Here is a 72,089-nt window from a genome sequence, read left to right as displayed (position 1 = left end):
CATGCGCCCTCCAGTCCTGAGAGCCCCCGACAAGGGCCTGGCCTCCCTTGTCCCCAGTTCGTCGCCTGCTTCTCCGGGCGACCCCTTCATCGCCGGCTTTGCCGGGCGACCCCGTCAGCCGAACCGTGCAATCCCTGTGAGACCAACCCCTCGTCTGCTGCCGGACCGACCCCTCGTCCCAAGCGGGACCGACCCCTCGTCCAAAGCTGGACCGACCCCTCATCCGCAGCCAGACCCCACCTCTACCGACCGAGCAAGCCGCCGCAGACTCTGGCAGTTAATTGTATGGCAGTAGGCAAATTACTTAACATCTTTCTGCTTAGTTTCCTAATATATAAAATGAGTATAAGGGTCTACCTCAGAGAGTTGTTGTTTCTCCCATATGCAATAAATAATTAGGTACCTGGCTAAGTCTTCATCTTCCCCAAAAAAATCCTTCCATTATCCTGTAAGAATTTAGATCCCATGTTCACGTGAACTTCAAACTTGAGCCTTAGGGTAATTTGACTTTCTAAGTACCTGTGACCTTTACATGGAAAGTATTTCAGCAACTCATTTTAAGGGCCATTCCTTAAACCTCTGATACCGAACAAAAGCCGGTTATTTTTTCTGAATGTGTCTTTAAAGCCAACTCCTAAGACACCAGGGATTCAAAGAGAGAGAGTTTAATTGGTTGCACAAGCAATGGAGCACAGTGACTTTCTGGCCCAAACTGCCTCCTGGATCTCCAGAAATTCTAGTATTTTCTAATATCAGTATACTAATTAGTGATTAGGATGGAGTTCATATCAGTTCTTTCATTAATCAGCATTAAGAGGCTGAACCAGGATGGGGGTGGGTACTCAGGGGTGAGTTACAACTTTACCACCATTGTCAGAGACAAGTCATCTGGCAGAGGGGAATACTGAAAATAAATGTCACCTACAAGGTTTTTCATATGGATAGCAAAAAGAGGAATGTGGAGTGATCACACTTACAATAGAAATGTTCATATACAAAGATAAGATCTATCTAGCACAATCATTACAATGGCAGTTTTTTCATTGGAAATGGCCACATACAAAGGGTGAAATCATTCTAGCTGGTTTCAGTAATTTTGGATATTAACCCTTTTGGCTAATTTAAAAAGCATCTATATAATGTTTCAGTAATCATAGTTATTTATTTATTCTTAACCTTCGGTTATACCTTCTTATCACTTGAATTGCTCCACATCATAAAGACTGAGATCTCACATTTTCTGATCACATTTCTGATCGCAGCCTCCTAATATATTCCTTCTATATTTCTTATGCTCTCACTCTCATTACACCTCCCAGAGATCTTGAATTCAGTCATTAATTTATTAAACAAAAACATATTGCAATCAAAATGACAGAGTGAGACACCTCAGGGCTCCATCCCCCATAAGAAGCTTTGAACAACCAGCAAGAACTGGAAGAAACATCTTTCTCAAAACTCAGAAAACAGGTAAAGGACTGCAGTAGTAGGGCAAGTTCCAAATGATGAAAAAGGCCACTTAAAAGCAGTAGGATTCTGTGGTGCCCTGTCATGTCCCTCACCAGCCCAGCACAGAGCCGGCCCATGCTCCCAATGTGAATCCCGGGCCCAGCTCTGGAAGGATCTGAGTACCCTTTGTCCACACACTGGGAGAACCTATGTCTGGCCTAATCTCTCTGACAGTGGCCCGGGGGTCTCACCTTCCCAGAACTTGTCCTTCAAGTAAGGGCAGTTCAGGGCACTCTACTACAGATTGCTGTGGAAGAGCAATAAAGTTGTGCTGCCTGAGGAAAGGGCTTGCTGGCTGTAGGACATAGAGCGCTGTGCTTAAGACTGTGAGGGAATGGTTTCCTAGGTAAGGGGGGACATTCAGAACCATGGAAATGAAGGAACTCCTAGCACCAACGAGCATGCCTAAGACAAGACACATGCAGAAAGGATCAGGGAGGCCCCACACTTTGGCCTGGAGCTATTCTCTTAACTCAATGTTGGGATAAGTCCTGAAGGAGAGCACTTGCACAGGCCAATCTGTAAAGAAGGGTGTTTCTTTTTTCTCCTTTTATTTTATTTTTTGGTTAGCTCCTGGCAATCAAAGAAAGGTCTGTCATAACACTAGCTGGATATAAACTTAAAGAATTCAGATGCCTTAGGGTTTAAATTCTGGCAATAACTTATTAAAATTTCAAAATGTCCAGGTTTCAACAGAAGGTTACAAAACATACAAACTAACAGGAAGTCATGGCTAGGCAAAGGAGAAGATGAAAGCATTAGAAACCATAAATGAGAAGGACCAGACCTGGAACATACCAGACAAAGGCTTTTAAAAACTTGTCCTAAATATTCACAAAAAGCTAAAGGTAAATATGAGCAAAAAACTAACAGAAATTGGGAAAATGGTAGATGGACACAAAGAGAATATCAATAGAGAGATGGAAATTACGAAACGGAACCAACAGATCTGAAGATCACAGTAACAGAAATTTTAAATTCCCTAGAAGGGTTGAACAAAACATTGGAGCTTACAGAAAAAGAATTAGAGAACTAGACAATAAGACAATTGAAATCTTTCAATATGAGGAGCAGAAAGATTAAAAGAATGAAGGAAAGTGATCAGAATCTGAGGAACCTGTGGGGTACCACCAAGAATATCAATATACATAATATATAAATCCCAGAAGATGAAGAAAGAGAGACAGGAGCAAAGAGGATATTCAAAGAAGTAATGATTGAAAAACCTCCCAATTTTAACAAAAGACATGGATATTATACATACAAGACATTCAAAGAACTCCACATAGAGTAAACCCAAATAGACCCACTCTGCAGAATATTATAATCAAACTGTCAAATGCCAAAGATTAAAGAGAGAATTTTGAGAGCCACAAGAGGAAAGCAACAAGTCATGTACAAGGGAGCTCCAGTAAGATTTAGTGTACATTTTCCACCAGAAAGCATGGAGGCAAGAAGGCAGTGGGATGAAATATTTAAAGTGCTAAAAACAAAAAATTGCCAACTAAGAGTTCTATATCCAACAAAGCTGTATTTCAAAATATGAGAGAGAGAAAAAAAGACATTTCCAAATAAACAAAAATTGAGGAAGTTCATTACCATCAGACCAGCCGTTCAAGAGATGTTAACAGGAGCTCTGCTTTTTGAAAAGAAAGGACAACAGACAATAGAGTGAAGCCACATGAAGAAATAAAGATCTCTGGTAAGGGTAATGACCTGGATTAAAATAAATACCAGCACTAAGTGCATTTTTGGATTGTCACTCCATTTTTTACTTACTACAGAATCTAAAAGGCAAAGGCATAAAATGTAATGATAAATCAGTGGTTTGGGCTCACGATGTATAAATATGTAATCTGTGAGAAGACAACTACATAAAGGTGCATGGGTGGTGGGGTATAGTATCATGGTCTGTGTGTACTATTGAAGTTAGTATAAAGCAAGAGAGATTGTTATAGATTTAGAATGTTAAATTGAAGCCTCATGGTAACTACAAGGAACTGGAGAGTATGCAGATATTAGAGTATAGGTTACCAGGGTTGGGGGTGAGCAGAGGGAATGCAGAGTTAAAGCATAATAGCGGTAATGTTTCTATTTGGGGGAAGAGGAAAGTTTTAGTCATGGAAAGTGGTGAGGGTATCACAGTAGTGTGGATGTGATTAATCCCATTGAATGATGTGCTTGAAAATGATTGATATGGGAAAGTTTATGTTTGTCTACATGCTCCCACAATTAAAAAAAGAAAAAAAGAAAGAGCAGCTAAACAATGATAATTAAATGCAATATAGCTAAGTGTTAAGGATGTGATACAGCAAAGGAGGAGAAAAGGCCCAAAGGGACATTGTTGCAACATATGAAAAACTGGAATATAGACTGTAAGTGTTATATCAGTGTTAAATTTCTTGAACTTGATAACTGCACTTAAGGTGGTTACATAAGGGAATACCCTTGCCTTAGGAAATGTGCTTGGCAGCATTAAGTGTTCAAGGAGCATGATGTATACAACTCACACTCGATTGTTCAGAAAACGGATAGAGAGAATTGATAGACAGATGGATGGAATTATACAGCAAATATGGCAAAATGTAAAATTGGTGGATCTGAGTAGCTGGGTGGTTACGAGTATATTGGAGCTCTCTGTATGGAGCTTGTATTATTTTTGTAACTCTCCAGTAAGTTTGAAAGTGTTTCAAAATAAAAAGTTAGAAAAATAAAAAGAGGTCACCAAAGGGGATAAAAAGGCAAAAAATAAAAAAAATTTTTTTAAGTATTGCAAGGTTTTTATGTCCCATTTTCCTTGATTCTTCCATTTTCTTTCAATTTATCAGATTCCTTCTAACCCCAATTTTCTTTTCCTCCCAACTTAGACCTTGTGGTTAATTATCTGAACTATTCTCTTCCCTATATCCTCAAACTCAGTGAACACATGTTTTTCTGCTTGAAGTCTCAGTTTCCTCAAAGGAAAGCACATATTAGTTCTTAATTTGTCTCTTGGACAGTTTCATCTTTCTGAAGGTTAAAGAAGTAATAAGCAAAACTGTGTCACTAGACATTGAACATTACTGAAGGTTACAAGTTAATTTGTATTCTCACCTCATACCACACATCAAATAAATGCCAGGTTATTTATAGATTCAACTGTTAAAAAAAAAATCCAACTATTAGAACAGACTCAGGGGATGTAGTTCCCATAAGCACGTCTTAAAAATTGTAGAGAACCATCTTCAGGTAACAAAAAATAAAAACTTACAAGTAGAACGATAATAGGAATTGAATCTACTTAACTATAGTACAAGCAAATTAAAAAGATTGGTGATTAGGATTGGTAAAGAGAATATAAATAGTATATACAGGGACAATGGAGAAATGTTATACAGTAAATCACAACAGTTGTAGGAAGGGGAGATGACAGGTGGAGAGATGTCCTCATATTTTTTGACCTGGTGTTAAAAGATATTATTTAAAGTGAATAAACAAGTTACATATAAGTATATTTAAAGAAATGGGGTAAATACAAAGACAAACCATTTAATCAACAAAAATATAGTAGTAGAAGGGAGGAAATGGAGGCAAGAAAGTGTAAATAAGTTACTTTGGTCCCTGTGATGGTTAGAAGTCAATAGGTACTGCTGAAGAAAAAGAAGATGAAATGTTTTATATAAATTTCTTCTGTTTTTTAATTTATACATTATATAATGAAATTGCTAGAACAAAAACGCAAATCTTTCCATTTTTCAGCATGCACACACAGACAAATGCTTTTAAAACTTGACCCAAAAGCTCTACTGCCAAGACACACATGCAATATTATTCATTTCAACGCTGTTTTAGCTAAAGATTGGGAAAATCTATACATTCATCAATAGGAGACTGACTAGAGAATAACATAGCCATACAAAGAAACACTGTCCTTCCAACTTAATGGATGCCTAAGGCAGGTCAATATGTACTGAAACAAAGATATTCAAAGCACACATTACAGGGAGCAGATGTGGCTCAAGTGATTGAGTACTGGCATCAGACATGGGAGGAACGATAAAACCAACTCAGGAGAAGCCAGTGTAGCTTAAATTCTTTTATGTGACATAAGCCAAGAACATAGACGCCCGGAAACCAGAGCCATGCAGTAACATTTCTACCTGGGTTACCAAGCGTGCATACATTATCTGTTTCCCGCTAGGACCCTGAGTGATACACAGGAAACTTCCTGTGCAAATGTATCCAAAGGGTTTTCGCAAAACAGAAACAAGGCAATGTGGCTGAGAGGTAGTAAAGGAGAAAAGGGATGAAAGATGAGACAGGAAGGTGGCCAGGTGTCACATCATGAAGTAATCTAGTAAAAGAACTTAGATTTTATTCCAAGTCAAATGGGGAGCCATTGAAGTGCATCCCATAGGGAAACACTTTCATTTTTTATTTGTTATTAATTTGTGTTCTGTTAAATCAATCTCAAGCATATTGGCTAAACATCAAATTGAGCTAACTATACCATTAGTTAGATCAAACAACAGCAGTTTCAGTACTCTCCCCTCCCCACTTTTAATTATTTTGTTTTACCTCCTTGTTTTTTTTAATATTGTGCTTTTTCAGCTTGTCCAGCTACGCAAGCTCCAATTTACTGAACAAATAATGGATTTCTTTTCCTCAAGTTAAAAAAGTCTGGAGGCTTCTGGGCTTCTACAGAAGCTCCATGATGGGCCATCAAGGACCATCAGAGGACTCCCTGCCAGCTCAGCCTCCTTGGCATGTGACTTTCTTTCTAGTGTGCTCATCACTTTAGTTTCCCAAGATGGGTGCTGCACCTCCAGGACCTTGACATTGCTCCAGGCAAGAAGACTAAGAGCAAAGGGCAAGAGGCAAAAGGTGCAATTCAGCAGGAGCCGGCCCACTTTTAAAAAGACTTCCCAGAAGTCACACCCAATAACTTCTGAGCATGTATCTCTGGCCAGAAGGATGTAAAATGGCCAACCTCTGTGACAGGAAAGGCCTGGAAATGGAATTTGGGGGTTAAGAGTTTTGCTACCCTATGTTCTGTTCTTAAGGAGAAAAGGAGAAAGGGTAGCGGTCTGGTCACTAGCAGTGCTAACAACTCGCTATTTCTTTGTTTATCCATTTTGGCATTCTCTATCTAGTTTCTGTGTTGGTGGTAAAAGATTCAGTTCTCTAACATCACGCTTACATTCCATATGTCTTCCTTATACTTTTCCAATATAAATATATCATAGGGGCTTTTTTAAAATTAAATTAGTAGCGTGTTTATATTATTAATTAAATATTGCTATCTGTAGAGCCAAGAACTGCACCATCCTTTCTCCCCCACAAAAAAATAACAAATGTTTGGTTTACTGGATTTACTAATTGTTAGAGGTTTGCAATAATTAACAAGCTGTAGCTCAGTTTCCCCTGATATGCACTGGGGGAAGGCTAACCCCATCCGCCATAAGCCTACATGTCCAAGGGCACGGCACTTCCCCACAGGTTAAACAAAGAAACCACACAGAGACAGGAGTAAAGGGAAAATGGAAACCTTCCCTACCTGCATATCAGAGGGAGTTAAAATTCCTACACAACAAAGAAACATCTGCTCCTGCAGCATTCCAAGAAACCATAACTCCTTAACCCACTATCTTCTAGTCACTGTCAGGGAAAGTGTTCACCTCTAGGGCTTCCTATTGGTCCCTGCACTTCACTCGGACCCTCAACCCCCTCCCACCAACTATCATTTTCCTGTCTAGAAAAGTTCTGTATAAATTCAAGTCCCCCCCTTCCAGGAGTGGACTGAAGTTTCTCTTCAGACCCCACCATGCTGGGGGGGGGGGGCTGAAGTCTGTTCTTCAGACCCACTCTATTGGGAGAGCTTCTCAATAAATCTTTCTTTGTCTATAGTCATTTCAGTCTCCGTGTCCCAGTAAGCGCCATATTTTCTTCAACACTAATAACTTCTTTACTTTTTCATTTGCTTAATTTTCTTGGCATTTATCTTCAATGTGTCCACATCCTCCATCATATCTGTCAAAATTATTCTTTTTCCAAATTATCAACGATATCAGAAAATATATCAAGTCTACTTTTGAAGCAGGCTAGCAAGATAGGGAATCAATAGATGGATCTGGAACCTGGCAAGAAGTCCACGTGGACACCAATAACCCCCAACATGGCTGCTGGAAGACCCTCCCCCAAGATTCTGCCATTCAGAACAAAGACTTCCTCCAGGAGCCAGGAGAGGCCCCAGATATTCCCCAAGGACTTTATCACAGGGCCCTCCTGCAGGATTGATGGGTAGGGTAATCAATCAAAACAGCAAACAGCTGGCACTCCTCCCCTGCCATTAGCAAAGGGGTGGAATAATTGACATTGTAAAAAGCAGGAGCAAGGCCTGAATTTTCTCTCTCACCTTTGGACTGCTGTTCCTGCCCTCTGTGCCCTACTCTCACCGTTTTTCCTCTGCCATGTGGCCACGCAAGTAAAACCTGGGCCATTAGAACCTATAATGGGGAATTGTAGTCTGTAAATCAGCCCTCTTTATCACTTTTCAGCCCCTTCCTCTCTACCTGAGACCCCTGATCTGTTATTTTCTTTCATTTCTCACCCCTCCCTGCCTGAATAAATTACTGGCCTAACTCACCCGACGTGCTCTTGAAATTCATTTCTGCAGCACAGTCAAGAACCTAGACAAAATCTGGTAACACCTTTACCACTACAGAATTCTTTCCCAGAGCCCTTTATCTATCTATTCCAATTGGGAATGTAGGATATTTAGCAGCATCCCTGGTCTTCACTTACTATGCCAGCTGTGCTTTGCAGTTGTGACAACCAAAAATGTCTCTAGACATTGACAAATAGCCCCTGGAGGACAAAATTGCCCCCAGTTGAGACTCACTTCACAGTAGAAGGACCAAGATTAAGCACAGAAGAGTTAAAAACCTACATTGTTTTACACATCTGAGTTTTAGTATATCCCTTCTGACCCTGTTACATGGTTTTCCTAATAAGAGCTATCATGTGTGCCAGGCTCGGAGCTAAATGCTTTATGTTTATACCACACGCATACATCACATCATACCAGAATCTCAGGAGGCAGTTTCTATCATTATCCTTGGACTACAGAAGAGCAAAATGCAATTCGCCCAAGATTAGATAGCAAATAAGTGGTAGAGCTAAGCTTTGAACCCAATGCTAGAACTCTCTCACTCTAATCAGTATATAATAATATATACAATTATTAGGTTGACTTTTCAGAGCTTTAATGAGGTTGAATGATTAACCCAACCAGCAGGCGGCAGAGTTGGGTTGTGAACCAAGGCAGTCCAGTCCCATAGTACTCACACCTAACGATTCCAAGATATACTAGTTGCTATTTCTCAAATAACGTTTTTTGTATTTTCAAGCATTTTCATGAATCTATTTATTGAAATTTCATAATTTATTGTTGCTTTCATAACTGTGGAAAATATAGGGTGTACATAGACTAGATTAGGGTGATGGGAAATAAAATAATATAAAGCAAACAGAATGTAAAATAAGTTTGGCAAGGTTTTACGAGTAGAAAACTGGAAGACAAGCTCTAGAAGGTGGAGGAGGGGCAGAATTATGAGTAACTGAACATTAAAAGCATTGAGAGGAACCCAATTGTGGTAACCCAGTGATGTGGAATTACAACCCACACCTAGCCAAATTCATTGATATGGGGTCCAAAGCAGTGTCCCGACAAAGTCCTGGGGACTGTATATGCTCAGACCTCTCAAGACAATCGCCGCTCCTCCTGGAAAAAGGATTCTTGTGGGATGACACACATGCAGAGCAGAGAAGTGTTGGACAACCAAAGTTTTAGTGTACTCAGATGCAATATACAAACATTCCTTTGGAAGGCAAATGAAGGACAGGAACAAAGGAATGGGAGGGTGCATTAGGGTGGGAGGCTGTTTGTGCAAGACCCAAGTCGTTACAGATGTCCTAGCTGAGGCTGCCATGACAGTGATGGACAACCAAAATAAATACATATCATTTGCTATGAGGCAGGAAGGGAGGGGAAAGATTTGTAAATGTTCAGAATAAGGCTAAATACGGTTATGAAAAATATGCACTTACAGCCAAATAAACAAGCATGCTGGGGATCCCTTGGTTTGTAAGAGATTTCCTAGGAGCTATTTTCCGAAATCCTTTCTTGAGTACTTAGGAAGCATCTCGACTTCACTGACAGCGCTAGCGTGTTAAGTCACAATTTTGATAAGGCCATCTTGGGTGTGCTGCTCAGGGCAGTTAGTCTAGTCTCAGAGCCGAAGGCTGCATTCCTATCATCAGACTCAAGGCTGAAGTGCCTCTACACCACCTTGTGCTTCACCAGGTGGTGGGCAACCGGAAGTGGGAGGCCTAGTTCCTTCATCTCCACATCTATCCCCTGGACCCTGCACAGCTACTGACACAGCTCAGGCACTTGATGGAGGCATGAGGAAGGCAGCAGGCATGCCAGCTACCCCTGGGAAGGAGCACAGGTGGAGAGACCATCCCATCCACTTTTCTGCTGAACCTTGTCACAGATACTCTGTGGGGTGGACCTGTGCTATGCTCCTCCACGTGCTGAAGTGTGAGAAAAACACGGCTAACTCCTCTGATTCTTGCATAGGAAGAGCTGTATACAAATACAGTGATGCTGAACATTGCTTTCGAGAGGTGTTTAACAGAATGAAAAAATAAAAAGACAAAGGCTCCCAGTGGGTCCAATTTGAAAGGGAGATAGACTTCAGAGATCTGCAAACAGACTGAATGAAATGTCATCGGGGACCATGTGAAAGGAAAACTTTTTTTTACTTCAGGGGAGCTTCAACATTGTACCAGTGGATTTGCTACTTCCCCAAAGTTTTTTAAAGTACCTTCTTCTTTCTTTATATTAAAATTCAAGTTTGGTTTCATGAACTTTCTCGTGTGTGATCTTTCTTTGCTCTTGCTCTTATTTAGTGTTATTCACCTTTTCAATTTGTGGTTCTTTATTTTTTAAAAAATTCACTTCTGTGTCACAAGAAATATTTTTAAAATATTCATCCTCTTCACATATTCTAAAGACAAGTCCTGCCATTGTAGTTCTAGTTCATCTGAGCAAGCCCTCTGTCCTTTTTAGGCAATAGTTCTCTAAATTTAATTAGCTTATCACGTTTTTAACATCCCACCAAAATTGGGGATAAGTTTCTTCTCTGTGCTAGGGTTACGCTGAGACTAGTTAAGCGATTAGATGGAAATTTCAGGACATTGAGAAACAGAGACTAATCTTAGGTCTCTGCTCACTCTTCCTAGGCAACGCTGAGCAACATTCAAACATTCCCGCACCTGTGGGGCTCCCGTGGTCCTGTGTGGTAGACACCCAAGTTCTTCAGACACAACAGGACAGGGATTCTGATGCCTTTTGTCCTTTCCCTGAAAGAGAAATAGGGCCATGGTGAATCCACTCATACTCTGGAATTCAAGCGAGGCAACCTCAGTGCAGGGGTCCTTCTCTGTTCTTTGATGGGAACATTAAAACAACAGCAAGCACAACTTCTAGAGAGCAATTTCTCAGAGAAATCTAGTGAACAATGCATATTCTCTTTCCTTGTTATAACAAACATAATTTATTTTCCCGACTGTATGTTAAAGTCACAGAATTCTAATCCTTTCGTTTTTAAATTATTTTTTTGTCACGGTGAGTGTTAAGGATGGAGTAGTGGACTTCAGGCCCATAAATGACATTCAATAAAGGTCTCCCAGAACATCAGAGTGAATCCTTTAACCACTGGGCCACTTTAATTAGGATTCCTTCCGTTTCTGATGACAAAAAATCTCCCTCCAACTACAGGGATTCAAAATGGCTTCAGGATGAATGGACCGAGCCCTCCAACAAGGTCATCAGAGCTCATCTCCATCTCTCAACTGGGCTTCTGGTTGTGGGCCGGCTTCCCTCCTCAGAAGGCCCTCACCATGAAGCAGGGAAGGTAGCCACCCACCCTCCAAGATTCACAGCTTCCAGCTTAGTAACCCCACCAGAAGGAAAGGCTGTGCTCTCCTGGCATCCATGTATCCACCCCAGGGAGGAATCTGCATGGGCCATGGGCCCATTCCTGAACCAATCCCTTGGCAGGGGAGATGGCCAGGCGTCCACAGCTCCTGTGGTGGAAGGCAAGACACCAGGCCTAACAGGTCCACAGGTTTACCAGGTATAACGTGGGATGACTGGTTCACCCAGGGTGAGAGATTTGGCAGATATTTGGGTACTATAGTCATGCATTTCCAAGTGACAAGTGTTTTACTTTTCAAAAAACAAAAATTTATGTTCCATCAACACTAAATTGTTTTTTATTGTCATAGAACTGGATTACTTAAGAAACCTTCTAGATACAGGAAAAATATTCACATTCAGTAGAAAAGATATGGGCTCCCATTTATCACCTTAAAGTGTTTCTCAGTGGAAAATGACTATATTGCCAGAGACACTGGCCCAGCAGCGGGAAGCAATGCAGTCACTGTCATCACCTTTGCAGAACACTCAGACCCTTTCCTATCAACGTTTTCATCTGCAGGGTTGAAAGACCATTGAGCATCTGCTCCTAAGAAATTCAGACACCAAAGTGATCCTTATGATGGAAAACTTGGAGATAGGCATATGGAAGGAGAGAGACCCCCTGACTTTCACTGTTATACTACCTTGCTTATTCTAAAGGATATTTTTTAAGATCTCAATGTGATGTGACTGATACCTGGGAAAGAGCCAGTGCATGTGGCACTAAGAATACCCACCCTCCAGAGCATGTGATTGAAAATAAGATTGAAATGTTTTTACTCTTCTTTTGCTAAATTATAAATACAGAAAATCATCAGGAGTCACACTCCATAAAGAGCCACATGGAAACCACACTGTTCCAGTTTTCCTCCCATCTCTCCAGCCATTCATTTTCAAAACCTACTGCTGGCTCCTCTTCTTCTGAAGACGGAGAAGCTTTGGATTCCTCTAGGTTCTTGGTTGTGATGCATAAAAGAATTTATGAACATGCCAGTTTCCTTAGGCTAGTAAAAAGAATTTATTTGGGAAATATGGGAAAGAATGCTGAGAAATGGGAGAGAAAGACACACCAAGATCTGGTGTAGGCCACTCTAGGCAGAGAGCATGCTCTGCCTTGTGTGATTACCTTTTAAACTGTTAATTATTCCAGTCCCTTGCTAATGATAAAAGGATGTGCCCCAGTGATTATTGGTTACCCCACCTAAGGTAGGGGCCAATGCGAGGCCTTTTTGGAATATTCAGGGCCAAGGGGAGGTCCAGGAAAGAGAAACTAGGACCTCAAGTTTAAACTCAAGGTTCCAGTGAGATCTTGCAGCCATGTTGTCTGCTGACCATGCGGTCTGTCAGCCATGTTGTCTGTCAGCCGTGTTGTGGGTCATCTTCTCATTCCCCTGTTCTAATCTGCCTCACTTCTACGTACCAAATTATATTCTGACATTATTCGAGTTTTATTCTACACCTTCTTCCTTTCTTGGTTCAAGGAGTTGGTAACCATTTTCCTTTACATTTCCAAATAGTAAAATTGTTAGTATATACCACTTGTTCACTCAAGAATAGAGATTCTGAAAAAGGATATTGCATATTACTAACTCGTTGACGCTTGTTCTTAAGTCCATACCATATAAATCTGCCTTTATATTCTTTGGGGGTCTCCATAGGAGCACTTTCCCACACTATTCCATAGGAATCATCAAAAATGACAGATTCTCTTCCTATGTGGCATTTCTGTCATCCCTCTTTCTCTTCAGGTTCTCAGGGTGGACAATTGTAATTTTGCTTTTTAGTTATGAAAGAATTATATGAGGGAAACAAAGTTATTAATAATTTTATTCCATTTTTTTCATGATAAACATAGTCTGATTTTTTGTTTGCATGCAAGGGGGAATTTTTCCAATACAGAACGGTCTATGATCAAAAGGAAGGGTAAGATTATATATTTCTTTCCCTTCTTCATCAGGTTTTAAGGGTAGTCTGTCATCTATAGGTCCAGGAAACACATGTGTTTTATTTAAAAATACAGGAAATGATGGGTCTCTCCATGTTAGAGCACGTACTAGAGGTGGGTTAGGAATATATGCCCAATAAATATGATTTTCATCTGCATGACCCAACGTTACCATTAATATGCTCAGGAGAGGAGAAATCATTGTTAACATTCTCTTTCTTCTCTTCTATACATGGTTTAATCTGTTGACTAGCAGTCAAATTTGTTCTCCATCTTCTGTAATGACAAGAGCAAATCCTCGCCCCCATACTTTAATCTTTCCCTTTTGCCAAGTGTTAGTACATCTTTCCAATATATTGGCTGATATTTAGCTGACTCACACAGTACCTTTTCTTTATTGTTTTTCAATGCATAATGCCGTTCATCAATGTTATTGAATCATATACATTCAGGAAATTTAAAGTGAATAAGGCTTTTGCCAATTGGTCCTTTGGTACTATAATGCCATCATTTCTGTCTTGCTTTTAGTAGTTGCAATCCACCCCTGCATAGGGATGGCAGTCTCTAGAGTGACCAGACACTATTGGGTTAAGTCTTTCACTTTTAGCAGGGCCTCCCATGCTGTACACAATTGCTTTTTTATATTTTGCTTTTGGCCTCTTTTCAGAATTGTCATTCAAACCCAAGGGTTACTTGTTTAGAATTTTGCTTTTGCCACAAACTCCACCCAAAGCCAATATTGGTGCTGGCCACATCCAATTCATAGGCTAAGTTCATGTCCACAATTTACCTTCCTTTTATTATTTAAAGCAGCTTGCTGGAGGTTTTCCTATTTCCATGAAGGACTTTTCCCAATTAATACATACAATTGTTTTAATATTTGAGTTAAGTGAGGGGTGAAAGATTTTCAATATTCCAACAATGTTACAAACTACATTAACATGAGAAAACATTGTACTTTATTAATTACAGCAGAGAGTGTAGTTTTGTTTTACCCAACTAAACAACATTGAAGAATTTGATAGAGCAGCAGGGACTTTGCAGCCTGTCTGAATTGCTTGCCTAGTTCAGGCTCTTAATATAAGATACTATTGTCTCTGATGTTTCTTTACATTCTGAAAAAAGGATTACTGGTTAACATAATGTCATCAGCAGAGTTTCAGCCACCAATTTTTTTCTATGCAGCTAGATTATTATCACCATGCCAGGACAAATGGTTGGGCTATGCACACAACCTTGTGGAAGCACTGCAAAAGTCCATTCATTGTTGGATTTTCCATAGACAGGGGAATGCAGGCTGGCTTGACCTGTCTAAGGTGACACTAAAGAAAGACTTAGCACATTTTAAAACAAAGTGATAGCGACACAGCTGGACATTAACTTCTTCCAACAAACTAGCAATATTTGGGACTGTTGCATACTACAGTGTTATTTTAATTTATGATAAGTGGTTGTTTCTGTGATACATACCTTTTTATAATAATTAAAACCATAATTAGCCACATTGTACTTCTGTTAATATTATGCTGAAATATTGGTAAATTTATACACTCTTAAGTATTCATTTGAACCTTTTACTCATACAACTTTAATTAACAGAGGGTTAAAAAAACTTAAATTTTATAACACTTTTAAACACCTTCCATTTAACTTATAACATATTAAATGAACTCAACTATTTTATTACCTTAATATTTCTTTCAAGGTAAAAGAACAAATCTCTTGTAACTAGTATGAAATAAAAAGCTGTATTTCAAGATTTAATTTTGAGAAAGCAGGTTTGAACATTTTTTTTCCTTTAAAAGAGATAAGACTTAGGTCCTGAACACTGTTGCAAGTATCTCTGGACGTGGCTCCTCAGGAAACGGAGGTTGGTTGTCACTGTGGGCACCAAGGGGATGGGAAAATGGATGTTAAATGTGTGGAACCAAGGTAAATGTGGGGTAAGAGAGGAGTTTCGCGAGAGTACACAAGGATGGATATAAAACATGAATATTACACCATAAACATATAGGGGACGACAGACTCATAATGTAAACCATAATGTAAAACACAGGATAACTAAAAATTTAGAAAACTGTGTGTCCTAAAGTATGCACCACAATGTAAGCACAGATGTCACCTTGTTTGAAAGCTATTGTCTCAGACTCTGTACATCACTTTAAGTAAATATGATGTGAATAGGTTGTAAGAGTATCGCTGTGGAAGGGAAAAGGTTTTGTGGTGGATGTGTGGGAGTGCTGTATACTGTACATATGAATTGCTGTGGTCTAGGGCTCTTGTGAAGAGAAGTTCAATAATTAGGGAAAAAAAGAAAAAAGAAAAAGATAGGATGTAGAACTTTTCCAAGTCAACATGTATTCTATATCTAACCTTTAAACCCATCGCTATATGCCATTTTGCTAGTAAGGGATCCTGACATTATATTGGGCTTCAATTTTCAGGAAGTTCTGGATCACAGAGTGGTTCAACAATGGCAGCGGAGGAATACTGGTATAGGATACTATTGACAGGTGATATATGGCTGACAGGGAGCTATACAGGGCATATGTCCAGGGTGCATGGTAATGTTTGGATATACTCATAGTGGCAACAATTAAAAACTACAGCTGGGGGGGTACTGGGTTCCTGGCCAGGGATGCTCTGTCGTGATCCCTAGGGGAGCAGCGGCAGTCCGCCAGGTGCAGCGGCAAGGACCAGGAAGGAATGAGGGTCCAACAGTGAGCCCCTGATACTAATGACTATGCTTGTGAGCCTATATGCCTGAAATAAGAACAAGGCCTAGAGCAGCACTGTGCCTGGGAATTTCCTCCTGACAGCCTTCATGTTACTCAAATGTGGCCAGTCTCGAAGCCAAACTCAGCATGTAAATGCAATGCCTTCCCCCCAGCGTGGGACATGACACCCGGGGATGAGCCTTCCTGGCACCAAGGGATCACTATCAACTACCAACTGATGATGCAACTGGAAAATGACCTTGAATTGAAGGTTTGATGCAGATCAGCAGAATATCCCTGTCTACATATAATAACATGACTTTAAACTGCTGTTTGACCTAATGTAAGGGGGAAAAGGAAAGGAGAAATGAGTTTATATGGCTATGAGTCTCTAAAAAAGAGTCTGGAGGCTGTCAGAAGGATTGCCCTTATGCACAACTGAGCAGAGTCTAAGAGACAGATAAAGTAGATACAATCCCCAGGTATTGGTTCCTTGGAGGGCTAAAGAGACCCACAGGTTCTATGGTCATGGCAGATGGGGTTCACTGCCATGTCAGATGGCCCTTCTTTGGAGCTGGTGTTTCTGCGTGATGGAACTGGACTCAGATGGGATCTCTTTTCATAAGACTTTCATGCTACTTTACTGGAATTGTAGTTGGTTTTGGGGTTTAAGATATATTCAGGGGATTTGAATCTCTGGACTGACAATATGATAGCCAGGCCCTGAGCCTCAACAGACTCCAGCTCCTACAATCTGATTTATTGGACTCACCTCACTCAGCTAAGATGGAGTTGAAGAAGGACAACCACCACACCATGGAGCCTAGAGTGCCTACAACTGAAAGCAGGAGGATTGCATCCAGTAACCATGTGGAATCTGAGCCTCCTCTTGACATAGAGGTGCAATGGACACAACCAATCCAAGGTCCACAGAGAAAAGGTGGCATTGGAGTGGGAAAAGTGGACATCGTGGCTGATGGGTATGGGGAATGGCAGGAAGAGATGAGATGTGGAGGCGCCTTTGGGACTTGGAGTTGCCCTGGATGATGCTTCAGGGGCAATCACCAGACATTGTAAATCCTCCCAGGGCCCACTGGATGAAATGGGGGAGAGTATGGGCCATGATGTGGACCATTGACCTTGTGGTGCAGATATGCCCAGAGATGTACTTACCAAATGCAATGAATGTGTCATGATGATGGGAGTGAATGTTGCTGGAGGGGGGGAGTGGTGGGGTGGGGGTGGTGGGGTTGAATGGGATCTCTTTTTTTTTTTTAATGTAATATTTCTACAAAATCAATAAAAAATAAATAAATAAAAAATAAAAGAGATAAGACTTTTTCTTCTTGGAACACTGAGGAAATGATGAAGTTAAAGTACAAAAAGCTGTTTTGATAAAACAGACTTTCTTTGTATACTGATTATTTAGGAAACTTTCACCAAAACAGACTAATGACTTGAGAGACTTTAAGAAAAAAACTTTTAACTTTGATACATACTACTTGATACTGAAGCTTTTAAAACTTTATAGACAGACCCATCAAATTTTATTTAACTTTAATCATAAAAATTTCTTTTCCACGAGCCTTCTTACACCTTCAGTATTCTCCTAGGTTTTGTCCCACACTCTACTCTTTCCCAATAATCAATCATTTTATCTTAGAACAAAATTCTCCTGTTTCCTTAACAATAAAAACACATTCCATACACCCCACATACTAAGTTACCAGACAAACCTCTTACAATATATAATTGCCATCGACACTAACAAGCTTGTTAAAATAATGAACTTTTCTTCACTTTAAATACTTAATAGCATGCAATACCAGAAACAGTTGTTTAGAAGCAAGTTGGCAGGGGAGGCTGGCTGCTGACAAATTTTCCTGTTATAAAATTACCTTTTATTATTAGTATTATCAATTCAGGTTTTGTTTAATAATGACTTTTTGGAATTAGCCATTTAAATACCTTAATTTAAACAATGCTTTGTTAAACTTCTTATAATTATTTATAATTTTAAGACAAATTTTACCTTCACAGAACACATTCCCTTACTTAAAGTTACCACAATATCTTCTACAACTTGCCATATGCATTTAGGTCTCTTGAGTTTATGAAAATTAGCCATCCTATTTTAGGACAAAACACACTTTTTAGAAAAAACTTATCAAATTTCAGTCAGCATTCCCACAAACTTTTAACCTTCTTTAATATTCATTTAAGTTTTACATCCTTCATTTTATCCTGTGAAGAAAAATAAACTATTCATTTCAATCTAGGCAAGAAAAACTTTTTATGAAAAGACTTACAGTAATTTTGTTAATCAAGACTTACAACTTTTATCATTGTAGCCATCTTATTAACATTTAAACTAAGTATTAATATAAGCACTTATTTAATTTTTGGCCATTTGAATAGAGCTCTTTTAAAAATTTTTATTTATTAATTTATATCACCATCCGGAGGTATCAAAATATACACTGACACTGAACAAACAGACAAACACAAAACAATTAAAACACACCAATACAAACGTACAGTTTACAATTGACACATCAACAATGCTTTTGTATTAAAGAAAACAATTCTAGTAATTCATAACTTTTTACAGGCACCCCATTAACTTTCAGTAAAGTTTTTAACACTTGCGAATATGCTTCCACACATCCCGTTTGATTACCTATTACCCTGATGACTTCGCGGAAAATGTTACTTGCCTAAAAGAAGAGTCGAGTCACACTGCTTTGGACGTCACACACGACCCTCGACAAAGTCTTTTCCACTATTCCCGATACTGATTTGGAAGACTCACTGACTTCTTTGGGCCCCATGTTGGGCCCCAGATGTTGGAGATTTGAACACAAAGGATATCGGGAATGAGAGAAAGAGAAAAAGGAGAGTGAAAGAAAGAGAAAGAAAGAGAGAACAAGAAAGAAAGAACGAGAGAGCTGGGATCAGGGGGTCTGCAAGTAGAGACTCCTCAGACAATTTTATTGTTTACAAGGGGCTCTCTATATACCCCAGTCTATGTGACAACAAGCAGGGAATACGTAGCCTATGTGACAACAAGCAACATGCAGTTAACTATCAGCATTAGCCATAGTCTAAGGAATTTTAAAAAATCTTATCTCAAGGTACAAAGTCTAGGGCGGCGGACTTGGCCCAGTGGTTAGGGCGTCCGTCTACCACATGGGAGGTCTGCAGTTTCAAACCCTGGGCCTCCTTGACCCGTGTGGAGCTGGCCCATGCGCAGTGCTGATGCGCACAAGGAGTGCAGTGTCACGCAGGGGTGTCCCCGCGTAGGGGAGCCCCACGCGCAAGGAGTGCACCCTGTAAGGAGAGTCGCCCAGCGCAAAAGAAAGTACAGCCTGCCTAAGAATGGCGCCACCCACACGGAGAGCTGAAACAACAAGATGATGCAACAAAAAGAGACACAGATTCCCATGCCACTGACAACAACAGAGGCAGACAAAGAAACAAGATGCAGCAAATAGACAGAAAAACAGACAGCCGGGGTGGGGGGGAGGGGAGAAAAACAAATAAATAAATAAATAAATCTTTTTTTTAAAAAGGTACAAAGTCTAAGTGTTCTATTCACTACAAAAGGTATGTGCTCATCTTTTCTTTTAGCCTTTAACAGCTTCATCCCATTTGCTGGGAACTCTTAATTACAGCATTCCTTAGGGTGCAAGCGTAGCCATGGAGACAGCACGTCTCTCCTTGTGAGGCCACTGTACCTCAGTTTCCAACATTATACATCTCTAACTGCCTGTTGGACATCTCCACGTGGCTATGTGTCCAAAAAATTAAACTCTTCATTCCACTCCCTCACCTTGATTAAGCTCATCCTCCAGTGTTCATTATCTCAGGAAATGATACCACCATCCAGCCGTTTACTCAATCTGAAGCCTGGGAGTCATCCTTGATACATTCTCTCCCCCTCAGCAAACCCCTTCACATTTAAACAAGGAGAGAAATCCCAGCTCACCTCTAAATTGCTCTCAAAACTGTCCACTTCTCTATATCCCCACCAGTCTTGCCTACCACTGTAGAAGACCCTCTAACTACGCTTTGATGATTCTTGCCCCCTTCCTCCACCAAAGCATTCAAATTCAATGACAGCAATCCCGGCTTCAAAACCTGTAAAGACTTTATAGCCCACCACGTCTCAGACGGAAGTATTGGGACTAATTGCGTCCGAATCCTTTAGAGAACCTTGTTAAAATGCTGACTCGAGCTGCATCCAAACCCAAAATCTCTAGGAGTAAGTAGATGTCTACCACGAGACTGAATTTTTAAAAAGATCCCCAGGTGATTTTTATACACACCGAAATTTGAAAACAACTGCTCAAGATTTAATCCCAAATCCTTAATATGGTTTCTACAGTGGAAACTTTCACAGCCCCAGACTAAAGTAGAAAGCTTTATTCATGACATTGGTTACTTTGTGTTAAATGTCTGATTCTCTGCCAGAGTATAAGCACCAGGAGCAAAGGCATATGACTATCTGGTTTACTTTTTGTCCCTAGCACCCAGGACAGTAAGTCACATCTGTTGTTTAATAGTCATTGCTATTCAGACTCAAAGAGAATTTAATTTAAAAGACTTTCTCCAAAGCAGCATTTATTAAACATACCTGAAAACAAATTTTATTGCTATAAAGCAGGGAATATTAACAAGGGATCCATGAGCCTGAATTGAAATTCAAAAAAACATTTTTCTTGTGGGTTCTCATTGGTGCAGGTGTAATATATTTATTAAGTAATACATAGTATAGTGTGGACTCTGTAAGGGGTCCGTGGTTTTCATATGACTGGCAAAGGGGTCTGTGGAACAAAAAAGGTTAGGAACCCCTGCGATAGGAAAGTGGGTGTGGCTCAACTAGTTGGGCACCTGACTACCACATGGAAGGTCCTGGGTTCGGGTCTCAGTGCCTCCTAAAGAAGACAAGCAGACAGTACACCCACCGCAATGAGCAAACACCTAAACATTTAGATGCCTAAATGAGCAGATGCCACAAGCCAGCAGATGCTGCAGCTCTTGGGGGACAGATGTGGCTCAGGCCTTTGGGCACGTGTTTCCCACGTGGGAGGTCCAAGGTGCAGTTCCACATGCCTCCTGGAGAAGGTGAGAAAACAATGAGCAGAAAGATGAGAGAATGGATTGGGAAAGACAGATAATGTTTTTTTAAAATAATGGAGTAAATAAATCTTAAAAAAAAAACCTGCTACAGAGTACAGACCAAGAAAAGAAAGGGCTCAGATAACAATGATCTGAGTAACTAGTGTGACCTGAAGGAAAAAGTATAATCTTTAAAATCAAAGTAATTTTCTGGAGGCTAACAAGCTCTCCTTCAGTTCCAAATGAGATCAAATGAACAGAAATATGCTTTGGACTATGTTAGGTCCCAGGTTAAATAGACTTGGAGACAGATCAAGACTCAGGCAGGAGTTTATTAGGTCGCCAGCATGGCGGGGGCTGAAGAGAGACTTAAGCCCACCCAGGTTGGCAGTGCTCCTTTTGAGCTGGGGGAATGAGTGGGTTTACAGAAAGGGCGTGTGGGTGTGGTACGAAGATATGGGGTGGGAAAGTACCCAGTGAGCTATCTCAGGGTGGGGTGTGATGTTCCCAGACTGTCTGACCACTGGGAAAGGAATGCTCTGTGGCCTTGAGGGGATGGTGATAAGCAAGGGCTGGAGCAGGACATTTAGTGTTTGAGAACATGGGAACTCAGGAGGCAAGAGGTTACACTCTAACAGACTGCATTCAAGAAGTTTCTGAGGGAAGCGGATATGGCTCAACTGATAGAGCATCCGCCTACCACATGGGAGGTCCAGGGTTCAAACCCAGGGCCTCCTAACCCATGTGGTGAGCTGGCCTGTGCACAGTGCTGATGCACGCAAGGAATGTCATGCCACCCAGGGGTGTTCCCCGTGTAGGGGAGCCCCACGTGCAAGGAGTGCACCCCGCAAGGAGAGCCGCCTCATGCAAAAACAGCATGGCCTGCCCAAGAGTGGCACTGCACACACTGAGAGCAGACACAGCAAGATGATGCAACAAAAAGAGACACAGATTTCCAGTGCCGCTGACAAGAATACAAACAGACACAGAAGAACACATGGGTAGGGGAAGGAAGGGGAGAAAAATAAATAAAAAGTAAATCTTTAAAAAAAAAGAAGTTTCTGAGCATAAGGACCAATCACCAGCCAGGTCAGGCAAACAAAAGATGGTGAGCTAGTATCACCAAATGCAAGGTGGCGAATTAGTTTATATCAGTGGTGAAACCAAGCTGAAGAGACTGGGCACTTCATCAGGGCCCATGGACTGGGAGGCCCTGCACAGTTTAATGTATGCTGAGACTACCCCATCCTCAAAACATGTCATTGTCCACTAGTAGGTTACTTCATTCCCTGCACTCCTGTCTTCACTGACCACTCCCTCCCTATCTTAGCAAGTTTTTGCTTTTTGTTTCTACTCTAGCATTTTAACAATGGGAAGCTCAGGAAATGTACTCAGACTCAGCACCACAGAAGAGCAGAAGGCTGATCCTTACCATCTAATGCTACATGACCTGGAGTGTGGATTGCCTCTTTCCAGCCTCGATCTGCAAGCCCCTACCTTCCACCGGGGGGAGAGGATATGCACTAGAGAGGTGGAGAAGTAGGCGCAACCTTAGTCCTTTTCACTAGGGTGCTATGAAGCCCCTCTGTGTGGCAGGCTTTCCAGTTGTCACATGGAGAAAGATCCAGTCATCTTACTTTTGCTGGCTTTGCAGTGAGGCAAGTGGGGAGGGTGGTCATGAAACAGGCAGCAGATGCTGCAGAACTCAATTCCACAGATAGGCAATTTGAAGTTTCCATGGCAGCACTGAGGGTTTTACTATGTACCATTCTTCATTAGGATGACTCCAAATACCAAAAGCAAAACAAAATATACGCACTCAGAACCCTGTCCTTCTAACTTCCCATGCACTAAGAAAAAAGGGTTATTTTCCTTTTATGCATAACCAGATAACAAAGGTAACAAATTTTTTTTTAGTTAGGACTCTAGAATTTTATATAGTGGAATCCTACAATATGTACTTTTGGTCTGGTTTCTTTGCTCTCACTCAGCATACTTACCTTGAGATTTAGCCGTGTTGTTGCATGCATCAATAGTCCATTCCTTTTCGTTACTGAATGGTGTTCCACTGTATACATACACTACAACTTATGTATCTAGTCACCTTTGATGGACATTGGGTTGTATGATGAGTTGAAGCTGTATGCACCCCAGAAAAACATGTTCTCAAATGTAATCCATTCCTGTGGGGGTGACCCCATTTTAAGTAGGATCTTCTCACGAGGTCACTTCAGGGAGGGTGTGACCCAACTCCCATTAGGGTGGGTCTTAATCCTCTTGCTGGAGTCCATTATAAGAGAATGGAATTCAGACAAAGGGAGAGAAAGCCACTGAAGCAAGAAACTGACATCAGCAAAACCTTGAAGAGAAGGGAAAGACCAGCAGATGGCACCATGTACCTTGTCATGTGACAGAGAAACCCAGGATCACAGCAGCCAGTCTTCTGGAAGAAAGCGTAGCCGTGATGATGCCTTGATTTGGACATTTTCCCAGCCTCAAAACCATGAGCGAATAAATTCATATTGTTTAACCCCATCCATTTCGTGGTGTTTGCTTTGAGCAGCCTAGGACACTAAAACAGGTTGCTTCCAGTTTGGGCCTATAACAAGTAGAGCTACTATGAACATGTATTACCAGTCTTTATAAAAACCAAGTAGAGTGTTAAGGTTTTATGGCAGATGCATGTTTAACTTAATACCATAATTTAATAGCTTTAGCTGTTACTGCTTATATAAAATTATATATCCCTGGGAACGGATGTGACTCAAACGGTTGAGTGCCTGCTTCCCACATGGAAGGTCCCAGGGCCTCCTAAAAACAAAGATAAACAATGAGCAAACAAATGAAAAAACCAACGCAGGGGAGCTGATGTGGCTCAGCGGTTGAGTACCAGCTTCCCACTTACGAAGCTCCTGGGTCAATCTCTGGCCCTGGTACCTCAAAAAAAAAAAAAAAAAAAAAAAAACATTATCCCTTCTACAACCAGGTCCCTCTCTCCATCGTAGCCCCTACCTCCATTCACCCACTAATATATGCTTTCCTCTATTTAAATGCATAGAAGCCTTTATTTTACAGCTGGAAAAGGGAAGAGGAAAGAGGGTGTATTGCTGGAGAGAGGAATAAAAGTAGAAGAAGAGAAGAAAATGTTGCAATTGGCCTTCAGTAGTTCCCTCCAGGACTTTTCTGGGTGTGTGTTCATGTATATGTAAAATTATTTTATTCGTGGTATTACAGAGATATAAGTACAGGTTCCGGTGAGATTTTTTAATATATATATATATTTAGCAAATCTATTATATTGATACATATTAATAAAGCATAAATCCATCCAAAGTGTACAATGGTATTTGGTAAAATCACATAGTTGTGCATTCATCACTTCAGTCATTTTTAGAGCATTTTCACTATTCCAATAATAATAATAAACAAACACAAACAAACAAAACTCATCACCTTTCAATCTCTCTGGTTCCCTGGCCATACATAGCTGCTATTCTATTTCTATCTCTCTAGTTTATTTGTATTTACTTTTTGTAAAAACAGTCTTAAATATCCAATATCACCAATATTCATATTTTACAGAGGTTTCACTGTTATACAGTCCCATGCTATAGATTTTAGCTAGTAATATACATGACCTTAGACTGTCCCTTTGCAACCACTATCAGACCCATGTAGTAGCAGTGCTAGTTACAAACTCTATGAATTGCTTTCACCATTTCTACTCATTTCCAAAGATTTACAACCTTTTTTGCCAATTCTGCACAGAATTACCCTCAGCTTTCCATTCTCTCCCTCCATTCTATTTTCTGATGACATGTATTCTAATTATTAACTCCATGAATTTACATGGAATATTTAGTTCATAATAACGCAGTCATACAATATTTGTCCTTTTGTGCCCAGCTTGCTTCATTCAATACAAGGTCCTCCAGGTTCATCCATGTTGCTATATGCTTCATGACTTCATTTCTACTTACAGCTGCATAATATTCTGTCATGTGTATACACCAAAATTTTTTATCCATTCATCAGTTGATGGACACCTGGGTTGTTTCCAACTTTTGGAAATCATGAATAATGCTGCTATGAATATCAGTGTGTAGATGTGTGTTCATGTCACTGCTCTTAGTTCTTCTGAGTATATACCTAGTAGTAGTATTGCTGGGTCACATGACAAGTCTATATTCAACTTCCTTAGGAAGTGCCAAACAGTCCTCCACAGTGGCTGTACCATTCTACATTCCCACCAACAGTGAATAAGCATTCTTATCTCTCCTCATTCTCTCCAACTCTGACGTTTTAATAGTGGCCAGTCTAATAGGTATAAAATGTAGCTTTGATATACATTTCTCTAATCACTAGTGATGTTGAACAATTTTTTTTTCATGTGTTTTCTTCACCATTTGTATTTCTTCTCTAGACAAATGTCTTTCAAGTCGTTTGCCTATGTTTTATTGGGTCATTTGTCCTTTTGCTGTTGAGTTGTATGATCTCTTTATATATAACGGATATTAAACCTTTATTGGAAATGTAATTGCCAAATATTTTCTCCCATTGAGTTGGCTGCCTTTTCACCCTTTTGACAAAGTCCTTTTGTGGTGAAAAAGTGTTTAATTTTGGAAGCAGACTTGGCCCAGTGGATAGGGCATCCGTCTACCACATGGAAGGTCCATGGTTCAAACCCAGGGCCTCCTTGACCCATGTGGAGCTGGCCCACACGCAGTGCTGATGCACATAAGGAATGTGGTGCCATGCAGGGGTGTCCCCCGCGTAGGGGAGCCCCATGCTCAAGGAGTGCACCCCATAAGGAGAGCCACCCAGAGCGAAAGAAATTTCAGCCTGCCCAGGAATGGCGCCGCACACATGGAGAGCTGACACAACAAGATGATGCAACAAAAAGAGACACAGATTCCCATGCCACTGACAACAGCAGAAGTGGACAAAAAGAACACACAGTGAATGGACACAGAGAACAGACAACTGGGGTGGGGGTGGCGGTGGGGGAGGGGAGAGAAATAAATAAAATAAATCTTTAGAAAGAAAAAAAAAGTGTTTAATTTTGAGGAGGTCCCGTTTATCAATATATCTGTTTTAATAAGTTTATTTTACTTTAAAGCTGTAACTACAACAGTCCTCAGTCTGCACATTTCTGATATGTTAGAGTTTCACTTACCACAGTTTAAATAATACCATTCCCCCAAAAACACAGTTCAAATTTCAGTTACCACAACATATTAAATGTAACTACATAAAGTACAAATTTCCCTGCTAGCTCTTCAGACCATAGTAACAATGTAAATAAAAGATGTGCAACCTTCTTTCAAAATGATTGGCCATTAAAATGGATCTAAATTGGAAAGGGAGAAGCAAAACTTTGCCTATTTGCAGATGACATGATCCTATATACAGAAAATCCTGAAAAATCTACAACAAACCTCCTAGAGCTAATAAACAAATTCAGCAAAGTGGCAGGTTACACAATCAACACCCAAAAATCAGTAGTGTATATACACAAGCAATGAACAATCAGAAGAAGAAATCAGGGGGAAAAATTCCATTCACAATAGTAACTAAAATAATCAAATACCTAGGAATAAATCTAACCAAGGTTGTAAAGGATTTGTACTCAGAAAACTAAAAAACATTGCTAAAAGAAATCAAAGAAAACCCAACTAGAAGACTAAATATCATTAAGATGTCAAAACTACCCAAAGTAATTTATAGTCCATGCAATCCCAATCAAAATTCCAACACTCCGCTTTGGAGAAATGGAAAAGCTAATCATCAAATATAGAGGGAAGGATAAGGTGTCCTGACAAGGTAAAGCCATCTTGAAACAGAAGGATAAAGTTGGAGGAGAATTACTTCTGATTTTAAAACTTATTTAAAGCCACAGTAATCAAAAGAGCATGGTACTGGCACAAGGATAGGCATATAGACCAATGGTTCTGAACTGAGGGCTCAGAAATCAACCTCACATTTATGGTCAACTGATCTTCTTTTAAAAGCAGTTGTGTCCTTTATACATAAAATCCATCCAAAGTGTACAATCCATGGCTCCCCATATAATCACAGAGTTGCACATTCATTATCCCAATAAATTTTAGAAAATTTTCATTGCTCCAAAAAGAAAGACCCTATACCCTCCTTACCCAATTTTTTTTTTTTTCGGAGATAGTGGGGATTGAATCCCAGGAAGTAATACATGGCAAGCAGGTGCTCAGACCACTGAGCTACATCTCCTCCCCTCCCCAAGTGATTTTTTGACAAGTGGGAAAGATCACTCAAATGGGAAAGAAAGTCTCTTCAACAAATGGTGCTGGGAAAACTGAATTTCCATTTAAAAAAAAAAAAGGAAGAAGAACACCTACCTCACACCTTATACAAAAATCAACTCAAAATGGAACAAACACCTAAATATAAGTGCTAGAACTCTCAAACTCCTAGAAGAAAACATAGAGAAGCACCTTCAGGACCTTGTGTTAGACAATGGTTTCTTAGACTTTATGTCCTAAGTGCAAGCAAGAAAAGAAAAAAATAGATAAATGGGACCTCATTAAGATTAAAAACTTTTGCTCCTCAAAGGATTTTTTTATGAAAGTAAAATGATAACATACACAATGGGAGAAAATATTTGGAAACCACATGTTTTAGTTTGCCAAAGTGCTGCTGATGCAAAGTAGAAATCTGCTGGCTCTTATAATGGGAATTTATTTGGGGCAAAAGCTTACATTTCCAAGGCCATGAACTGTCCAAATCGAGGCATCAGCAGAGATGCTTTCTCACCAGTCAGCTACTATTGATCCTAGCATTGTTGCCATGTGGTGAAGCAAGATAGCTGCTGATCTCTGCAGATGTCTCTGTCTTCCCTTCCAGAATCTACTGTCTCTTGGAGCTCAGCTGTGAGCAATCAGGCTTAGGGCTTGTCTCTTTCTGGGCATTAGCTCTTTGAGCCTCTTAGGGGCTTCTGTTTTCTTGTGGTACACATGGAAGAATCAAACATGACAGCTCCTTTTTCCTGGGTCTGTCTCTCTGTGTCTTTCTTTATATCAGCAAGAGGGTGAAGACTAAACATGAATCAAGCCCCACTGACAAAACCCAACCAAACGGGTCTCACACCCACAGGAATGGATTAGTTTAAAACATAATATTTTGCTTTTTGGGATTCACAAAAGTCAAATTGTCATACCACATATCCATTAGAGGTTATATATGTATCCATAATATATAAAGAAATCCTTTAACGTAACTAAAAAGACAGAAAACGCAATTACAAATGGGTAAAGGACTTGAACAGACATCTCCAAAGAAGAGATACAAATGGCCAGAAAGCACATGAAAAATGCTCAACATCATTAGCCATCAGGGAAATGCAAATCAAAACCACAATGAGATACCATTTTACACCCATTAGAATGGCTGCTGTTAAAATAATGGAAAATAAACAAGTGTTGGAGAGGATGCAGAGAAATAGGAGCACTCATTCACTGCCAGTGGCAATGTAAAATGGTACAGCTGCTGTGGAAGATAGTTTGGTGCTTCCTCAGAAAGCTAAGTATAGAGCTACCATATGACATGGTAACCCCACTACTAAGTATAAACCCCAAAGAATTGAAAGCAGGGACTAAACAAATATTTGCACACCAATGGTCATAGCAGTATTATTCACAAATGCTAAAAGACGGAAGCAACCCAAGTATCCATCAACCAATGAATGGATAAATAAAATGTGGTATATACAAACAATGGAATACTATTCAGCCATAAAAAGGAATGAATTCCTGATATATACAACAACATGGATGAACCCTGAAGACATCACGTTGAGTGAAACAGGTACAAAAGGACAAATATTGAATAATCTCACTAATTTGAAATAATAAGAATAAGCAAACTCATAAAGTCAGAATCTAGAATAAAGTTTACCAGGGATGGGGTTGGGATAGGGAATGGGAAGTTAAAACTTAAAATGCATAGCATTCCTATTTTCAACGATGGAAATGTTTCGGTAATGGATGGTGGTGATGGTAGCACATTGTGAACATAATAAACAGCACTGAAATACATATCTAAATATGATGAAGGGTATATGTTAGACTAACAGAAAAAAAATTTTTTAATTCATGAAAGTACACAACACAGTGAACCATAAGTTAAACCATGGATTGTAGCTAATACTACAATTATTTAAAATGTGCTATCATTAATTAAAGTAAACATTCCCCACCAATCTAAGGTGTTAATAATAATATGAGATTACTGTAGTTTATGCATGATTGTTTTGTAAACCCACAACTTCTCTAATAAAGGGGGGGGGGAATGATTGGTTACTGCACATCTGTTATTCAGGGTAGGTACAGACAGAAAAGTATTTAGATGTGTTGCTTCCTTGTTTCCCAGTAAATAACCCGAGTGTCATTTTAGGAAGCTGGATAACCAAAACAGGGAATTGGCCAACAAAGATGAAAGTGCAGCAAAGAAATAAAGTAACAGTGCTGGGAGTGAAATCTGAACCAACCATAAATGGACTTATTGAAGAAATAGCTGCGGGAATGTTGACACTTCTGTCATTAGAGAGACTCTATGCAGCCAGAGGAATTTAGTGAAGACAAGTTTATTGACGTAAATGAAGAAAGTGATTGTGACAAATAGGCTGAAGATGTCCCAGATGAAGTGCCATGACAAAATAAGTTAATACAAGTGCCTAAAACAGTGTCTGTCACACAGTAAGTGCTCAATAGCAGTCTGCAATGGAATTGTTTATGCAGTTTTATAACCTTTGTGTTTTAGTTTGCTAAGGCTACTGATGCAAAATACCAGAAATGTGTTGGTTTTTATAATGGGGACTTATTGGGGTAAAAGCTCACAGTTCTGGCAATATATTAGACTTCATCTTAAAAGAAATTTTGGACCACAGAGAGGTTCAACTATGGCAGGGGAGGAACACTGGTATTGGGTGTTATTGATGGGGGGCACATGGTTGGTAGGGAGTTCTCCAGGGCATGTATACAGGGTACATAAAAAAGGTTTGGATATTTTCATAGTGGTTACAGTTAAAAACAACAACTGAGGGAGTGCTGAGTTCCTAGCCAGGGGAGTACTCTCACATTCCCCAATGGAACAGCAACAATCCCCCAAGTGCAATGGCAAAGACCAATAAAGAAGGATGGTCCAACAATGAGCCCTTGATATGATAACTATCTTTATGAGCCTATGCACCTGAAATATGAACTAGGCCTAGAACTGCAGGGTGCCTAAGAGTTACCTCCTGAGAGCTTCCACACTGCTCAAATGTGGCCACTCTGTAAGTCAAACTCAGCATGTAAATGCATTACCTTCCCCCCAGCATGGGACATGACTCCTTTGTATGAGCCTCCCCGTGCCAAGGGATTACTACCAAGTACCAGCTGATGATGTAACCAGAAAAAGATCTTGAATAAAAGGATCAACTCAGACCAGCATAATATCTCAGACTACATGTAATAACAGGTGTTAAAAACTGCTTTTTGACCTTGAATAAAAGGGGGAAATGGAAAGGACAAATGAGTTCATATGGCTGTGAGTCTCCAAAAAAGAGTCAGTAGGTCATCACAGGGGTCACACTTATGCATGCCTCAGCAGGGTCCGAGAGACAGCCAAAGTAAATACAACCCCAGGTACTGGTTCTCCTGAGGGCTTCAGAGACCCACAGGTTCTATGGTCATGGCAGATGGCTCTGGAGTTCAGTTGGCCCCATTTGGAGTTTGTGTTCCTGAGTATGATGGAGTTGGACTCAGATGTGACCTTTCTACACATGCCTCTTCTGTCAACTTTTACTGGACCTGTGGTTGGTGCTGAGGTTGGTGTATACACCGGAGTATACTCTGGACTGTCCATGTGACAGCCATGCCCTGAGCCTCAGCAGACTTGCAACTCCTACCCTCTGATTTATTGGACTTACCCCAGCCAGCAAACAGGGAGGTGAAGAAGGTCAACCACCACACCAGGAAGCCAAGAGTGCCTACAACTGCAAGTAGGAGAATTGCATCCATCATCCACGTGGAATCTAAGGCCCCTCTTGATATAGTGGTGGAGTGGACATCACCATCCCAGGTCCACAGGATGGAGGAATCGAGTATGGATTGGAGTGGACTTACTGATATTCTACTATGGAACTATTGTGATTAGTAATGGAAGAAATTGTAGCATTATGTGGAAGAAGTGGCCACAGTAGCTGCTGAGGGTAGAGAGAGGGAAGAAGAGATATGATGTGGGGATATTTTCAGGACTTGGAGTTGTCCTAGGTGGTACTGCAGGGACAGATGCTGGACTTTGTATGTCCTGCCATGGCCCATGGGGTGGACTGGAGGAAGAGTGTAAACTACAGTGTAAACCATTATCCATATGACGCAACAGTGCTCCAAAATTTATTCACCAAATGGAATGAATGTCCCATGATGATGAAAGAGGTTGTTGATGTGGGAGGAGTGGGGGGAGATGGATGGAGGGGTATATGGGGACCTCATTTTTTTTAATGTAACATTTTAAAAAATAGAAAAAAAAGCTCACAGTTCTGAGGCAGCAAAAATATCTAAATCAAGGCATCATCAAAGATGCTTTCTCACTAAAGGTCAGCTGCTGGTTGGATCCTGGGCCCCTGCCACATGGCAAAGCAAAATGACCATGCTCCATCTAGGTCTCTGCCTTCTCCTCTAGGCTGCTTTCTCTTGGGCCTCAGCTATGGGCAATCAAGTACATGGCAGGGCTCATCTCTTCAGCTTTGAGCTACTGCATGGGCCAGGCTCTTTGGGGTCACTTTCCATGCTCTGTGCTCTCCTGATTTAAAGCAATAAACAGGGGAAGCGGACTTGACCCAATGGATAGGGCGTCCGTCTGCCACATGGGAGGTCTGCGGTTCAAACCCCGGGCCTCCTTGACCCGGGTGCAGCTGGCCCATGTGCAGTGCTGATGCACGCAAGGAGTGCCCGGCCACGCAGGGGTGTCCCCCGCATAGGGGAGCCCCACGCAAAAGGAGTGCACCCCGTAAGGAGAGCTGCCCAGTGTGAAAGAAAGTGCAGCCTGCCCAGGAATGGCGCTGCACACACGGAGAGCTGACACAACAAGATGACGCAACAAAAAGAAACACAGATTCCCGTGCCCCTGACAACAACAGAAGCAGACAAAGAAGAAGACACAGCAAATAGACACAGAGAACAGACAACAGAGGTGAGGGGAGAGGGGACAGAAATAAAATAAATAAATCTTTAAAAAAATAATAAAAATGAAAAATAAAGCAGTACACAGCCTCTGGCCTCTGGACCTCTCTCAGCCTCTCAGTGCTTCCTCATCTTCCTGCAACTGCAGGCAAACTTCACTCTCACATGGCAGAGTCAAAATGACAGCTGTCTTTCTCTGTGCATTTATGCTTTAAGTTCTCTGCTTATATAAGCCCCAGTAAGAGGCTGGAGACCCCCTCCGGGTCACTTTGTGTTTGTGTATATACTTTTTTATAAATGAGAATCACACTTTTTTTTGCATTTTTAAAATTTATTGATGTCTATCACTCATACATAAACATACATAAACAGTAAATGTATAGTAAAAGTTGTGAACTTACATAGCAAACATGCATTACATCATACAAGGGTCCCATACATCAACCTACCACCAACATCTTGCATTGTTGTGAGACATTTTTTACAAATTATGTAAGAATATCATCAAATCTTACTACTAACTATAGTCCATATCTCACATTTGGTTTATTTTTCCCCCAACTCATCCTCTTGTTACTTTTTAAAATATATCTTTTATTACAGAAGTTGTGAACTTACAAAGTAATCATGCACATGTGCAAAATTCCCACACAATAGCCCTCTATCAACACACCACACCGTGGTGGAACGTTTGTTACACATTATGAGACAATATCATATCATCAGACTATTACCACTAACCATGGTCCATAGCATATACTGGCACACTATTTCCATACTCCCCTATTATCAACACAGTACTTCTCTGGTATAGATGCATGAATGTAACAGTACTGCTGTTAACCACACTCCATAGGCCACTCTAGTTGTATTTTTCCCATGCTTCTCCACATTACCACCACCCTGCAATAGTGACATACATCTGCTCTAGCTCACAAAGGACACTCTTGCATCTGTACCATCAACCACAATTCTCATTCACCTCTCATGTTATTCAGTCCCTAGATTATTCTCTAGCTTTCTTTCAGTTGACATTTACATCACTAGACTACTCTTTCCAGCCACATTCCCATTTATAAACCAGTTGTTACTCATTATAAAGTGTTACCATCAACTCTGTACATTTCCTCATTTTTCAGTAAAGTTAATTAAAACTTCTACATACATTAAGTATCAGTAGTCCATCTCAGCCCTCCTCTTATCTTCTTTAAGAATCTACCACCTACCACTAGGTCTTGAAGATGTTTTCCTATGCTTTCTTCTAGAAGCCTTATATTTCTTGCTTTTATATTTAGGTTTTTGATCCGTTTTGAGTTAATTTTTGTATAAGGTATGAGATAAGGATCCTCTTTTTTTATTTTCGCTATGGATATCCAGTTCTCTCAGCACCTTTGATGAATGGACTGTTCTGCCTGAGCTGGGTGGGTTTGACAGATTTGTCAAAAATCACTTGACAATAGATGTAAGGATGGTTTCTGAACCATCAATTCATTTCCATCGGTCTATATGTCTGTCTTTATGCCAGTACCATGCTGTTTTTACCGCTGTAGCTAGGTAATATGATTTAGTCTGGGAGTGAGAATTCTCCAACTTTGGTTTTTTAAGATGTTTTTGGCTATTCAGGACCCCTTACCCTTCCAAATAAATTTGATAATTGTGTTTTCCATTTATTTAAAAAATGCTGGTGGGATTTTTATCAGGATTGCATTGAATCTGTATATCAATTTGGGTAGAATTGGCATCTTTTTTTTTTTTTTTTTTTTTTTTTTTTTTAATTTTTTTATTTTTTATTGACTTTGTAATAATATTACATTAAAAATATATATGTGAGGTCCCATTCAACCCCACCCCCCCACCCCCCCTCTCCCCCCCCCCCCCAACAACACTCGTTCCCATCATCATGACACATCCATTGGATTTGGTAAGTACATCTTTGGGCACCTCTGCACCTCATATACATTGGTTCACATCATGGCCCATACTCTCCTCTATTCCATCATGTAGGCCCTGTGAGGATTTACAATGTCCGGTGTAATGGTAGTCTTCCAATCTGTGAGCATGGAATGTTCTTTCAATTAGTTAGGGGTTTTTTTTGTTTTTTTTTTTAATTTAACAATGCATTGTAGTTTTCTGAATACAAGTGCTTTACATCATTGGTTAAGTTTATTCCTAAATATTTGATTCTTTTAGCTGCTATTGTAAATTGATTTTTTCCCCCTGACTTCCTCCTCAGATGGTGCATTACTGGTGTCTTTTTAAAGTCTATTTTCACCCATTTTGACCTTTGGGTTTTATTTGTCATATTTTATTTTCACCACTCTTTTGACATTTTTAGTTACATTTACTGATACAATCTTCATTTCTAGACTCTCTTCTAGCCTCTCTCTCCTGTCTTTTCTACGTCTTCTCTGCAGCTGGGCAGTCTCCTCTTTCCATTCTTTCAAGGATGTTTCAGGATGCTCTTCTGGTCTCCTGGAGCCCCCTGACAGGTGATTTAGATAGCTCTGGGGTTTGCTAACTGCCCTGCAGTAGGAGCTCCTTACTCTGCCACCATCTTGCTGGTTGTCCCTCGTGGATCACACTTTTTTAAAAAATTTGCTTTGTTTCAACCAATGTATCACAATCTTTTTATCTGTTTTAATGGAGTGACCTAGCTAAAATCAAACTTCTTTTTGGGGGGAAATTTTGATGAATAGAAATGAGGATACTGACCATTTTGAAACTGCAAGCAGTTTTTCTATTTCTCTAGAGAGAGGATTGAGTTCACCTTTAATACATTGCTCATTTTGGCAAAAATACTCTTTGGCTTTGCAAAGATGAGGCAAGGATCTTATTCTGAAAAAGGAAATACTGAAAAAATGAAAAGCCAGAATTGCACAGCAAGGATATAAGAAAACTGGATATACCTGATTAACTTAATCTAATCTGACATGATTAAATCACTATATCAAAACTGACTTCATGAAGGTGATATTTTAGGAAACCCTTTGAAAAATCTGGATACCCTTCATTACGCAATAAAAATATATCTTTTCTCAGGGAAAAGAGAATAAATTAACAGATAGTAATCACTGTTTTGTTTTTTTTTTTTTGTTTTTTTTTTTTTTTGTTACAGCAATGCCTAACCTCTTTTCCATATGATGTTCTATACAAGAGGAGGAGAAAAGTAGAGCCTCAAAATCTCTTGCCCTAAACCTCTTTGAGGACTGTGTTGGAGTAATGAAACTTCCCCTCATTTCCCAAACAAAAAAAGCAGTAATGAAAGGACCCCTTATATCTGCCACTGAGAAGGAAAAAAAGTCCTTATGATGCTCCTTCCATTTGAAATCATTGCCTGTCCTTGGAGCTTGGCTGGCAGAAAATTTCTGTCTATCCCCACCACTATTCAGAAGACCTGGGACAATTAAATGAGTGAAGAGTCCCACTTTTGAAAGAGGGCTAGACAGGGCCACCACATACAACTCTGCAGTTTGTGCAATGCCAAAAGGATCCTGCCTCAGGGGTAAATGGGGCTGAAATCCAGTAAGTAATCTTCAAGTCTGAATGCTAACATGAGGGTGCTTCAGCCCAGAGGAAGGGCACCTTTTTGTCATTTGCACAAAGAATATGTTTGGGGTAGAAGTAGCTATGGGGCTAGAAGCTGATTTTTGCTTAGCATTGACTTTTATAGTGAATAAAAAGATATTAAGCAAATATTAAGGATTAAAAGAACCAAAATAAGGCTAAGAACAAAAAGAGGGAGTTTTCTCTAATTTTAACAAACTTGTAAATACTACATCTTGTGGGGTTTTGTTTTTTGTTTTGGGGCTTTTATTCCAAGCAGTTCCTGGGAAACAGACACACACAGCTCTCCTCCAAGTGATCCAGCCAAAATTTTCCACCATGGTTGGCATTCATTACTGACAAGATATTTGGAGCAGATAAACCAAGGCTCAAGGCCAACCAGTGGGAACTGGGCAACAGCAATAGCTGTTCTGGTGGCCCAACTCAAAGGACTTTCTTGACCATATTATAACAAGATGAGAACATGGGATTTTTCCATGCTTGCTATTGTTGTAACTTTTTTTTTTTAAGATTTATTATTTATTTATTTAATTCCCCTCCCCTCCCCCGGTTGTCTGTTTTCTGTGTCTTTTTGCTGAGTCTTGTTTCTTTGTCCGCTTCTGTTGTCGTCAGCGGCACAGGAAGTGTGGGCTGCGCCATTCCTCGGCAGGCTGCTCCCTCCTTCGCACTGGGCGGCTCTCCTTATGGGTGCACTCCTTGCGCGTGGGGCTCCCCTACGCAGGGGACACCCCTGCGTGGCAGGGCACTCCTTGCGCGCATCAGCACTGCGCATGGGCCAGCTCCACACGGGTCAAAGAGGCCCGGGGCTTGAACCGTGGGCCTCCCATGTGGTAGACGGACGCCCTAAGTCCGTCTGGGCCAAAGTCCGTTTCCCTGTTGTAACTTTATTATTAATTTCCAGCTTTATGAGTTATGGTTTGAATCAAGAATTTATATGTGATGAATAAGATCTATCTTTATAAGTGCTTCATAAGCATTTAAAGAATCTATAACTACTGAGGGCAAAATATTAATTCTACTATTTACTTCCTTATTTAGGTTTTGAATACTTAGTCAAAAAAATTACTATTAATACTATTGTGTTAATTTCATATGTCAAGTTGGCTAGATTATGGTGTCCAGCTGTTTGGTCAAACAAGTCCTTTCCTGATTGTTACTGTGAGAATATTTCATAGATTTAAATCATTAGTGAGCTGATGAGCTGATTGCATCTATAGCTGATTGCATCTACAATCAACAAAGGAAATTGCCTTCAGAAATAAGAGAAATCTCATGCAATCAGTTGAAGACCTTAAAGGGAGAACTGATGATTTCAGTAGTCAGAAGGAAGAATTTTTCTCTCTACTTCAGCCAGCCACCTTCTCCTGGGGAATTCATCAAAACCGTCTTCAAAGTTCCCAACTTGTGGTCTGCCCTATAGAATTAAAACTTGCAGGGAAGTGGACTTGGCCCAATGGATAGGGCATCCACCTACCACATGGGAGGTCCGCAGTTCAAACCCTGGGCCTCCTTGACCCGTGTGGAGCTGGCCCATGCGCAGTGCTGATGCATGCAAGGAGTGCCGTGCCATGCAGGGGTGTCCCCCACGTAGGGGAGCCCCATGCACAAGGAGTGCGCCCCGTAAGGAGAGCCACCCAGCACAAAAGAAAGTGCAGCCTGCTCAGGAATGGAGCCACACACACGGAAAGCTGACATAACAAGATAACGCAACAAAAAGAAACAGATTACCAGTGCCATTGATAAGGACAGAAGTGGTCACAGAAGAACACACAGCGAATGGACACAGAGAGCAGACAACTGGGGGGTGGGGGGAAGGGGAGAGAAATTAAAAAAAAAACAAACTTGCAAATCTCCATGGTTGTGTGAACCAATTCCCATAATAAACTTTTTAAAAAATTAATTTATTGAAGCATATATCTCATACATAAACACACATAAACAATAAGTTTATAGTAATAGTTGTGAACTTATAAAACAAACATATATAACTTCATACACGACTCTCATAACTCACCCCCCCACTAATACCTTGCATTGCTGTTAAACCTTTTTAACTAATGATCAAAGAGCACTGTCAAAATATTACTACTAACCAAAGTATTTTTCCTCCAACCCACCCATTATCTTTATATCACTTATATATGAACATACATAAATAAGTGTATAGTAAAAGTTGTGAACTTACAAAGTAAACATGCATAACATCATACAGGGGTCCCATACATAACACTCCACCAACACCTTACATTGTTGTGAGATGCTTGTTACAATTATGAAAGAATATTGCCAAAATCTTACTACTAATTATAGTCCTTATCTTACATTTGGTGTGTTTTTCCCCCAATCCACCCTATTATTTTTTAAATATATTTTTTATGACAGAAATTATAAACTTATAAAATAATCATGCACATGTGCAGAATTCCCGAACAACACCCCTCTATCAACACACCTCAATGTGGTGGAATACTTGTTACAAATAATATAACATCATCTGTTACCATGTCCATAGTGTATATTTGGCATACATTTTTCATACTGCCCCATTATCAACTCAGTACATCTTTGGCATAGATGCAAGAATGTTATATTATCACTGCTAACCACAGTCTGTAGGTCACTCCAGTTGTATTTTTCCACAGTCCCAACACCCTGCAGTAGTGATGTACATTTGCTCTAGCTCACAAAGGACACTCTTGCATCTGTACCATCAACCACAATTCTCATCTACCTCTTGGTGCTGTTCTATTCCTAGATTATTCTCTTGCATTCTGTCAATTGCCATTTACATACCTAGACTACCATTTTCAGCCACATCTCCATTTATAAACTTTTACTATGTGTTACCATCCACTCTATACATTTCCACACTTTTACAGTACAGCTAATTAAAACTTCTACATACATTAAACTTCAAAAACATATATTAAACATTAAAAAACAAAAATGTTCATCTCAGTCCTCCTCTTATCTCCTTTAAGAATCCACCACCTACCACCAGGTCTTGAAGATATTTTCTTACAATTTCTTCTAAAAGTTTATGGCTCTTCTGTGTGGGTTTGATAGGCTAATCAAAAATCACTTGACCATACATGTGAAGTTCTGTTTCTGATTTGGTTCCATTGGTCTCTGTGTCTGTCTTTATGTCAGTACTATGCTGTTTTTACCACTATAGTTAGGAAATATGATTTCAAGTCCAGAGATGAGGGTTTGCTTTTCCTTTTTATGATGTTTCTGGCTATTCAGGACCTCTTACCCTTCCAAATAAAATTGATAATCATGTTTTCAATTTTTTAAAAAATGTTGGTGGAATTTTTATTGGGATTGCATTGAACCTGTATATCAATTTGAGTAGAATTGACATCTTAATGATATTAAGTCTTCCAATCCATGAGTATAGAATGCTTTCAGTTATATAGGATTTTTTTTCTTTTAACACTGAGTTGCAATTTTCTGAATACAAGTGTTTTACATCATTGGTTAAGTTTATTCCTACTTGAGTTTTAGCTGTCATATTTTATTTTCACCACTCTTTTGCCACTTTTAGCTACTTTTATTGATATAATCTTCATTTCTAGACTCTCTTTCAGGCCTCTATCTCCTGTCTTTTCTTTTCAGGCTCTAGGACACCCTTCAGTATTTCCTAAAAATCTGGTTGCTTGCTTAGAAATTCTCTCAGTTTCTGTTTATCTGTGAATATTTTAACTTCACCCTCATTTCTGAAAGACAGTCTTGCTGAATATAAGATTCTTGGCTGAAAGGTTTTCTCTTGTAATATCTTAAATATATCACACCACTGTCTTCTTGCCTCTGTGGTTTCTGGTAAGAAATCAGCACTTAGTCTTATTGGGTATCCCTTATATGTTATCCATTGCTTTTCTCTTGCTGCTCTCAGAATTTTCTGTCTTTGGCATTTGACATTCTGATGAGTGTCTCAAAGTTGGTCTTTTCAGATTTTTTTTGAATGGGAGTACATTGTGCTTCTTGGACATGTATGTTTATGTCCTTCAATAGGGTTGAGAAATTTTCTACCAGTATTTCTTAAAATATTCCTTCTGCCCCTTTTCCCTTCTCTTTTCCTTCTGGGACACCCATGACATGTATGTTTGCATGTCTCTTGCGTCATTCAGTTTCCTGAGACCTTGTTCAATTTTTTCCCTTCTTTTCTTCGTCTGTTCTTTTGCATGTTCACTTTCAGAGGCCATTTCTTCAAGCTCACCAATCCTTTCTTCTGCCTCCTCAAATCTGCTATCACACTATTCCAATGTTATTTTTTTATTTTTCTTTAAAGATTTATTTATTCCTCTCCCCTTCATCCCCAGCTCCCACCCCCACCCCAGTTGTCTGTTCTCTGTGTCTATTTGCTGCCTCTTCTTTGTCCACTTCTGTTGTTGTCAGCGGCATGGGAATCTGTGTTTCTTTTTGTTGCATCATCTTGTTGTGTCAGTTCTCCATATGTGCGGTACCAGTCCTGGGCAGGCTGCACTTTCTTTCGTGCTGGGCGGCTCTCCTTACGGGGCGCACTCCTTGAGCATTGAGCTCCCCTATGCAGGGGACACCCCTGCATGGCACGGCACTCCTTGTGCACATCAGCAATGCACATGGGCCAGCTCCATACAGGTCAGGGAGGCCTGGGGTTTGAACCATAGGCCTCCCATGTGGTAGATGAACGCCCTAACCACTGGGCCAAGTCTGCCACCCCAATGTCTTTTAAATTTCATTGATAGCACTTTTCATTCCCATTAGATCTATTTTTCTATGTATGCTTTCAAATTCTTCTTCGTGCTCATCCAGTTTCTTGTTAATATCCTTAATCTCTTTAGCCATCTCATTGAATTTATTAAGGAGATTTGTTTGAACATCTATGATTACTTGTCTCAACTACTTTATGCCATCTGAAGGCTTATCTTGTTCCTTTAACTGGGAAATAGCTTCCTGTTTCTTGGTGTGGATTGTAATTTTTTGTTGGTGTCTTGGCAGCAGGCTTACTAGAATATTTATTCCGGGTGCAGGTTTTCTTTTTAGTTTAGGACTTCCTGTCCTTTCTTCCATGCTGGTTGTGCAGTAGGAGCTAAGGTTGTAGTTAGTGTTATAAGCTGTGTAGGCTCAAGCTGCCCTCATTGCCCCAGGGACTGATGAAGCTTCTTCCAACTTTCTCCTTTGCCATGGTTAGGGACAGAGTCACAGCTGTGTGGAATAATCCAAGTCATGCAGGCCCAGACTGTAGTTGCCCAGAGAAACTGATGAAGCTTCATGACCCTTTCTCCCCTGCCTGGGGCAGGGATGGAGCTGCAGGTGTGGGAAGCAATTTATGTAGTGCAGGTCTAAGATGACCACAGTTACCCCAGTAGACTTCCAATTATTCAGTCTGTGCCAGCCAAAGGTAACTGCAGTTACCTGGACAGGCTGGTGTAGGGCCCATCAGCCTCCTCCCTGTCAGAAGCAGGGCTGAAGCTTAGTCTAGGGCTGCAAGCTGATTTGGGTAAAAGAAATCAGTTCCTATGGTCACTATGATTTTCAATCAGCCCGGCTTCCCCTCAGACTGGGGGCAAAGTCAAAATGGTGGCTACTGTCCTCCTTCTGACTTGCACAGGTTCACACCCCAGCTATTCCTAGGGTTATACTTTACTACTATAGTAAAGCCTACTAATCAGTAGCTGAAATGGGTAGATAACCATCTCCACCTCCTGATTTTGGGAAATGGAGCTTCCAATTCCAGCCACAGAACAGATCCTGGGGCAGCCATGCCACCAGAGTAGGATAATCACCAGCCTCCGCAGCTTGGCCATTAATTGCCCAGAGAGGCTGGCACAGGTCCCTGCAGCTTCCTCCCAGCTGGAGGTGGGGCTGGGGCCTAGGCTAGAGCTGCAATCTGACCTGGATGGGAAGCCAGTCCCCACCAACACTGTGATTCTCAGTCCACCCTGCTCCTCCTCATGCCAGGTGCAGAGTTAAGATGGCAGCTACTGACCTCTTTCTGACTTGGACAGGCTAAAACTTTAGCTGTTCTTAGGATTATACTTTAGCCTGCTGAATTTACTCATCAGTAGCTGAAGTTGGTGCCCAACTGTCTCTTCCTCCCCCATTTTTGGGAAGTGGAGCTTTCAATTCTGGTCACAGAACAGCTCCTGAGGTGGCTTGTACCTCCAGCGGAGGATGGGCACCAGCCTCCATGGTGTGGAGCGCTCTACCTATGAGTCTTCTCTGCAGATGGACAGTCTCCATTCCTTGAAGGATGTTGTAGGATGCTCTTCTGGCCTCCTGGAGCCCCCACACAGGTGCTTCAGCTAGCTCCAGAGAGCTGTGGATATTTACTAACTGCCCTGTAGCACATGAAAAGATTCTTTCCAGCAACAGGGAGATGCAAATTATAGCTCCAATGAGATACCATTACAAACCTATTTGAATGTCTAAAATTATATAGGCTCACCATGTTGGCAAGGATATGGAACAACTGAAATTCTCTTACACTCTTGCTGAGAATGGAAAATGGAGCAATAACCTTGGAAACCAGTCTGACAGTGTTTTGAGATGTTGAACACATACTTAACTAAAGTATAACCCAATCATTCCGTTCCTAGGTTTTACCAAAGAGAAACAAAAGCATATCAAAACCATACATTTCATACAAAGCCTTCTTTACAAATTTTAATACATCTTTATTTGTAACAGTCAAAAACTGGAAACAACTCAACTGTGCATCAAAAGGTGAATGAATAAACAAACTGTAGTACACCATTCAATGGAATACTACTCAGCAATAAAGGGATAATGTGTTGACACACATAGAAGAATCACAAAGTAAGTATGGCAAATAAAAGAAGACATAGAAGAAGAAGAAAAGAACATACTGCATGATTCCATTTACATAAAACTCGTGAAGGGAAATGGATGTGGCTCAAGTGATTGGGCTCCTGTCTACCATATAGGAGGCCCATGGTTCAGTTCCAGTACTTCCTAAAAAAGACACTCAGCTGGTGCAACAGGCAGGCTCAGCAAGCTGACACAAGATGATGCAACAAGAGACACCAGAGGAAAAACATAATGAGATACACAACAAAGCAGGGAGCAGAGGTGGCTCAAGTGATTAAACACCTCCCTCCCACATCAGAGGTCCTGGGTTTGGTTCCTGGGACTCCCAAAGAAAAAAGGAAGATGAACAGACACAGCAAGTTCAAACAAAGAGGGGATGGGGAAAGATAAATAAATAAAATAAACCTAAAAAAAAAAAACCTCCTAAAGATGCAATAGCGACAGAAAACAGATCAGTTTGGGAATTGGAAGGGAACGGGGAGGGCTAAAAAAAGGGATTACAAAGAGGCATGAGGAAACTTTTGAAGTGATGGGCATGTTCATTATCTTGATTGTGGTAATGGTTTCACACACATACATCATATATACCTTTATATACATACATCAAAACATCTAATTATAGGCTTTAAATTTGTACAGTTTATTGTACATCAATTATACTCCAATAATGCTGTTTTTAAAAAAAAACCTACTGTGTTTCAGTCAATTACTCTTTACATTTCTAATAGTTTTTGCTTTGTATATTTCAGGATTACTTAGTGTCTAAAAGTTTCATGACTAAAACATTTTCATTGTGGATTATACCCTTCCATTAAAAAAAAAAATTACCCTATCATTTTGCCTTAAATTTCCTATAGGCCAGTATTACCACGGCAGCCATGCCCTGTCTGCTCACACTTATCTAGCCTACATGTTTCCCTTTGGCCTGTCCTCTCTAGACAATAACATTAGGAAGGTTACCAACCTACCTTCATTTCCTCACCTAAAAGATGAGCAGCCTTCACAGGGTTGCTGTGAGGAATAACTGCACTAATATCAGTTAAATATTCTCAACCTCAACTATTTATGTCTTGAGCATAATAATTCTTCATTGTAGGGGCTGCCCTGTGTGTTGTACAATGTTTAGCAGCATCCTGGGCCTCTGCCAACTAGAAGCCAGAAGCGCACTCCTCCCACTTGTGACAACCACAACTGTCTCTAGACGTCATCAAATGTCCTCGGGAGCACAAACTACTGTTTAAAACCAGTGATTTGGACCAATGCTTGGGATACAGTAAATGCTATATAAATGTTTACTAAATAATTGTTCTGTGGCTAGGGTATGGCCATTCTCCTTCCTGGGGCCACTGACCACTGCACCATGGAAAAGTCCAGATGGATCAGGAAGATGCACCGTTGCCCACAGACCACTCAATATGGCCATGTATATTATATCCTCGTGCCTCTTGGCCCAACGCTTCAGGTGCCCTGACTCACAGCATGATGTGCACCTCTACCCACACCCACAGCCCCTCTCGCTCTCATTCCTCCAAAATTAGGGTTACGAGTAGCGTTCTTCCAGAATATCCTCTACTTATTTCCTGTGATCCTGGTGATTTTTCAAAAGGCAAATTTGCTGAGCAGTTCTAACGTCTTCTTTCAATGTGGTTCTGCCTACATTGTAGTTGGTAGATGGTCTCCAGCACTGTAACTTGCGGGCGACCTTCTTCTCTATCTCCAGGGCCCATTCAGGGTACGTCTTATCTTGGGGTCATCTTAAATCACTTTGGAATGAGGGGAAGCCTCTGCTGAGGCTTACATATTTTTTAGAATTCTATCCTATACATTTTTAGGATTAGAAAAGTTCTTAATAAGACTGTTCAAGTTTTTTGTTTTTTTTTTAAAGAAAAGATTTAGCTTTTCTCAGGCAAAAATGTGCAATATACTGAGTTTTATTAGAAAACTCTTGATAGGAACTAAAATATGTAAAAAGAAAAATCTGCAAGTTTTTTTTAGCACCACAGTATAAAAATACTAGCTGTTTATAGATTTGCCAAGTTAAATTTCTGAATCCCTTATCTTCAACAAATGTCAATGTTATGGGGAGCAGATGTAGCTCAAGCAGTTGAGCACTTGCCTCCCTCATGGGAGGTCCCAGGGTCGGTTCCCAGTGCCGGTTCCTGACGCCTCCTGAGAAAACAAACAACAAGCAAAAAAAACAATTCAGGGAAGCCCATGTGGCTCAGGGGTTAGGCACCAGCTTTCCACATACAAGGTCATGAATTCAATCCCCAGCCCCCAGTACCTCAAAAAAAAAAAGTCAATGTTCTGCTTTCCTTATAGATAGATGTTTTCCCTTGGATTGCTTGATAAACAGCACAGTGTGTTTATAAAGTCACTTGAGAAAAAACTTTAGCAAGGAGTCAGAAATTTGTATTTCTTGGACATGCTTAAATTGGGGGTCATTACTGTATCACAAGGAAGACTGTATCTCCAAGTTATCAATTATCTGGAAGCTCTCTGAACAGATGTGATATTTATTGACTTACAGGAACTGGAGAAGGTCTTGGAGCTCACATAATTCAACCTCCAACTCAATTCTGCAATCTGGGTTACATCATCTCTGCCAAATGATAATCTTCTCCCTGCAGTAAAAGAGGACTAAACTGCTCTATATGAAATAAGAAGAGAAAGCTGGGGATATTTGCTCCTGCTCTTCCTGCAGAAGAGCAAAAGAAGGGTAAAAAGAGTAAACTGGAATTTAAAAAGCATACAGCGAATAAGAAAAAAATTTACAACAAGGAATAATATCAACCTTAATATATAAAGAGACTCGACAAGGTAATTAAAAAAAAACAAACACTGATTCCACAGCAGAAAATTAAATTAGTGAAGGATAAAACAATTCATAGAGAACAAGAATTGGATAACATATGTATAAAAAATGTTTTAAGTAAAGGAATAAAATATAACTGAAAAAATATTTCATATATATATCTTTTCAAATTGCTAAATTTATTTTTTAATAGATTATTCAATACTCCTCACCAAGGGGCAAGGAAATGGGCACTATCATACACTCCTGGTGGTAGTATAAAGTGATTCTAAACAATATATATAAACACATAAAATTAGAGGCTATTTTGTAATGTCATTATCAATACAGTACTAAGAAAACTCAGGTTATCAAAAACAAATTAAAATCAATGCGCTAACAGGGAAAGGGGGAATAGAGATATAGAGTTTCAAAATTGCAATACCAAAATCATTTTCACTGCAGGAAATCTCAATAAAGGTGTTTTTATTCACCTAAGTACATTTTATTATTGCAAGCTAAAAATAATAAACTTATTCAATAAATGTAAAAAATTACTTTCACAGATACTATGTTTTCTGAGTATAATGCAGCAAGCACTATCATAAAAAAAGAAAAATGAATAATCCTATATGCCTGAAAATTAAAATTACCCTACTAGATATTTGTTTTAAGGATAAATTTATGCTGCTGAAACTCTAGAGGGAAATATTTTGACATTACTAATTAATAATAAAACAATAATGAATAATCAACTTAATTATTATTTTTTATATTTACCAGGCACTTGTTAAGGGTTTCATACATTCTCACACTAAAATTTTAATTGTATGTTTATTATGACATGTATATCTACCTATGAAAATAAAATATTTTTTTAAAGAAAAATAACTTGAAAAAGCAAACCTAGGTAAATACCAAATTTTGTGTGAAGAAAATATTGCCAAAGCTTCAGGAGCTTCCTGTGTACCTCTCTCCCAATCACATACCTTAAAGGTAACCTGCCCTCCTGACTTTTATGAGTCTCTTATTTTCTAGTTGTTTCATCTATGTACACAATCCTAAAAATACACTGCTTAGTTTTAACTGTTCTTTTAACTTGATTTAAACAGAATTTATTGCATGTATTCTTTTGTAGCCTACTTTTTAAAAAATTTATTGAAGTATATCACTCATACATAAACATACATAAACAGTAAGTGTATAGGAATACACTTACAAAATGAACTTACAAAACAAATATATATATCATACAGGACTCTTGTACCTCACCCTACCACCAATACCTTGCACTGCTGTTAAACATTTTTAACTAATGATTAAAGAGCACTGTCAAAATATTGCTACTAACCAAAGTATTTTCCCCCAACCCACCCTATTATTATTATCTTTATATCATTTATATATGACCATACATAAATAATAAGTGTATAGTAAAAGTCATGAACTTACAAAGCAAACATGCATAACATCATACAGGGGTCCCATACATCAACCCTCCATCAACACCTCGTATTGTCATGAGACATTTGTTACAAATTATGAAAGAATATTGTCAAAATCTTGCTACTACTTATAGTCCTTATCTTATATTTGGTAAATCTTTCCCCCAAGCCACCCTATTATTATTTAAATATATTTTTTATGACAGAAGTTGTAAACTTACAAAATAATCTTGCACATGTGCAGAATTCCCAAACAACACCCCTCTATCAACACACCTCAATGTGGTGGAACACTTGTTACAAATAATATAACATCATCTGATTGTTACCAAGTCCATAGTGTACATTTGGCATACATTTTCCATACTGCCCCATTATTAACACAGTACATCTTTGGCATAGATGCAAGAATGTTATATTATTACTGCTAACCACAGTCTATAGCTCACTTTGGTTGTATTTTTCTCATGCTTCTCCACATTCCCAACATCCTACAACAGTGATGTAAATTTGCTCTAGCTCACAAAGGACACTCCTGCATCTATATTATCAACCACATTCTCATCCACCTCTCGGTTTACTGTCCTATTCAGTTCCTACATTATTCTCTAGCATTCTATCAATTGTAGCCTGCTTATTTTGTTCAACTTTGTCTGAAAACTTCACTCCTGTGGTTGCATGTTGCTATAAATCTTGTTTTAATTGTAGTATCATATAAACATACCACAATTAATTATGTATTATAATGATGAATACTTGGATTACTTTCATTTTAGGGCTTTCTCAAACAATGTGAATATTCTTCTACTTGTCTCCTGGTGTATAGGTGCAAGATTTTCTTAGGTTAAATATCTAGGAGTAGAACTGCTGGATCTTAGGATTTGCAGGTATTTAAATTTACCAAATGGGGAGTGGATGTAGCTCAGTGGTTCAGTGCCTTCTACCTATGTGCAAGATGCTGGGTTCAATCCCCAGTACCTCCTAAAAAAAATAATAAAAATAAATCAATTAATGCCAAAGCAGCCTTCAAATTAGTTGAATCCGGGAAACGGACTTTGGCCCAGTGGTTAGGGCGTCCGTCTACCATATGGGAGGTCCGCGGTTCAAACCCCGGGCCTCCTTGACCCGTGTGGAGCTGGCCATGCGCAGTGCTGATGCGTGCAAGGAGTGCCGCGCCACGCAAGGGTGTCCCCCGCGTAGGGGAGCCCCACGCGCAAGGAGTGCACCCGTGAGGAGAGCCGCCCAGCGTGAAAAGAGCGAGCAGCCTGCCCAGGAATGGCGCCGCCCACACTTCCCGCGCCGCTGACGACAACAGAAGCGGACAAAGAAACAAGACGCAGCAAATAGACACCAAGAACAGACAACGGGGGGAGGGGGGGAAATTAAATAAATAAATAAATCTTTAAAAAAGAAAAAAAAAAAAAACAACAAATTAGTTGAATCCATTTATATTCTCACTAATACTACCTGAGAGTTCCAATTGTACTCCATTGTTAATCCCAAGAATTATCAGACTTTATAATATTTGCCAATCTGGTAGGAATGCAAGAGTTTCTTGTTGTGGTTTTAATTTAAATTTCCTGATTATTGAGGATGAACATCTTTTCATATGTTTATTGGACACTCAAGTTTCTTCTATCATAAAGTTACTGTTCTCATGTTTTCCCCATTTTTTTATTATGTTCCTTTGTTGTGTGTATATGTGACTTGATGGGATTTCATTATATATATTGGGTATCAGTTTTTGTCAATTATATGATTTGTAATCATTTTCACCCAATTTGTGGCTTATCTTTTTACTCTAGGATTGCTTTTAAGAAAATTAATATGCTTGTGTGTGTATCCTTACTTAGGAAAGCTTTTGCTACCTGGAAGATATATAAATATTTTTCTGGAATTTGTGTATGGTGTGAAGTAGGGGTCCAATTTCATTTTTTAAAAAAATGGGCACCCAACGGTCCCATTAATATCTATAGAAGAAAAAAAACAACAACTAGCCTTTCTCCACTCATTTAAATCCTTCTGTAATATATAAGGGTCCTTTTTTGTGTAGTTCTGGGTCTCTGTTCTATTGCATTGTTCTAAATACTTATCCCTCCACCAAAACCACACTCCCCTAAACTCTAGAACTTTATAAACCATTATCTCTGAGAAGACTATTCTCCCCACCTTCTTCAAGAGTGGCCAAGAATTAGTTAGAACTTTGAACATCAATATAAATTTGACAATAATTTTACCAAAAGTTCTCAAAGTAAGTTTGGGGTTTGGATTAAGATTACAGATTCTATAAATAAAATTGAGAAAATTGGCCTCCTCATAGTATTGTCTTTTATGGATCTCTATCTACTTAGATATCCCTTCATTTCTTTCAATATGATTTCATTTTTTTCCATTAGGTTACCACACAGCTTTTAAAAAGTTATTCCTATGTATTTCATATTTTCCTATGCTACTGTTAAAGGTATGTTCTAAAATGCTCATTTTTAATACATGCTGGTGTATAAAAATGCATTTGGTTTTTTCAAGCCGTCCAACTTGCTCAATTCTTATTTCTAAAAAATGCTTTGTATATACGTTTGGGTTTTCCATATAGGCAACTCATCTACGGATAATGAGAGTTTTCATACTTGTCTCCCAACACCACTACCTCTAACTTCTCTCTACTGATCTACCATGCTGGCTAACTCCAGCACGACGAGCAGCAGGGTTGGCAGTGGGCATCCTTGACGAGCCCAAATCAATGAGAAAGCTTTGGACTTTTCACCATTAAGAATGATGTTTGAAGTTTGTGGTTGTGTTTTCTGTGGATATCTTTGCAAGGTTAAGTAAATTAAATTTCCTTCTCTCCTAGTCTGATAATTTTTTTCTCTTTTAATCATGAATGGATGTTGACTTTTAGCAAAGTATTTTCTGCATCTCTTAAGATAATCATACAATTTTTCTCCTTTAATATGTTGATATGCCAAATTATTTCATCTTCTAATGTTTGTGGGCCTCATATTCCTCGCTTCATAAAACTCAGATCATTAGTACGTACAAGCCATTTTTTATTTTTTATTTTTAATTTCTTAAACACCTGTGAATCTAACACAGAAACAAGAAAACTGACATTTTTGTACACCTATGTAATACTCCATCACTTCCCCTCACATTAAGTAAATAAATTTTCCTGAATCTTGCAATTATTTCTGATTTTATGTATTTGTGTGTGTATACCTGAAGAACATATTGTTTAGTAATTTTAGTTTAAGCTGTTTTGCTCTAACTTTGAGCACCATAGTATATTTAAGCAACTGGGACTTAATTCACTCAATCTTACATATAATTTTTGCACATAGATGTAGCTGCATTGTTTGGACATCTACCTAATATATTCCTTTACAAATACACTTTATAGATCCATTCTCCTAACCATGGGCATCTGGATAGATTCCAGTTTATGAGTATTATAAACAACGATGCTGTCAACTTTTTAATATGTCTCCTGCTACACTTTTCAATTCCATCCTGCTCCTAGGAGTAGAAATACTGGGTAGATGAGAGTGTGTATATATATATATATATATATATATATAACTATTAAGATAAAGCCAAATTATTTTACAAAATATGGCTGTACCCAATCTACATCCCTACTAGCAAATTATAACTGATAATGTTGATCTATCTCCTTTCCAATTTAGGTAGTCAGACCTTTTGATTTTTGCTGTTTAAATGATTATTAAACGGTTACCATACAGTAGTATTTATGTTGTTCATATTACTTTTTTATCTTTTCTCTTTTTGTAGCATCTTTAGTTAAGCTCTCTTCATTCTTGATAGTAGTTTTATGTGCAGTCTTCTCTCTCTTGAACCATCTTGCCAAAGGATTATTTATTTACCCTTTAATTTATTTGGTACTCTACTGAGTATACTCCACTGAATAGTCATTTACTATTTCCACTTGTTAATTTTTGCTCAGAACTTTTTTATACCTTTCACCTTTCTTCCCTTATAAAGATTCATGGATACAATTTTCGCTAAAAGCATTGTTTAGCTGTACCCTGAAAGTTTTCACTTGTAGTGTTTTCATGATTATTCAGTTTCAATTATTTCCTAATTTCTACTTTTTCTGTGACCTGTGAGTTATTTAGAAGATTTCTTAATTGCCAATTATGTAAAATTTTCTAGTTACCATTTAATTACTGATTTGAAGTTTAATGGCATTTTTGTCAGATAATATCCTCTGAATGATTTCAATTCTCTGATATTTATTTTAATTCTTTAGTGTGTGCTTGAAAGAAGGTTAACCAGAACTTAGAGGCAGTGCTACATATATATACACATATATATTTAGACACACACACACACTCATTAGGACAACACTGTTAGAGGAAAATCCATGGCTCTGAATACATTTATCAGTAAATAAGAAAAGCAAAAAGAAACCTAAGCTTAACTGAAAACATGCAAGTGTACACCCAAAGAAACAAGAAGGAAAGAAATAATAAAGTGTATAAATCAATGAAATGGTCTAGAAAAAATGTGACAATAACACCAGTAGCTCCTTCTTTAGAAAGATATTATACTCAGGAAGGACTGCCTGACAAAATAATAATAAAATGCAAGTAAATACAATGTATACTTAAATGAGGGGACAAGTTATAGTTATGTTAAATATTTTTAAAATTAAGTGCTACTATTAAAAAAACTACCCCAATACTTTTGAAAACCTAGAAGAGATTTTTTAGAAAACTATATTAATGATAAAATAAGCACAATAAAAATTAAAACCTTGAATAGGCCAATAGTTATAATAGTAGCTCAAAATCTCTTAGAAAGAAAAGAAAGAATTTGCCTAGATGGTTCTACAGGGGAGGAGTCACACTGAACTGGAAAATCTCTATATTATATAAACCTAAATAAAATTATAAAAATTATGAAAACTTCCCAGTCCATATTTTAGGTCAGAACAATCTTTAAAAAATCAGAAGATAGTATGGAGAAGAAAATTATAGGCCAATTTCACTAATAAACATAGAAGCAAACTTCCTAAATAAAACATCAGCTAACAAAACCCAGCTAACAGAATCCAACAGAATACTTATTAGGTTATTCTAGAAATGTAACAATGACTTAACATTAGAAAATATATAACTGTATTGCACCAAAACAATGGAGTAAAGAAGAAAAGGAAACACATAGTCATCTCAACAGGCAAGGCATTTGACCAAGTTTCATATCCAATTAAAAAAAAACAAAAAACAAAACTAGAGATGGAACAGACCTTTGTTAACTTCTTGAAGACTATTAATACTCTAGTAATATAATTATTGGAAAACTTTTGATTCATTTCTTTAAAGGTCAATAACAAGATAAAAAAAAGCTACCACCATCACAGCTACTGTTCAACTTAGTATAGGACATTCTGGACAAAGGAATAAGAATAAGAAATAATAAAGAAGAGGATGTGGTTCAAGTGATTGAGCTCCCACCTACTACATGGGAGGTCCCTGGTTTGATTCCCCAAGCCTCCTAAAGACAACAGCAAGCTGACATGACAGGCAGGCACGGCAAGCTGACACAAGATAACTCAACAAGAGATACAAAGAGAAAAAATCAATGAGAGACACAACAAAAGCAGGGAGCAGAGATTTCTAGTACCTCATAAAGAAGACAAGCAAGATAGCAAGCTGATGCAATGCGCAGGCATGGCAAGATGATGCAACATGATGACACAACAAGAGGCACAAGAAGAAAAAACATGAGACACACAAGAAAGCAGTGAACACAGGTGGCTCAAGCAAATTAGGTGCCTTTTTCCCACATTGGAGTCCCAGGTTTGGTTCCTAGTACTATCTAAAAGATACAAAGACAACAGACAGACACAGCAAGGGCAAACAATGAGGGGGTGGGGAGAAATAAAGTAAATCTTTAAAAAAAAAATAATAGGCAAAAACATTAGAAGGGAAGTGGTAGTGTTCACTATTTGAAATTGACCTGATGGGATAATAGGCATACAAATAAAAGACCTTATAAGAAATTAAAATACCGTACAAAATCACAATAATAAAAGTAGCAGCATAGGCCAGACAACGACCAACAGAACACAATAAAAAGCTCAGAAAGAGACTCACCTGTATATGAAAACTTATACAATAAGAGGTAGAAGAGTGGGCAAAGGATGGATCATTTAGCAGTGATGGAAAAGTTGGTGCACACTATGGAAAAAATAAAGTTGGATCCATACCTCACACGGTCTCCAGATGTGGACTTGAGATGTATTAAAACCCAAAACATGAAAAGTAAAAGTGTAAGCTCATAGAAGGTTACATGGAGAATATCATGATCCTAAGGCAGGGGATTACTTTTTTCACGGAATTCTAAAAAGAACAAAATTTGGGGAAGGAGAGTGATAGTGTAGATTCTACAATAACAAAAGTAAAGGAATTACAAAAGTAAAAGTCCCTGTTTAAATAAAGTCACCACACTCAGAGTTAACAGATAAACAACTGGGAATGGATAAATGAAATGAAAAGCATTAAAACAGAAAATTCCATAGAAAAATGGATAGGAATTCACAATTTAAGAAAGAATAAACCCAAAATGCAGTAACATAAAGACATGTTCAAACTCCTTGGTATTCAAAGAAATGCAAATTATACAAGGTAATACTATTTTACAGAGAGAAAAATGGCAAAAATTAACAAGTTACATAATTACAAGTACTGACAAAACTCTAAGGAAATGTACTATTTTATTTCTGGTCACAGTTAAACTGTGGCTGCTATTTTGGAGAAGATATCAGTATTCAGAAAAATGAAATATAGATATACCCTATGATCCAGAAATCCTACTCTAGGCTATATGCTATAGAGGAACTTTGCACAGGTCCATAAGGACACATGTACAAAGATTTTCATGGTAATAGTGGGTATGGTACTAATAAGTAAAATAGGGAATGTGCACATACAGAATACTCCAAAGCTGTGAGAATTAATAAGCTAAGTGTCTATTTTAGAAATATGCATAGTGTCAGAAACACAGTATGGCATAATAAAGTAAAAAATAAAATGAGATTTATATCATGATACCATTTATGTCAAATTATAACACATATAATATCATACATATTTGAAGAATAAAAAAGGTATAATGGAAGGACATATATTAAACACAACAAGGATTGGAAAGTTGGGACTAGAAGTAGGGATGGAATAATAAGAGAAAGTGTAATATTATAATATAGAGCAATAGAGAAGAGGGGTTTTGCATTCACCAATAGTATGCCATGAATTAACTGAAAGGTAATAAATAATTCATCTCAGTAAGTGCAGGAACCAAAAAGGAAAGAAATTTTTATAAAAACTGGGAAAAAAACAAGCCTCAACATAAGCCTTTCTCATATGCCTTTAAATGCATACACTCATGAGTTTCTTAATGAGTTTGAGAATTCTTATTTCTGGCCTTGACCCAGCAAAACTTGTTAGTAGCAATTTGCTCCCAGTAAGAGTAAACATAAGAACAATAAAGAAACAAAAACAACTAAATGGTCGGCCATTCAACAAGGAGTAAGGTGTTTTTATGCTTTACTTATAAGGACTCTTTTCCTATTGAGCTCTATGTTATGCCCCAACAAATCATAACATTTTATAACTGGAGGTATATGTGAAATACAGAATAATTCCCACTGGATTCCCTAACTAATTTATCATGCTATATCTATTTTGCCTTATGAAAACTGATATATATCACATGTAACCCCAGATCTCCAATCTTCTGTGGTTACTTTATTCCTTAGTAGTTAAAGAAATGAAGCCTCTTCTTTAATTATAGGAAACGCAAGTCCCTCCTTAATGTTTGAGGACTCCTGCGAGGGACTTACATGTTTCCGATGTCACGTCACCTTTCACTGATGACTGCTGTTCTATGGTTATCCTCTAAGAGCCACTGGCCAGTTTATTATTGTGGCTCTACATGCTCTAGTTGTCTCAGTATTGCTTTGCTAATTAAGGCAAATGCTAGATAATAGGCATTTAATAAATTTCATTGACGTTACAAATTATAACATATAAAAAGAAAACCTAAAATTGCACTTTAGCCATCACAGCTCCTACATCCAGCAGCCAGGGGAGCACTCTTTGGCCATCTTTTTCCTTACATTCTCCCCGGATGTTTACTCAGTTCTGAGACCTCTTCTCCATTTCCACTCTTTACCAGCCCCAATAAACTGACATCAAAATAATTCCCTGAATTTCGAATACCTAATTACTAGCTCATTTCCCACTGTCTTAATACTGGAAAAGCAGTGTCCCGTATGGCACACACTCATCTGGTGTTTTGGTCTTTAGAAAAGGAGACCCCAGTAAATACTAGTCGGTACACTGAATTACACAGTCCCTTGTGTGTTTGGGTGGAATAAGTTCCTCCTCAAGGGATTAGTCAACTCTTGATATACTGATAAAATTGAATTTATGGGCCTATAATGTGGAACCTGACGTTTGGGCACCTGAGATGCTGCTCTGGAGTCTCGGAGGTGACCAGCGGGCCCGTGATCCCCAGAGATACCCACTCCTAACTCATCATCACCTTCATTTAACCTGCATTAAGGATTTGCCAGAATTAAGGTTATAAAAATCTTACACTCATTTATTAAGCAAATATTTACTAAGGCCCTATAATAAAGAAACTAGCGTCCCTTCTCATTTAGCTCACCACACTCCATCCTAGTTGACTAACAGTTCCCAGAATACACTGTTCTTTGCCACCTAGGGACGTTGTTCCCTACCTCCTACAGCCTCCCTCCCATGTCTTCAAACTCGCTTAGACCAATGCTACTTAATCAGGGCAAACTGTACTAGCCACCCTATTTAAAGTAGCCTTGCCTTCTCCCCAAACCTCCACCACCATTTCTTCATCTTTACCACAGCATCTTTTCATTTAGTGGCACTGACTGTTTAATAGTGTATAGAACTTCAATTGTATGAGGGCAGCAATATGTCTACGAGCTTACTGGAACCCCAATTTTTAGAACAATACTCAGCACAAATGACAGTCCTCAACAAATACGTACTGAAATAATTGAAAGAATGAATTCTTAATCATAAAATTGTCTTTTTCTACCAATTAAATAATACCTAATATAATTCTCCAGAAATGTGGACATGTGTTATCAACATTTAAGTAGTTTAGGCTATATATTTGCAATGGAAAAATGATACAGACCACTTGCCCATATAACTTCAGAACGATTTTTATAAATTGTCTAATAACCCATTCCCAAGAATCCTTCATTAACATGAAGTGTTTAAAACAGATTTATGCTTTTCTCAAAAATCAGTACTAACTACATTTACCTATATTCTTCCAATCTAAGTTGATTCAGGATTTAATTCAAATGAAATTACCTTAAAATTTTCCAGGTAATATTTGCAAGTCTAAATTAATTTTAAAGCTGAATTCAGCAACATTTACTGATCAAGTACTCTGTGAAAGAGCTGGTGGAAGGTACAGTGGGAAGGCTATAAGGACCCAAGAAATAGTCCTTGATCTTGAAAAAGCTCACATCTAGCTATGAGGGACAAAAACATGTAAAAAATGTATTAATAACAATAGACTGCAGAGATTACAAACGAAAACAAAACTCATCCTAAGAAAATCATGTTTGAACATCAAAGACCTCATAGCTAAAGGTCACAAAAAAACACAAAATTTCACAATGTCAAAAGTGGAAAAACAAAGTTCAAATAATCTAGGAATTCCTGGCATTCCTAAAATCACTTGGAAAGACTAACAAAGTCAATAGTGTAAAACACGATCACTGACAAAACTACACAATTTTATCTCAAACAAACCACTAAGATTTTTTTTATATTTTTCCCCCAAGTTTTTTCATTTAATAACTTGTAAAAAACAGATAATTTTGGTAGTTCAGAAGATACTCCTTCTCTCTTCTACTCCTCCAGGAGAGGGATTTCAACCAAAGTCCCAGGCTAATATACGTGATTCCCAAACTCCAATCTGGGTACTAATAAGGTCCAGGATGAAGTTTGGGTGTGTCTTTGTACTCGATCTAAAATGCAATGAGAAAATTAAGGACACAAATGAATTTTTCACAAAATTAAATGTGTTCAATTTAAAGCACTTGCCCTTTTTTCTGAAGTTATGTGAAAAGCAGACGGCATTTTTTTTAAACACAGTAATTTGGCAAAATAAAAGTCGGTGATCTCTATGAACTACCAAAAAATGAAAAATCTTACTATCCAAAACACCCAAAGGTATGTAAAATAAATACTAAGGGTTTGAGAAGGGAGCAAACTTTTCTAAGAAGAGTTGGCCTAAAGACATGTAATACCAACCCTCACATTTGTGGAAGCTTCTATTTAGACAATCCGAACAGTTGCAAACTTTGCTCCCATCCTACTTTAGGGAGAGCCAGGATTTTTCTTCACAGTGTCCTTAACATTTGTCCTGCTTTTCAATTATGAAACTCTACTAGTTGTTAAATATGAACATAAAATGATCAGGCTATCATGTCAATGTATTTCACAGAAAACTTCAAAGACAGAAGAAGGTAGAAGGAAACAAGGTACCTGAGAACCCTATAATGGGAATGATGAAATGTGTGAGAAAAATTAATGAATGACTTGGACAGAGTACAACCTAGGTGCGTGAAAGTATAAAATTGTGTAGTCTCTAACTTAATAATGAAGATTACTGCTCAATACCAGTTGTGAGCTGGCTAAATGGAATTCAAAATGGAAAAGTTTTTTCCACAGAAACAAAGTTATAAACAGGGCTGATTTCCAAGCAGCTTAAATGGGGCTATTAACCTAGATAATCTAAATACAACCAGCCCAGAATTCAGAAACATCTCTTCCCAACACTTCATACAGCTCAATCTGGAGGAAAAAAGGTTGGATGCTCCTAAAGGATATTACTTAAATTTCCCATACAGAAACAGTAATTCCTTACACCACTTTGATTTTGACATAAAAGAAAGTACCTCCCTAAATTGCTTACTTCCTGCTATTCCAATTTTGGCAACAAAAGGAAGTTACTCTTCCCAAGGGCACAGCAAGGATTCCAGAGTTCAGTGACTTCAAACTGGCTCCCATTACACTTTGGTCTCAAGGGAGGATCATTCTGAAAATGGGTCAAATTATGCATATCTTATTCTGGATCCCCTAGGACTCTACAGGCTGTTCATAATGTTTTCGTTTGCACAATAATATATTTTTGTTTCACAGTCCCCAACATTCCCATTTTCTAGGGCTTGTTCCTACTGAGAAACTTGTTTTCTCTAACAGGAAATACTTATGGCATTATAATCAAGTACAAAACTAAACTATTTAAATTGTCTTAAAGGCCAAATTGAATCTCAGGTCATGTGCAATATGATCTTGACTAGTCTTCTGTGAAGGCACCTTCTTCATTTGTCTGCAATCCACTGGAATAAAGACTTAAAACCCCTTCTCTTTTGCAGTCATTTTGAAGCTACAATAGTCCCTTATCCAATAGAAAATGCTCAACTAGAGAATAATTCATTTACATTAATACCAAAGCTATGATTTTGTCATGAGCTACATAAAATTAAAGGCTTTGTGTTCAAATAGCCAAAATCAATTAATTTTAAAAATAGATATACAGTATATATACATCAGTTGATTCATAAAAGCCTTGCCCTCTTCAACAGATACTCAACATGCCTTTTGTTGTCATCATCTGCTACATATAGCTTATCCTAGCAGCCACCAATTTTCCACTTTTCCAGCTGCTTATTAATTTTTTCAGAATATTAGTGCATTTGAGTGTACCTGAGATATCCAGGCATCATCACAAGGCAATCAAAATGCTTGAAAAGTTTGTACTTGAATATTATAACTCGTCTTTATTTTTTTCCTTAAGGCTCACTCACATAAGAGCACCATTTCTGCCAAAGGATAATATCAATTTCTTTCCAAGTGTTTCACCTGGTTTATTAATAAAGATATATTGTTTTTTGTTAATGAAAAAATATAGGTATCTCCAGTTCCATTCTAATCTCCTATGGCTAAGCAGCTGGAAAAAAAAAAAAGGGGGGGGGGGTGACTTTCTTGCCCACACACTGACTATAGATTATCGTGTGCATTCAAGGAACACTGACTGGGATCACCATCATAGTAGAGGACTGATTCACTTCATGAGTTTAATATAGTGAAATATACCTGGATGATCCAGAGAGTATAGCTTGCAGGATAATTATACCACAGACAGAACTGCCAAAGAACACTGGAATGGTGAGTTCTGCTAAGCAAACACACTGATCATTTTTAAGGCTATAGTTATATTTAAACTCATTTCCATTGCAGTTCTTTTCCCAGAAATTACTTCACAGCTTCAGTAATCCCGTGAAATGATAAATACCAGCACTACAAATTTAAATTTCTTATTTCTAAGCAGACTGATAAATAATGAACCAACCACTGAGCCAGCAAGTCTTCATACAGACCTGCAACAGACCAGATCTGTTTGTTTATTAGTCTGCTAGAAACAACAAAAAACTAACAAATGCTCCACTGGGGGATAACAGAGAATTCTGCTACTTAAATGAAGATACAAAACAGAGGATTAAACCAATAAGGAGGCCATTAATGTGACAGGTTTAAAATGAACACCGGAAGTTATACTTTGTATACTTTGTAAGAAAACTACATAGTATGGCTCAGAGTTAAGCTGATGAATAAACCTGTCAAATGTTTTGGGGGAGAAATCCTACAGCATTAATAGTAGTACCTGGTTATTACGAACCTCTTTCTGAAGCCCAAAGAGTTTTCGTATCTATTCCTGCATTAGTGTTTATATAACCTTCCTGAAAATGACATAAGGACAAAGATTATCTTGCCAAATCTAAATTGGAAACACTAAGCCAAGTCAAGGCCACACTCTAAGTGGAGTTTAGAAGAGCTCTCAGCATGATAGTCACAGGCATTTAATGAACACTGAATTTAAATAATGCCCCCAGCCATCATAATTAATTATAGTACCCTTTCCCAGAGATCCTGGCCTGACTCAAGTCCACTATCATTATTAACATCAGTTGGCTGTCATTATAGAGTGCTCTGTGTATGCCAAGCACTGAGCTCAGAACCAGGTGATTAGTTTTAAAGTCTAACAACAATCCTTTGATTTAGGTATCATTAACCTCATCTTATAGATAAGGATATTGAGGCTTAGAGAAGTTTAACTTGCAGAAGACGTTCAGTTAGCTCGTCCTGAAGCTCAGATTTAAACCCAGACTTTAACTAAAGAGCCATGTTCTTAACTGCCACCCAGTCCTGCCCTCCAAAAACCACTGAAATTGGTACATGAGATAAAGCCTGTACCATTCCAAAAAGATGAATTAATGTGGGTCAGAAAAATCAGCAGACTTATGTTTTCCATCATCTCACATTTACCAGAAGTTATTGAATCTGAGCCTTAATTACTCATTTGGAGAAAATTTTACTAAAATCTCTCTTCTTATAAAGTGATTATGTAGATAAAATAACTTATTAAAAGTTGAAGCATTACTCAAAAATATCATGCAATTATTCTAATCTACAATCTAGGGATTTCTTTATCTATAAACATCAGATATTAGCACCACATTCCTAAGCTCAAACACTAACTATAATCGAGTAGGAATTTAATTTTAGATAACCACAGAAGTCTTCTAAGTCTAGTGGATCTCAATGACAGGCAGATCACCTGTGGGCCTTTCCCAGTTCAGATTTCTCATCTTAAGAGGGCATTTGTCAGAATGAAGTGCACAAAGAAGAGAATGAGATGCAATGTAAAGAGAGAGTATAGTGTGTCCTCTGGTCGAGGACTCCCCATGGACTGTGGTTTAGACTGCAAAAACTTAAGAGTTAAAATCCTAGCAATTTGCATTCTGTAAACCTCGTAGAGACTGCCTTGTGCATATTAATTCTTCAGTAAACCTTAGTTATTCCTTGCAGACTCCCTGTCAGATAGTTTACTTGAATTTCTTGAATGCAATAAAGCTACCTATTCCAGGTCTCGTATTAGTTCAATAACTTTAGCAAGCCCAAATCTGCTCCTCTGAATCTATCTCTTGTTATTCTACCCTTGGCTTGTAAAGTAAAACAAGTTCACTTCCAGTCTTAAGAAACTTGATCCATTCCTAATCATATTATGAGAATTTAAACATTAGACATATCATTTAAAAAAGAAAAAGCCATCTTCTTCCATAATTAAACTACTAAAGAATAGATGGTACAAAAAAAGCTTGCATTTTAATAGAACTAGCTTTATTTTTTTTTTCTTTTAAAACAAAAAAAATGGTCTAAAAGCAAATGTGGATATGTACCAAGGGATGGACATGACCTGGTACTTACAAAAAGATCTGCTGTGTCATAAATAGAAACAGCATATACAGAGAAAAATAGTATTTCAAGTGCTGTCTGCTTGAGTAGTCTGGAGATGCAAGTTAAATGAAAGAAGGTGCTCTGCTAAGCCATCAAGGTAGGGGAAAAAAAAAAACCACCAGAAGTTGCTTCCAGAGAACTATGTTGGTGGCAGCATGACAACTGGCATCAACTCACAGTCTTCTCATTTTCCCCGTTTTCTATAATTTTCCTCTTCTTTTCATCTGTTTTTTTCTTGAAGATGTTATTTCGGTAAAACTGAAGTTCTTTGATGCTTTCACTAATATCATCAAGTGCCCTAAAAGCAAACACACCACACTGAATGAAATATTCAAAAACAGAGGAGATGGAAATCAGTTTACAATCCTTGACTTGTTAACTTAAGAACAACAGTTACTACTGTAAAGGCCACTATCTGACATCATCAAGAAGTGGGATGCTTCAGTAAAACAATTTTTTTAAGTGCCTTGTTTTTTTAAAAAATTTGATAAAAAACAACTTTCCAAAATATAACAGACTAGTTTCCCAAATTGTTCTGTAAGATGGTGATGTGTTACACACACACACACACACACACACACACACGATTCCAGGGTCAAATATGTTTAGGAAAAACTAGATTTAACATTTCTTTTCTGAAGTCCTTTGCAAAGCATGTTGTTCTATGAATTCCCAAAAGATTGTATATTCTAAAACTTAACTGACCACATTTGTGGAACACTTACTAACAGCTCAGAGAACATAGTTTAGGAAACACTGAATAATACTTCTGACATACCTGAACATAATTCATGTCCTAGTCATAATAAATATCAATTATCAGACCGTATCTAACCACAAAAGAGGATCTACCTCCTCTCTCATGTGATTTGTGCTATAATCAGTGGCAGCCTGCCTTCATCTAACCACTTTTCTCCTCCAACATGCTGTTTCTCAACTACTGTAGTCTGAGAAATCATGTTACCAAGATATATTACAACAGTGTGATTAAATCAATAAGCTCTGAATGATGGGCCAAGGAACTTTTCTGGATACCAAACTGCACAAATTTTTCTTTTTTTTAACAAATCAGTGTTATTGATACATATCGATAAGGCATACAAATCATCCAGTGCACAAACTTTAATGCAAGTTTTTATCACAGTTTTTTCGGTAGTTTAGGCAACAATTCTGAGCTCTTCCCAGAAACTGAATATATGATCAAGAGCTAAGCTCTCAAAAATACACCCTCTGGCTAAATCAGGTATACAACCTCTTATCCACAATGCTAAAATCCAAAAAAGATCTGAAAACCCAAATACTTTTATATTATAACTCATTATATGGTCTTGATGTGAGACTAGGCATTAGTTATACCATTTGGTGTGACTATCTACATGTTTCCCACAAAAATATCAATGTGTTAGATTATGGAGTGCTTCTTTAGACCTCGTTGGGGTGTTACATAAAGATAAACAATAGAAGTACACTATTACCTTTCTAAAATCTGAAAAATTCTGAATTCCAAAACACATCAAGTCCTATTGCTTCAGATAAGGTATAAATAGACCTGTATTGTTGTGCTATAGTCCATGCAAACACAATTTAAAAATTTATATAGAATGCAAGCCTCTTTAGAATAGGAACTTAAGTCTTCTCTCTGCTTGCCTACAATTGTGCATGCCATACCAAAGGAACTCAGTAAATGATGAATCAAATGCTACCCTTAGACTACCCTTAGAAGACAGCTACTAAATCTTCCTTTAATTTTTATGTTCCTCCTGAAAGACTAAAAAATCAAAGAGAAAAGTAAAAGAATTAGTACAGAATACTTGATAAACAAGATCTTTAAATTCCTTGTGTACGTGTAAATAAGGTTACTTACATAAAAGAAAATAATCTGAAAAACTAAAGTGTCAAAGGTAGGACAAATGTTCAACAACTGTACACAAAGTGTTCATATTTTAAATGGCTACAAATGCATTTAATATTGTTCATTACCAGAAAGATTAGATTTGTTACAATATCTCTGAATATAATGCTAGAATCCTGACCAGAAATTTCTGATAATCTTAGCAAAAGAAAAGTATCTTTATGCTATTCAACCTTTATTCCTCACCACCCCCACCCCATGCCATGGAAAAAAGGTGAACAAGAGACATTATTTCAAGCATTCAAGAATGTGGGAGTTATGTGTGTATGAGATTACAAAGTGTCTGGTAGGACCCAGACTTACCTGTGAGAAGCAGCCTTCTTTGGTGCAAACTCATATTCTTCTGGATACCAGCGTCTATATACAGCAGAAATGAAACTCTCAAAGGAAACTGTGTCAAATACACTGAAAAATTACTTCCTTCAACTAATTTAGTAACATTTAAAAAGGCAATTGGGTTGTGACTATCAAGTTGCTTTTTAACCTGGAACTCTCTTCTACCTTTCTCCTCTCCTCATTCTACATAGTCTGAAAAAGCTCATCTAAGCTTATGGTTTCAAACCATCAACAACATATAAGATTCCTAAATCTGTTAACTCCAGGCCAGTCCTCTCTGAATATCTATCATGGATATACAAGTGCTTGCTGGACAGCTCCACCTAAAAATCCACCAGACTCTTCTAAATCAACCACACTCACATCATTTTCAACACCCGTTCCATCCTCATTCACGAAATCTACACCCCCTCATTCAAGAATGTAATATATCAATTCATCCTCTTTGATATTTCCTCTCCATACCCTTTTATGAGCCCAATTGCCATTTCCCTAGCACATTTTCTTTTCCCAAGGTGGTACAAAAAATCTTTATCTCCCTAATTCTTTACTTGCCATTTTCTAATTGATTCTCCACCCTGTCATCAGAATGGTGGGAGAACAGGGGAAGGAATACATAACCCCATTTTGTACCCGCAGCTTCACAGATTTACTCAATTACTTTCCACAAATTCTCAATTAAAACATGCTATATGGGACAATTTAATGGATCCTAAATAGAGCCCTTACCTGCACAGCTCTTTAACAGTGCTCACATCAATTATTCTATAATGAAGATGTTTCATGAACTGAGGCATGTATTTGTCAAGAAACTTCTTATCTGCATGAACTGAATTTCCTAGAAAGACACAAAGCATACTGCATCTGTGTATTTCTAGTAGTATACCAACAAGACATTAAATTCTTAAGTTGTATTTTAACTGGAGATTATTTTTTTTTTTACATTCAAACAATTCCTAAAATCAACTAAAACTTTCTGAATCAGCTTGAGAGCATCTGATTAGGTTCCAAGTGCAGATTTCTGAGTATTTAGTCAGTCGAGCTTATGATGAATTTGTAAAAGACCTCTTTGTGGACAAAATTATAAATCTATGTCTTCCATATGTTTAGTAATGCAAAAATCTATTTATTAATAGGATTATACCAGGTGTACAAATTTTCTCCCAGTGTCAGGAAATCCACACCACTGACTATAAAAATTTAACTGAAGCAGAAGTAGATAAACATTTATATAACACTTTTAACAAATCATACCCATATTCCTGTTTCCATACAGTTATTTATATTAAAAACACTAAATTTTAAATGGACATCAGCCACACTGACTGGGGGAAAATTTATATAATATATGCACTAGTACTTAATACAAAAAACGTTATACAAATGTTGAAAGGGAGTATTATCACAACAATTTACATCTACAAATACAAATATATCTCCAAGGAACATTAACTTCCCTCTGATAATGGTGCCCCTTTCATAATCCTATTAAAACTGGCCTATGGCCCCTCAATTATTAGAGGTAGATTGAGCATCACCTCCCAGAATCCTCAGGACTGGGGAATGAACGATGGACTAGAGTAGACTTACTGGTATTCTACTATAGATTTATTGTGATTCTAGCAATGGAAGAACTTATATCATTGATGTGGAGGCAGTGGCTACTGGAGGTTCTAAGGTCAGGGAGAGCAAAAACAGGTATAATACAGGCGCATTTTCGGGACTTGGGAATTGCCCCGAATGACACTGTAATGACAGATACAGGCTGTTATATATTTTACCATAACCTACAGATTTGTGTGGGAGAGAGTGTAAACTACAATGTAAACTATAATCCATTCTTAGTGGCAATGATTGTATCATAAAAAAAAAACTGGTTCATGGGAGCAGATGTGGTTCAAGTGGCTGAGTGTCTACCTCCCACACAGGAGGCCTCAGGTTTTGTTCCTGGTGTCTCCTGGAACAGCACAAACAACAAGCAAAAAAAAAAACAAATGGCAAAACCAGCTCAGGGAAGCTAATGTGGCTCAGTGGTTGAGCACTGGCTTCCCACATACAAGGTTCCAGGTTCAACCCCAGGGCCCCAGTACCAGTACCTAAAAAAAAAGGAAAACCTGGCCTAGTCTCTTTAAACAGGCAACTTCACAGGGAAAAAAAAGATGAGTTGTCAGTTTTAGATTAAGAGACTAAAAAAAACATAATAATAAGCAAAAGAAATATAAAAACCTTGACTGAACCTGGTTCAAAAACAATAAGACATTTGGGAGAACTCAAAGTATACTAGATATCAGATGATAATATTAAATTATTTTTGGTCATCTTAAATGTTTTAATTATATTGTGGTTATATAAGAGAATGTCCTTAATTCTTAATGAGATGCTTAAAGTATTTCAAAATCAAGCTTCATAGTATCTGCAATTTAGTTTCAAATGTTCAACGAAAAACAGTTAAGTAAAACAAACATGGCACAAATTTAACAATTACAAATCCAACTTTTCAGTACATTTAAATTTCTTCCATAATAAAAATACGAGGAAAAAATGTACTGAGTTAGTCTGTTTTCCCCAGATTTCATGTCAGGTCTCAGGGCATTTTCCCAATATTTATTAATACGTTATAAACTAAACACCGAAATTTGAACACAAAAGGAAGATGTATTACCCAAATTAGGGTAAGTAGAAGATATGGATGGCCTTGACAAATCCTTCGGGAACTGCAGTCTCTTGAATCACTACAACAGAAGACCATTTTTAAGGTATACATAGGATTGGATTTTACCTGCAAGTGGACAGAGCCCCGGAGGAGTCTGCTGTCGTACAAAGGACAGAAATTCATACTCTGCCTGCTGCAATGTAATTGTACTCTCCTTCACTGCCTTGGTAAGACCAGACTGCAAAGAGAGAATTCCCAGGGCCCACCCCCCCCCCACCAGAAACACATGAAGTCAGTTTTCAAAGGCATCCAGAAATGAAACCTCACTTCTAAAATGGGCAAATATAACCAAAGATGAACTATTTTTAGAGCTCAAGTTCAAACTGAAACTGCCATCTTTCTATCAACTTTTTCTTAAAGACTCCAAACTAAATAAGCTATGTTCCTGGTTGCTAACAGCACTTCCACACAGTCAAAAAGGATGGTGCTAAAACTCTAAGGATATACCCTCGGGGAAGAAATGCCTATTAATAGGAGAGCAACTTTCCCCCATTCTCAGAAAGCTGATACCTAACCTTATCCAAAAGACTAACTTGAGCAATACTTGAGAATTTACAATGTGTTTGCAACAGACTGAATGTAGGAGAGAAGAAAAGAGGACAATCATGAAAAGATGATCTCGAGAGGTTCCAGAGATGACAAACAAAGCAGCAAGCAGTTCCCAGGCTTGACAAGCGATCTTCCTCTAACCCTTTTTTAAATACCATCAAATAATGGTACAGGATTCAGATGTGGGAGCAACAAGCTCCTTATTGATCCTCAAAGCAGCAATCCTGTTATTTTGGTAATGTTACCTTCCCATGATGCTCCTTACACCAATCTGACATGCTGTCCAGCAACTCATCTGGCTGTTTGATAATCAGGTTAGGACCCTGTGGATGGGAAAGGGCAAGAGTCACCAAGAACCAACAGGAATAAGCTTACTTTCTGAGGTAAAGTTCAAGCTGTTTTAGGATTAAAACACACAAATCAGAAAAAATTAGGAGGGTACTCTGTTACTCCAAAAGTAGTCTCATTCATTCCAGCACTGTTTATGAAGGGAAAAAAAAAAAAATCAAAAACCTGAAAGCCTATTAATAGAAGACATAGATCTGTATCAAGAGTTGGCAAACTATGGCTCCAGACTGTGATTGCTGTTTTATGGACACAAGCTAAGAATGTTTTTCATATTTTTTAAGGATTATAAAATAAACAAAGAATTAAACGTGACAAAGAATTATATGGCACTCACAGCCTAAAACATTTACTATCTGGCCTTTTCCAAAGAAAGACTGCAGACCCCTGATTATAAATTTACTTTTGTAAAGTATCTTCTTTATATTACCAAGTAAAAAAAAGGGAGGGAGTGGAGAGTGGGCGCAGTAGATGTGGCTAAAGCTGTTGAGTGCCTGCTTCCCATATGGGAGAGCCTGGGTTCAGTTCCTGGTGCCTCCCAGAAACAAAAACACAACAAGCAAACAAATGAAAGGGCAACTCAGGTGTGTTGAGTAGCTCAGTGGATGAGCGACAGCTTCCCACCTACAAGGTCCCAGGTTCACTCCCTGGCACCTCAAAAAAAATAAAAAAATAAAAAATAAATTGCAGACAAGTACACATATATGATTTCATTTATGCTTGTTTAAAAAAAAAAAAAGCACATTTATAGAGAAATGCAAAATATCAAAAAAATAAACTTAGGATGGGGCAAGAGAACCCCGATAATTTACTATACATGTATTATAGATAAAGTTACTATTTATTTTAACAATATTTTTATATTAAAACTACAAAAACGTTTTAAAGAGATAATTTGTAACATCTGAGGAAAACAATAAAGTGGCCCTCAAATTCTCAGCTCCATTTAGTAGAACATTCAACTGAACATGTCTAGGATGGAGTTCCACCAATAATGGCACCCTGACCTGTGGCACTGAAGCAAGTCACACTTGGCTTCATTTTAACATCTGTATGATGGGGATAATAATAATAAACTACCCCATAGTGATGTTAACAGGATAAAAAGAAATTAGAGATATGAAGATCTTTGAACTCTCTGGAGGGAAAGTATTCTATAAATCCAAGGTATTAGTACTACTAAGATGGTAAAAAGAATTTACAATCACTGAAAGCGACTAAAAAATTTCAGAGATCCTACAACTAGAAAGGAGTGTTAACCAAACAAGAAAACTGCTGATGATCAAACGCTGGCAATCTCTGTGGGAAAGCAAAAGATTTACCCTAATAACTTTTTTTTTGACCAGTGAGGGGGTTGACCTTTAGGATTGCATTTTTATAATTAAACTATTAACTATAATCTGTGGTTTAACTTAGGTTCACTGTTTGTGCTATACAATTCCATGGTTTTTCTTTTTTTAAATTTTTATTCTAGTAACATATACAACCTAGAATTTCTTTTAACCATTCAAAAATTAGTGTTAATTACGTTCATAGTGTTGTGCTACCATCATCACCATCCATTACCAAAATAACTATTTTTTTAACAAAAGCTCATTCAGTTAAAATTTAAAAATTTTTTTTTAAAAACTTCTAATAAACAATGATGGAAAAAAAGTAAACCACTATAAAACTAGGGTTAAATAACTTATTTTAGATACCACTTTGAAAAACTAACCTAGCTATAGAAAAATTTTCAGAGTAGGATGTTTGTTCTTTTACCAACATAAAACATTTTCCTCAAAATCTTATAAAAGGAGAAAAAATATTTTCCACAGAACTGGCACTTAAGTGCCAATACCCTCTCAGCGTTTTTTTTTAACATCCCTTAACCTCATTTGACTTGGTCTATTTACAAACATGGCACTCATCTGCAACTGTGTTAATACATACCCAAATTTCCTCTAGGGTACATGTCAATTAACTGGCTCATTAAACTGCCAGTATTTCACATTATATCAACAGTCAAAGGAAAAACTCTTCTTCAGCCAAGGGTAAGTATGACTGGTAAAATGAAAACATTTCTCTTCACTATTGGTCTCCACTAAGTTCCAAGTGACAGAAAAAAAAAAACAACCAAACCTAAAACTCAAGACATTTATATATCGTTTCTAAAAAAAGAGTTATCTGTTACAATGAAATATATGAAGTTTCATGATTCTCCTTCAGCCAATATATAGCCAAGAAAATAAATGGACACCTTAACTGTAGATTTCTAACCTCTGGGAGCTTATTTTAACAAGACTCCATTTTCCGCAATGTACCTACTTTGTTTCTAATTCTAGAGTTTCTTAACAACTCCAAATACCACTGACAATATGAAACAGTTATTCAAGGTCCAGGATTTCATCCCCTATCAATTACTGTGTCACATACTTATTAAATGCTTAAATGCTTCATGAGCAGCCAAAATGCAACAGATGTGTTTTAGTTGTTTTGGTTAATGTTTTAGTTAAAAGCAGCAGGTAAAACCTTAATCGTGCCCATTATGTCAAAAAGGTTTTATGGACATGCACCAACAGAATTCTAAAACCATATCACAGATATATAGAAGAATCACATGTCCAAATGAAAATGAAGAAATTGGGTATCTAAAGTCAAGTTAAAGTTAAGGTTATGCTATAAAGTTGTGAATTTTGACATGAGTCATCAAACCTGATGGGACAATAGACAATACAGCTAAGTGGTCAGGAGCACTTCCTTCACCCTGCCTGGGTTTAACTACTAGCTACCCCAGTGACCAAAGAGGTGGCCTTAGAAAGATGACCCAACATCTATATACCAATATATCCATACCTATAAAATGAGCATCATAACAGTACCTACTTTACAGTTGTGAGGATTAAGAATGAATACATGTAACATACTTAAAACTGTGCCTGCCACATAGCTAAGTACTATGGAAATGATAGCGCTTATGTTTCTGTAAATCTTTTATACAATCTAACAAGGCTATAAGATGGACTACTTTGGTTCTAGTACCAAACCTACCATGACCCAGCACATTATTCTGGATGTTCATCTACATGGACATCAGCTTTCTTATTTTTAAATAAATATACTGGAAAAACAAACTTTAGAATCCTCATCAACTGTAACATTAAGATTTTATTACATGCCATCACCTACCTCCGCCAAAATATTGAGATCAGAGTCAGTTATCAAACAGGCCATTTCAATAATCTGATCCTTCTCAATGTCCAGTCCTGTCATCTGCAATAAAAAAATAAATATATAACACAAACTATCTTTCTAGCCTATTTTAGGCAAGTTTATTTAACAGGAATTCCCTAAACAGTCAGTTTATATCCAATAGCCGAGAGAGAACAGACAACAATGCGTCATGGGCAAGTCTTCAAAGTACTAAACACAGGTCCTCATTTATTCAACAAACATTTACCAAGGGCCTACTGTATGTCAGGCACCGCTGCCCCACTCTGGGACAGATGCAAAGTGGGGTCCCTGTGCCCGTGGCATTCAATTTTGGAAGCGCTGGATAACTAATGTCACTAGTTTACAAAGTTTTCACCGTTAATTACGCCATTCAAACTTCACAGCAATGCAGAAACAGCTGTTATTATCCCCATTTCATAAGAAGAGAAAACCGAGGCTCGGGGGGAGGGGGGGGTCTTAGCATAAGTAATGGAAAACATCATAGGATCAGAACCAGAACTGAGATCCAGTTCCAACTCACTCACTCACTAACCCCACGACCTTAAATGAGTGGAATCCTCTCGCAGGACCTTAGTTTCCTCGTCTACGGAATGAAGGGTAAGGCTGAGTCATCTCGAGTTCCGCGTAGCTCTAACAGCCTGTGGTCCTTTAAGACCCGGTGCGCGGACGGGCGGGGGAGGGGGAGTTGGAAGGGGTAAGAGCCACTGTTCCCACTCCCACCTCCGTGACCCTACGCCCAGGGGGCCAGAGCGTTAGGGTGCCCCACCTCCGGGCGGTAACAGGGGTGCCAAAAGGACGACTCCTCCCTTTTGAAAAGAAACCCCAGTCCAGGGCCGTCTCCACCAGCCGCAGCGCTCCTGGCCCCACGCTTGCCCCGCGCCGCCCACCGGGCCGCGCTCACCTGCCACACCTGCCACTCGGACCCCCGCCGCTCTTCCCCGACCGGCTCGGCCGCTCGGTCCCAAGAGCGGGACTTCACTCACCTTCCCTCACCCCCCTCCAACCTCACTCACCTCCAGGTCCACCCAGACCATCCTCTGAGCCATGCTCTCCCCTGCCGCCATGGCTGCGCCACCTTCGCAGGAACACCGCGCCCCGAACTGCCCGCGAATCCCACCCACCCCTCGCAACAGCCCGGCGCCCAGGGAGCCGCCTAGCATCACCCGGCACCAGCCGCCACCGCCGCAACCTCAGCCCCAGCTGGCGCAGGCGCGATAGTCGCTAAACGTCGCAAACCCGGGGGGAGGCAGAGCGGCGAGAACCACGGGTCCCAGCCTGCACTGCGCCGGCTCGCCCTGAACAGCCTGGCTTACCTGCCGAACGGGATGGTGGGACAGAGAGTCTCGCTCGGTGAAGTCTCCGGACTCCCCACCCCCGCCACGTGTTTTTCGGATGTTACTTGGACGCGCATGTTTTTCAGAACTAAGTTTATTCGCCCCTAGAGTTTTATTTCCTGAGTTTTGATTAGTTGTAAACTGCCTAGTTGAAAATGGGCTTTTTT

At 38.6% G+C, this 72,089-nt stretch overlaps 1 protein-coding gene across 5 annotated transcripts; it reads right to left on the bottom strand.

Moving 5' to 3' along the window:
- Nucleotides 1-37,961: 37,961 nt before the first annotated feature.
- REXO2 (RNA exonuclease 2) lies at nucleotides 37,962-71,813 on the bottom strand. 5 transcript variants are annotated; one of them, XR_009183799.2, is made up of 9 exons: nucleotides 71,602-71,813; nucleotides 70,544-70,627; nucleotides 67,276-67,353; nucleotides 66,548-66,659; nucleotides 64,498-64,606; nucleotides 63,736-63,789; nucleotides 61,698-61,818; nucleotides 45,423-45,518; nucleotides 37,962-45,063 (listed from the first exon to the last, which is right to left on the bottom strand). XR_009183799.2 is itself a non-coding variant. In XM_058289323.2 (8 exons), the coding sequence occupies exons 1-8, from the start codon at nucleotides 71,746-71,748 to the stop codon at nucleotides 57,140-57,142; spliced, it is 750 nt and encodes a 249-aa protein (XP_058145306.1). In that variant the 5' UTR covers nucleotides 71,749-71,813; the 3' UTR covers nucleotides 57,125-57,139. The 5 variants fall into 5 exon arrangements, 4 of the variants coding, with proteins under 4 accessions (XP_058145306.1, XP_058145307.1, XP_071068435.1 ...); XM_058289323.2 differs by lacking the exons at nucleotides 37,962-45,063; nucleotides 45,423-45,518 and adding an exon at nucleotides 57,125-57,184; XM_058289324.2 differs by lacking the exons at nucleotides 37,962-45,063; nucleotides 45,423-45,518; nucleotides 71,602-71,813 and adding exons at nucleotides 57,125-57,184; nucleotides 71,129-71,244.
- Between the last annotated feature and the right edge of the window lie 276 nt (nucleotides 71,814-72,089).

This window comes from Dasypus novemcinctus, chromosome 27 (genome assembly GCF_030445035.2).
Source record: "Dasypus novemcinctus isolate mDasNov1 chromosome 27, mDasNov1.1.hap2, whole genome shotgun sequence".
Classification (NCBI taxonomy): domain Eukaryota; kingdom Metazoa; phylum Chordata; class Mammalia; order Cingulata; family Dasypodidae; genus Dasypus; species Dasypus novemcinctus.
The sequence above is the reverse complement of the archived record's forward strand: the minus strand, read 5'-3'. Positions and strand labels throughout refer to the sequence as shown.

Bases quoted from the DNA above. Each gene is read 5' to 3' on its own strand.
- REXO2 (XM_058289323.2), bottom strand. From the start codon at position 71,748: ATGCTAGGCGGCTCCCTGGGCGCCGGGCTGTTGCGAGGGGTGGGTGGG. The intron at 66,660-67,275 runs GTAACATTACCA...CTCTCTTTGCAG, and splicing joins GTAAGGAGCATCATGGGAAG to TCTGGTCTTACCAAGGCAGT. The intron at 61,819-63,735 runs GTAAGTCTGGGT...GTTTGCTTTTAG, and splicing joins AAGAAGGCTGCTTCTCACAG to GGCACTTGATGATATTAGTG.